The sequence below is a fragment of the Perognathus longimembris genome, chromosome 2, assembly GCF_023159225.1.
Source record: "Perognathus longimembris pacificus isolate PPM17 chromosome 2, ASM2315922v1, whole genome shotgun sequence".
NCBI classification, from domain to species: Eukaryota; Metazoa; Chordata; class Mammalia; order Rodentia; family Heteromyidae; genus Perognathus; species Perognathus longimembris.
Window position 1 is genome coordinate 7,253,538 of NC_063162.1, and position 52,425 is coordinate 7,305,962.

At 56.4% G+C, this 52,425-nt stretch overlaps 1 protein-coding gene across 1 annotated transcript; it reads right to left on the reverse strand.

Annotated features, from left to right (window-relative positions):
• Nucleotides 1-7,175: 7,175 nt before the first annotated feature.
• Nucleotides 7,176-48,515, reverse strand: Htra1 (HtrA serine peptidase 1). The gene is made up of 9 exons (XM_048338084.1): nt 47,910-48,515; nt 30,291-30,390; nt 29,415-29,619; nt 14,408-14,602; nt 13,493-13,525; nt 12,233-12,347; nt 10,751-10,808; nt 9,127-9,222; nt 7,176-7,892 (listed from the first exon to the last, which is right to left on the reverse strand). Exons 1-9 carry the CDS (start codon nt 48,499-48,501, stop codon nt 7,724-7,726), a joined length of 1,563 nt encoding a protein of 520 aa, XP_048194041.1. The 5' UTR covers nt 48,502-48,515; the 3' UTR covers nt 7,176-7,723.
• Between the last annotated feature and the right edge of the window lie 3,910 nt (nt 48,516-52,425).

The following is a 52,425-nucleotide window of genomic DNA, read 5'->3' on the forward strand; positions in this document are numbered from 1 at the left end:
CCCTCTCTCCATCCTGGTCTACAGGGCGGGGGTGCAGCTCTGTGGCTTCAGACTGCTGAGCCAGCTCTCCTGCCATGCTGACTCGCACATACTTGGCCACCACCGAGAAAACCAGCTGAGGGGTCCTGGAGACGCACAGGCCGGCACCCACCCTGCTGGGACTTCAGTTGCTGTGCGTTCTTCAACAGGGAAACTGCCTGTCTGTGCCTCTGCTATCAGAATTCCGTGGGACAGTTGACCTTACAGACTGAGCACCGGGCTAATAATAGTTCACAGGAACAGGAGCAGGACCAAGGTGAAAAGCAGGACATAGTCTCTGTCCCTGAGAGAACGGCTCTCTTGGAATGACCATCTACTTTGTTCCACGTTCCTTAGTCCTAGTGGTCACCGGCTGTCTTCCACGCTGACTCCTCTCCCCAACTTCAGTCATCCCTGTGGTTCCCTGATGAGGGAAAGGAAAACAAATAGCAAGCCAGAAAAACAGCCAGAAAGTGAAGCATCTGGATTGTGGGGGCCTGAGAAGACGTCAGATCCCTGTGCAAGCGTGCTCAGTGCCTCCTCTTCCCGGGGCCCCGAGCCCGGTGCCTGAGGCTCGGCACCAGCACAGGGCCGGGACTTCAGCCGGGCTTTGCTTCAGGCTTCGTGTCGGGGTCTAGTGACTCAGCGGAAGCCAGCTCAGAGATGGACGGGACCCATTAAGCTCACAGAGCCTAGGCAGCTGGGCAGGAAGGGGCGCCCGACCTGCTCCCCCTTTGTGAACGCAGCAGGTCGGACCCTTCGTGGGATCAATGCCCATGAAACACAGCGTGCACTTCTCCGCCTTGCTGACCATTTTCACACGCCAGCCCCCGAGCCTGGCTTCCCTGTACTGCCCTGGAGACGCCCTCGCGGAACGTCACCGAGCATCACGCAAAGGGATCGGAGCCTGGGTTCCCGGCCGCATCAGGAGGCTGGGAAGGAATGTGCACACAGCACATGGTCGCAGGGCTGGGTGGGTGGCGCTGATGAGGGGGGTGTGTGAGGCGGAGATGAGGTGTTGAGGTGTCGGAGGATGAGATACAATGCCATCCTAAGCCCAACTGGCCCCGTGAGACACGAGCAACAGAAAGCCGTTGCCATGAAGACGCTTTTTTTGTTTCACTCTAAATGTAATAAAAATGTATTCGTTGGTGCTTATTTCATTTGATCTTTGCTGGTTCTTGGCAAGGACCCTCACACTAAGACAATTGCTTTGAAAAGTTCTAAATAGAACAAGTGCTTAGTGGCAGGAAGCCTCCCCCCTCCCCCCCCTCCCTCCCTGCTTGTGCTCCACCCACGTTTTGATGGGAGCACCAGAGGGCCGAATGAGTCAGCCCAGCTGGGCCCCAGACACAGGACGTAGAGGGTGGGCAGCCTGGCTTGGCTCTCCCAGAACTAGGCCAGGCACACTGGAAAGGCCGGGGCCTTCTGATGTGTGTGTTTCCAACGGGCCCACAGGCTTGGATTCCAAGAACTGGAATCTAGCATCTGGATTCCTTTCTGTAACTGACATCAGCACTCTGGCAATTCCCACCGGCCGTACCGCCGTCTCTCAGCGGGGGAGAGAGGCGTCTGCCCCCCACCCCACCCCCTGAGTCCCCTCCGCATGGCTAAAGGAGGTGTCCTGGAGAGGAGCCGAGTCCAGACACACAAGGTGATTTGCACAATTTTTTCAAAGACACATGAGAGGGGAAGGCTTCTGGGTAGAGTTGGCCATGTTGGGGGCGGGGGGGGGGCAGTGGGAGGCAGCAATGTGCCCCCAGAATGTTCGCATCTGGAGGGCATTCACACACTGGCAGTTTCTAAGCCTCCTGTGACCATTGTTTTCATGTTTTCTAGAACCAGATAATCATTAGAACGACAGAAAAGCAGACAGAGGTGACTGCGGACCCTGGTCTGGCTCTCTTTCCAGTGCTGGGTGCTTCCATCTCCCCGTGGGCTAAAACCAGCTAAAACCATCACAGTGTTCACCCACGAGGCACCGGGAAGCGACACGGGTCAGCCGCGGAGGAGCAATGACAGGTGACTGGGGGATGACGGGTGTCCCCTGGTTCCAGGGCACAATGCTGTACCGAGGGCAGCAAAAGCACTGGACCGAGTAAGGCCCTTAGTAAAGACCCTTAGTAAAGAGTGGGGCTCCCCACTCTCCCTGGGTCTGGTATAACCCTGGTACACTGCCCACTTGGAAGAGGGGTGCAGGGCAAGCGGGTGCAAGGGTGATTCTCTCCTGAGCAGGCAGAACAGGCCGGCGGGGGGCGGGGGGGCGCCTCGTCTGTCCGGCTCCCCCACCCTGGTTGACACCGACTTCATTCCCACGACTTGACCGACACGGACGTTGCAAGCGTGGCAGCCCCGTGGCCTCCACCGTGCGAAAGGCCTCGTCCTGTGGTGGCTCAGAAACGATGCCCCAAAGAGAGACGCTCCGACATGCTGAGCCCCAGATCCAGAAACTCCTCAACCTGCTGCCTTCCCTAGCTCTGATCACCTTTGGTCACAGAGGCAGGGCAAGGCGCGACGTTTCGGGAAAGTTTCCTTATCGGAATGAGGGCAGTTCCTCTCCCAGAAGGAGGGCAAGTGTGGAGGAATGCCAATAACTAGCAAGGAAAGATTAACCAGGAAAAGTGGGGGCGAGGGGTCAGAGTCCTCCACACACCCAGCCCACATTTCCCCCACCCTCCGGGAGGTGAGGTCTGCGTAACAAGACGCCGCCGGCCTTTAGACCGGCGCCGCCCCGGCCTTCCAGGAACTTGTCCCCAAATGCAGAGGAACTTTGTCCTGGCCACTTATTCTTCCTAACAATCATTTACTAATCTTTGAAACTGTGCACAGTATCCCCCACCCCAAATTTCCCTCTACTCCCCCCCCCCCCCGCCACCGCAGAAAAGAAGGTATTTAAACTCCGATCATCTGACCCTTTCTTTTGAGTTTCCTACTTCCTGCCTTACTTCCCATAAAGTTGCATGTAAATAAATGGGTATGTATATACCTCAGTAGAAATCAAGGCATTTTAAATAACAATTTGTAATAAGATGTTCAATTTTATCAGCCTCAAGTATACATGCATGTATGTGTATACACACACGTGTGTGTGTGTGTGTGTGTATGTGTGTGCACCCAAGCTGGTGCTGGAATTCAGGGCCTTGTGCTCTTGTTTGGTCCTTTCACTCAAGGCTGGCACTCTACCACTTGAGCCACACCTCTACTTTTAGCTTTTTGCCAGTTAACTGGAGATACAGAGTCTCCTTTCTGCCTTTCTGAGCTGGCTTTGAACCGTGATCCTCAGATCTCAGCCTCCTGAGTAGCTAGGCTGACAGGTGTGTGAGCCACCAGCACCTGGCAAAGTAAGTCAACTTCAGTAGAGTGAGGTGGTGTCTTTTTTCCCTGTGCACACTCAGGAAGTCAAATTCTGCCCTCTGAGCAGCTCTCCAGACACCAGGAATGTGTGCTCAAGCCAAGGCGATGGGTTTGACAAGTCGTCACTGGAATGGAGCAACGCGTGCGCAGTCTGAGATGACCGGGGTGATTATCGCTGTGCGTGAAGCCGGCAGCTATGGAGACCAGCCTGCTCTGCTTCCTGCCACGTGTTTCCAGGCAGTCACTTCTGAAGCATGAAACAGAGAAAGCCTGGCTGGCCTCAAAGAAGCAAATGCATGTTGATCATTCTTTTCATGTTTTTATAAGCTAAGTCTTGCAGCCATAAGGATTAGAGAGTTCTGTTTGTTCTTGGGGTCTTCTATTCCATCGTATACATATGTACAGATTTTTCACAACGGAGTACAGATTTTTAAGTTGAGAAAACATGGAGAATTTAGCAATTTGGATGTTTAGTCATACAAACTGTCAGGAGGTTATATTACACTGATGTAGAATTTCAACGCTAATATCTTGTAAAGGCTTTTTTTTCCCCCATAGAATGTAAACATTCCTAATATAAATACACAATGTGAAACTCGAGACTTTCTTGAGGTTGACTTGATGAAGATTTCTGTAAATTGAATCTTTTTGAAGACCACTGCATCATTGTACATTAAGACCCTGGTCTCCGTGGGTTTTATAAGTAATAAAGTGGGATCGATATGTGCAGAGTTTTAGAACAACATGAGCAGTGGGGCACCAGTGGCTCACACCTGTAATCCTAGCTACTCAGGAGGCTGAGATTCCGAGGATCACAGTTCAAAGCCAGCCTGGACAAACACGTATGAGAGATTATTATCTCCAATGAATCATCAAAAAGCTGAAGCGGAGGTGAGGGTCGAATAGTAGAAGCCCAGCCTTGAGTGAAAAAGCTCACTGACGATCTGGGTGAACTTGGGCACATTCCTTACCCCGAGTCTTACTTTCCTCGTCTACAAAATGGGGTCATCGCTCCTCTTCCCTGGAGTTACCGGGGGCTGAAGACGCACGTGAGACACACCTGTGCCCTGCTGGGTACAGACATTCCTGGCCGGCGTGTTGTGCAAGATGCACACTGCACCACCGTTTCATTCTGTGGCGGCACGGCTGCCCCATCCTGTCCCTCAGCAACACTGCCAGCTGTCCCCTGGACCAGCCTCTGGACACAAAGCCCACTCTCCCTTCACTTGGCTGGGCAAGGGGCCCGACAGGATATTTTGCTTGCCAGGGATCCTAGAACCCTTATCACCACCAACACCTGAACACCTACAGCAGCAACGGGGCGTGCAGGAAAGAGCACCTGGAGTGGTAACCCGGTGTGGAAAGAGAGGCGAGGTGGTGGTCTCGGGCGGAGGGCACCGGAACAGCTCAGCATCCCTGAGTCGATTCTGCCCGGGATGGGGAGCAGCCGCTGGGGTCGGTGTGACAGAGCTTGGCGTGACACAGCAAGGCATGGCCCCAATGCAGTGACATCTTCTAAACTGAGCCCAGCACCCTGCCACGGTCCAAGGCTCTACCTGCTATCACATGCGGGCCCCATGGGGACACAGGCTGCCCAAGTCCCAATGAAACGTGGGCTTTCCCCTGGTGGATGATGGGCCTTGCAGTTGGCAAAGCTGGTCCCAGAGGCTTAGAGCCAAAGGAGCTGGGGAGGGAAGAGGCACTGGGGAGCCCACGCTTGGTGAACCAGACAGGCTTTCCCAGGAGACAGAGGAGGTAAGGCTGCCGGCTACCGGGGAGGAGGCGGTGAAGGGGACATGGGAGGCAGCAGGGAGGGCCAGGGGGATGAACGCTGAGGAGGAGTTGTGAGCCTGGCCCCAGGGTCACCTCTGTAGCTAGGGAGAGATAGCCCAGAAGAGATGGGATGGTGTGGGAGTTATGGCTCTAAGAGAACACGGAGCCGGAGCCAGAGCCGGAGCTGGAGCCGAGTGTCTGATCTCTTTACCTAATAAAAGGGATGAATGAGGCCTGAACCTCAGAACCGCTGTGAGACTAAGCGAAGCTGATAACTGCTCAGTGCTCCATACGATAGCTGACACACAGAAAGCATCCAACCGAGAATCACGGCAGGCCACTGGCAAAATCAGACCCTGCATTTATCTTCCTCTCACATTCTGTGAGAACATTCTATGTTCTCTCATAGTCTACTGTACCGAGAAATCATTATTCCTCATTTTGCAGCAGGAAAACCGAGTCTCAAAGACATTATGTCACTAATATTACCAAGTGCTTCCCATGTGCACCATAAAATAACTTACTGAATTTGCCAAAGAGCAGAAGAGAGTAGCTATTACTATTACCTTCATTTTATAGATGACAGAAAACAGCACAGAGACCCTGAGCAACTGGCTCAAAGTCACACAGCCAGTGATAGGCAGACACTGGACTTCAACGCAACCCCATCTGGCTTCAAAAGCCCCAGATTCTCAGGCTAATTTATGCGCAAGAACCTCCATGGCAATCCAAAGCAAACAGAAGAAACAACGGTCCTGAGAGATGTCAGGATGCCTGCCAGTACCAGCGAGGGTGGTGCCGGGGCAAGCGGCACCCCCAAGTCCCAGGGTTCCCAGGGAGAGCCAGGGCAAACAGCACCCCCAAGTCCCAGGGTCCCCAGGGAGCGCCAGGGCCAGCGGCATCCCAGGTCCCGGGGTCCCCCAGTCAGTACAATGATGTGCTGAGCTGCCCCGTCTGCAGCTTGTACGTGACCACAGACAGCTGAGAATGAACCTGGAAGCCACCAGCCACTCGAGGCATGATCTTTAAATAGGAGGGAGGGAGGGAATGCAAAACAATGCCAGGAATGAGAAGGACTCGCTGGCTCCTTTCTGACTCCAACATCAGCCAAGCGGAGGGCAGGGCTGGCCCGGGCTGCAACAGGGCCTCCGCCACTCGGCGGCCATACCGATGCCGGCCTTGCTGGAAGGCACGGCCCCTGCATTTGACTCGGGCCTCCCGCCTTCCGCAGCCTCTCCAGCTACACATCGGCCCTCGCGGATCCGCGCGTGGAGGAAGGATGAGGCTCCGGGTCAGGACGTCCCTCCCGTGCAAGCTCCCCCTCTGAGTGCTGACCAGGGCTACGCAGCCTTTGACCCTTGGCTCTTGCCATCCACAGCCTCTCTCCTCAGGGACCCAGGCCTGTGAGCTTCCAGGACAACAGGCTGTTTTGCAACAGCCTTCACGGGCCTGGCTTTGCACACGCTCGGGAGGCTTCCTTGGAGAGAACAGTCCTCTGAGCGGGGAAAGACCGCACTCTGTTGCCTTGTTAGAAGACGCTGAGTGGTCCTGGCTTCACACTCTCCAAGGCCTGAGGCCTAGCTCTTATTTCAAACCAAGGACAAACAAGGTCAGTCGGCCGCCCACCCTGTCCATTCCGAGGCTCCTGGCGGGCGGCCTTCCCACAGCAGGCCTGCCTCCGTGATGGAAGGCCGCATCTGCCCCCGCCCTGGCCGCCGCCCTCCATGCTTGGCCCAGGGCCCGGCACACCGCAGAGGCCCAGAAAAATCTTTGTTGACCGATTGCATGCTCTACAGTTTTGACAGACTCCCCTTAGTGTGAAAAGCTCCAGATGCGAGTAGAACTGTCTCCAGGCCTAGTCACAAAGCCAGGGTGACCAAGCAGGGTTGTTTAACACCAGCAAATCCCTCGGGGTGATTTTGAAATAACTCACACACAATGCGGTTTTAATGAGGAGCCCACTGACATCAGAACCAGTTCGGAAGGACGGTGAGCGGCTAGGAAAAAAAGAAACGCATCCAGAAGCCAAGTATGAAGAAGTACTTTAATAGCTCAAATTCAAAGTCATCTCGCTCCCCTGTTCTGAAGAGATTCCTAATAGAGGCGACCCTGGCCATCTCAGGAGCCAGCGCTCACCGCCCGTGGTCTCCGCGCGTCGACCTCGTCTGGGTGCTATCGGAGGGAAAGTCAACAGGCCCAGAACCCCGCTGGGTCCCAGAGGCCTTCCTCTCATCTACGCACCACGTCAACTGCATTAGTTGGATTAAGACGGCAACTCAGTTAAAGGAAGAGACACGTGTTGACTGTCTAGGCAGGAACGGCCCAAGCTGGCGAGGGAAAGCACGCAGCATACATAGGATACAGAGGGCGGGGCTTCCGCCTGCGCACACCTGCAACGTTACATTTGCTTTGCCTGCAAACTATCAAGGAGGATTCTGTCGGCCAGGGCGCTTCCACCGAACAGACAAGATGGCGGCGAGGAGTCCCAGGTGTCCTGAGCCGCCAGCCCAGAGTCCCCACGCATCATCCACTAGGACAGTGTTCGAGGGAACATAGAGTCCAGCTCTCCTGCCTCCGCCTAGGGGTCGATTTCCTCTGGAATCACCGTAATCATAATGTCTTCATTGCCCCTGCGGACAACCATGTTGAGGGTGTTTTCCTTTTTAATGACATCACTGACGTCGTTGGCGGAGACCACCGACTGTCCATTGATGCTGATGATGACGTCATTTTCCTTGAGACCACCACTGTAACACAAAGGGAGATGCACTGGTAATGTTTTCGGTCCTCCCAAGTGATCGAGAGAGGCGCAGCTTAGAACCACTTGCCCAGAGCACAGGGGCCCAGGGTTCGGAGACAGGGGGTACACCCAGCCAAGCGGGACGGGAGCCGTCGGTGGGCGGCATTTCCTCTGGAGATATTTTTAGGCCACGTCCTCAAGTGCACCCATTACAGACATGCCCGCGGCATGTATGTGATCTTAGGACAGACTGACCGCCAGAGTGGGCGCAGACATACGAGGTACAATCTGCCATGTTGCTGCGGCGGAGGCCAACTTGCTTGTAACGGGCACTTAACACCTCACAAAGCAAGCCTCCCGAGAATGGCGGGCTACGTCTCTTGTGGCTGCGGCTGTGGCTGCCCTCCTTCCTGTGCCTTCATGAGCCCGCACGGCCTAACACAGCGAGACCCACTCTCTTCCCACAAAGACCGGGAAGGAGCTACTTTCGGCTCCGTGGGATGTCCTGAGCTACTCCGCTGCCACAGTAGCAGCACCAAGCCCAGCACGGTGTGAAACCGACAGGGCATGGCTCTGTCCCAATAAAAGACGTGTGCACACGGGACATTTCGTGTCACAGAGGTGTCTCGTGGCCGCAGAGCACTCTGGTGGTCATTTCGCAATCTTTTTTTTTCTTTTTTCAACCATGTAAAAATGCGAGCACCATTGTCATCCTGTCAGTCACGTAAGAAGCAGGCAGGCGGTGGCCAGCCGGGGCCGGTCCCCAAGGCCTGTCGCCACCCACCTCCGACACTCCTCCCTGGATGTCACGTCAGCCCTGACTGTAGGCTCAGGCTATCTTTTTCTGTTCCTTTCCTGACAGTGGTGTCATTTGTCTGGAACATTGACAGGTGTGGCCTCACTGCTCGCAGACACATGTAGGGAAGGTTCTAGAAGGAGATGCATCCTGAGGTCATGGGGACACTTCTCCATCACCCCATGGCTGCCTCCTAACTTCCTGGACACTCCTGAAAAACCTGCTATGGTCTGTCTGTTTGATTGGCTCTGAGAGAGACAGGACCCACAGCGAAGGCCTAGGTCCAGCGGAGGGGAAGGCTTGGCCCACACGAGGGCAACACAGACATGGAGCGTCAAAGGCGAACCTGGTTGTTCTCTGGGCCAGTATAAAAGGAACACTGCTCCCGTCACTCCCCACGACGCCAGAAGCACATGAACACTAGCAATAGAGCAACTGTACTCACGCTTCTGCCGGAGTGTCGGGAATGACCTCGATGATGTACGCCCCGGACAGCACATCTGGGAAGTCTCGGTGGCGGTCCTTCAGCTCTTTGGCCTTGCTGCTCAGGAGGAAAGGCCCTCGTGTTAGCACTAAGCACCCACAAGCTTTCCTCGGCCAACACTCAGCTCTCGGCCGGCTCCCACCTCATCTGTAACCCGGCGCGCACTTCCTCTGAGTTCAGATTCTAACTTTGCAACCTCCTGCCTGCTAGAGTCAGCGGTCTAGTTCTCAACCGCGGGGAAGTCACCCTGATTGCTATCATGAGGACTATTAGTTGCTAGTCGGTGAACAGCGCTGACCATCAAGAGGGCGATGCAGTCTGATGCGTGGTCCGGCCCGCAGCCTGGCGGCTGACGCTTGCTGGCTGGGTTACTTGGGCAGGGGCTTCACTTTTCTACGCCTTCTTTTCCTTTGCTGAGACACTGAGTTAGCGACAGTGATCTCTGACATGGGCCACTGGGAGGGTCAGGCGAGGTCTTGGAGGAAGGCACCGCTGCCCTTGCCCTGCAGGGAAGGCCTGGGCACTTGCCAGAGAGCATCCGAGCAGGGAGGACAGCCCGGAAAGCCGGCCCCACGGTCTCTGCTCCGTCCCTACGCCTCCATCTCCCCTGGTGCCAGACAAACAGGGGGTGTCAGTTTAGTCTTGAAAAATAAGCTCCTGGGATGCTAAGAACGGTTCTCTCTATATAACAGGCATCAAACTGCCTCAATATTTTGACAATTGCCTTGAAAGTGTTATAATGAATGCAACAATGTACATCTGTGGATATACTTACCTCCTGGACTACAACTGTCTTAGCCACGCCAGATGAGTCAGTTCTGGGCCTCGCCTTCAATCCTCCCCACCCTCCGTTTCTAGTCCATCGGGAGCCTGGCAACCCCAGGTTGGGAAAACAAGCCCATCCGTCATCTGTGGCCTGCCCGGCCGGCCCTCAGCCCCCCCAGCATTCCCCCAGCCGCCTCCCACTGCTCAGAGCGAATGGGAGGTGGGCGCGCCGGGCCAGGGCGGCTCTGGGCACTCCTGGAATGTGGCTTCCACACAAGAGTGGCAAGAGGGAGGCGGGAGCGAGCAGCATGAGCGAGCAGCGTGAGCGGATGAGCCGGCCCCTCCGCCACCCAGCAAAGAACAGACACTTCCAGATGGGGGGGGGAGAGGAGGAGGAGGAGGAGGAGGAGGAGGAGGAGGAGGAGGAGGAGGAGGAGGAGGAGGAGGAGGAGGAGGAGGAGGAGGAGGAGGAGGAGGAGGAAGAAGAAGAAGAAGAAGAAGAAGAAGAAGAAGAAGAAGAAGAAGAAGAAGAAGAAGAAGAAGAAGGCGGCAAGCAAAGGAGGAGGAGGAGGAGGAGGAGGAGGAAGAGGAGGAGGAGGAGGAGGAGGAGGAGGAGGAGGCAAGCCAAGTGTCCAGGCTTATGCCTCCCTTCTTCCCCAGGGGTGTTCACTTTAAGCAGGTGGCAGCAGGCAGTTTTTCCTTCAGGGATGCGGACGATGACCTTGCGAGATTCAGAATTACCTAAGTGTTGAGCACACACAGGCATGCACACACACACACACACACACACACACACACACACGCACATCTGTTAACCCACCTGGATGTGAGCGACATCATTCGGATTCCTATGTACTTCTTCTTGGTGATGGCTTTTCCTGGGGGGAGAAGGGCAGGTCAGCCAAGGGTCGGGACAGGTGGGGACTGGGGAGCAGGCATCCAAGGCTCCAGTGTGCAGTGTGAGGTGGGGTGGGGTGGGGGTGGGGGGACACTGCAGCTGTGGTCGGGTCCTGCTCTCCACTGCGGCTGGCAGAGGGACCTGGGGAAGGCCCCATCCTCTCAGCTAAGGAGTGATCAATCCTGTCTTCCTCACCGGCTCCGCCTGGCTTCCACTCCTTCCCCGGGCCAGCTTTACTCCCTGCAGATGCCAGAAGGGGAGACCGCTTTGCTCTAACCCCACGGGCCAACAACCCTGGTCAGAGCTCCAGAATCTATCACGCCTGCGGGTCACTGGCAGAGCCTCTTAACCAGCCTCCATCCTCAACCCCCTTCCCGCTATCCCCCACTGGTCCCTGGAGCAGCCTTTTCCAAAGACACCCACCACTCCACACAGTGAAGGTGCAGTCCAGGCCCTGTGTCATGGCCTCCTGTGAGCCTCGCTCCTGGCCCCAGCGCTTCCCAACCACCCCGTGTGCCACGCGAGGAGCCCTGGGCTCGCTGGCTGTACCCAATCGACGACTCCGGTCCATCTGGCTCACCCCGCCCCTTCTGTGGGCACCTTCTCCTGGATGGTTCACAGCTAACCAGCAGCCCCTCCGGACATTATCCTACTCATCTGATTGTTGACTGTCAGCCTCTTCCCTCCCAGGCAGAACATAAACATCATACCTGCCAGGCTCCGGGTGAAGCTGCCCACTGCCTATAAATTAGTACAATTAAAACAGTAAAATAAAGCCTGGGCGCCAGTGGCTCACAATCTTAGCTGTTCGGGAAACTGAGATCTGAGGATTGTGATTCGGAGCCAGTCCAGGAAGACAGATCTGAGAGCCTCTTTTTATCTCCAATCAACCAGTAAAAAGCCAGAACTGGAGGTTTGTGGCTCAAGTGGCAGGGTGCTCGTCATGAACAAGAGAGCCAAGTGAGAGTATACAACCATCAATTTCAGCCCTAGGTGACCATCAAGCACAGACCTAACGACTTGTTTGATCTCACAGCAGCCAGGTGAATTAACACGAGCGGCATGAATGATCACCCTGCATCTGTCTTCCCGCCAGCCGAATGGAACGGGTAGCTCCTCTCTGATGAGGAGAAGGAATTCAGTGTTCCATGGATAGTTAGGTAGAGATGATGCAGGGAAGTCACCAGGCTCAGACCTGGAACCTCGTAGGTTGAGACCAGGTGTCATTTCCATGATCACACCACAAAAACCTGTGGCTAAGGCCTGAAGCTTGTCACGCAGAGACTTCTTACTCCGTTGCCGAGAGCCGGCTTGCGCGTGGTAGAAAACTGCCCCCTCCCTGGCTCTGAGTCCAGGACCGACCCCCTTCCGCAGGGCTCCCCACGCTCCCCCGACCCTACGGACCTTTGGCTTGGCGGTCGTGGGACTCCGTGAGGAACTTCTTGATCTTATCGGACGGGATGGCAAAGGAGATGCCCGCGGTCACCTTCAGCGTGTTGATTCCTATCACCTCGCCATCCTGAAAAGCAAGGCGGGGACGGCCGCGTCCGCCCGCAACGGGGAGAGGCAGAACTGAGTGAAAGACGTCTTTCAGGACAGTTTACGGAGATGGGAATATCAGCGGTCTAAACAGAATCATTACACGCTGTCTGCGTACACTCAATTATTGCACTGTGCCCCATCGGTTTGTATAACGCAAGTAATTAATTAAAGAAATCCGTGGCTATGTCAGAGAAGAAAGAGGACTAGCAGGAGGACGGGTGGCAAGGGGAAGGACGGGGGGAGGGGGGGAGGCGGGGGCGGGGCACGGGAGGCATGGTGGAGTAGTGGGGGCAGCGTCAGCCAGCTCCGCCTCCGAAGGATGGAGAGATCGGGTGGCAACTGTGATGGCCTGTACAGGTTTGGAAATCTGCAGCACTTGCTCCTTCTTTCACAGGGAAATGGTCCCCGGAATCTTGGGATCCCCAGGTGGCTGCCCACCCTTCCTGCCTCTTCTTCCCCGTTCAGTGACCTTGGCTGCCAGAAAGGGCACCTCCCCCTGCAGCAGCTCCGCCGGGGCTGGAGGAGGGGAGGGCCCGGGCAGGGCACCCTGTGTGCCTTCCCATTTCCACTGCAGGGGGGGCGGGGAGGAAAGCTGCCCAAAGCATAAACCGCTTCTGCTGCCCTCCGATCGGTGCTGAAACTCCAGTCCCTGACGCCCAGGGACCCTGCAGGGGAGGCCGCCACCCTCTAGAAATGACCCTCCTGTCCCAGGCTGACAGGCCGGGGCGCCAACGCCTCCCTGTGATGCGTGAGTACGGAGTATGGACTGAGCAGGAGGCCTTTGGGAGCACTGAGTCCTCTCCCGGCCGCGGCTGAGCGCGGGGCTGAGTCAGGGCCGCTCCTCCTCCCCAGCCGGCCACCCGAGGCGCCCAGCCCAGCCGAGACCTGCGGCACCAGGCCGACGCCCCGTGCCTGCCGCCCTGAAACACGAGCGCACCCTCCGGCCTAACTTCAGCGTGCCCGGCTCCTTCCAGAAAAGCCGTTTGGTGGATGTGCGCGCGCGCGCAGAGCCTGCTTGAAGATAGTTACACAAGGCGCTCCCTTAGGGCAAGCTCCTACGTAAAGAGAAAGCGAAGCGAAACAGCCCAGACGACAAAACACAGTACTGAAGGCCTTGCTTACCAGGTTCACTAACGGGCCTCCCGAGTTTCCGTACTGAAATTAAACAGAAACAGAAAAGCTTATCACTGGGGCGATTTTAGAACGCTTGGGACACGTGTGAACTACTGCACTCACCCTACCGTCCCGCCCCATGCCCTGACCCATTTCCTCCTCCTCCTGGGGCGAGGTGGGCTGTCTGCTTACTCCAGGATCCCACGGTTCAAAACCCACGCAGCCCCTGCACGGGACCCCGCCTCGCCGCCACGCTGGCGTCCCCCAGGGTTGGCTCTAATTCCAAAACTTCACCTACACAGACTATAAAGTTTGGGGAATGAAGCCAACAAGAGGTAGCAGGGATTGGGTTTCTTATGCATTGGACAGATGTGAGGAGAAAAACTCGCTTCTCAGAAACTCTGATCCTACAGGGAGAAGGCCGAAACGGAAGCACCGTGCTGATGGGGAGATTCCATTTGTGAGACGCCATGGAGCATTTACGGGGAGCCACGCGGGGTGGGGGACACTCGGTGCTCAGACTGCGACCAAGAACAGCGGTCACGAGGCAGAGCTCCCAATCCTCTGGGGCCATGGAGCCTCTGTAAAGTAACTGTCCCTCCTGCAGGAAAGGGGGGGGGTTCCCTCGGTGGGCCCCCCGCTACCTCCACACAGGGCAGGGGAGCCCTGACCCTGTGGGCAGGGGAGCCCTGACCCTGTGGGCAGGACAGGGAGCACCTCCCGGCGCAGCCCCTTAGCGAGTCCGAGGGGCCCGCTGCGGGAATGGTGGTGATGGTGACTGGAGTTCTGGCAAGCCTGCCTCCTCTGCTTCAGGGGTTCAAAGGAAACCTTAGCCAGCACTACGCAGATCTTCACTCCTAGGCCCCGCTTCCCCGGCATCCACCTCCCAGGGGTGGGGTGGGGAGGGGCGGGCGGGGGGCTCACGTTGATGATGGCGTCCGTCTGGATGTAGTCCATGTCTGAATTCCGGAGCCCGAGCTCTTTGCCACCCCTCTGTGTGGTGCTCACGATCCCCGTAGTGACTGTGTTCTGGAGGGAAAAGGGGCTTCCGATGGCCACCACGAACTCTCCCGGCCTCAGCTCTGAGGAGCGGCCCAGCAGCAGGACAGGCAGCTTTCCCTGCAAACACAGAGGGTGTGGTTGTGTTGGTTCGGTGTGGACTTGGTGGAGGAGCAAGCCCTGATTGGATCCTGGTAAACACCAGGCCCGGAGAACTGACCTGGCTCCTTTTGCCAGGGCCTGGGAAGCCACTAATAATCCACGTGCCCTACGCTGTTAGGAAGCCAGCACCAAGGAATGCCGGGAAAGTGACAGGAAGCCACCTTGGAGTCTAATTGTCATGGGGAGTAAACTTGCTCAGGGCAGAGGACAGAGGAAGACAAATGTGAACTGAGGGCCCAGACCACTGTCTTAGAGGACGCCCGAGGCAGGATCCCGAGTCCCCACAGGCCTTGGGGAGCCAGTGGAACCTGCCCCGCGTCCCCCCCCCCCAACACCTTTTCCAGTCCTGAGGAGGTGGGGAGCCCCGCGGGCAGGGTCTGGTGCCCGCTTCCTCCGTGTGCCCTGTACTGAGCACGTGGCAGGGCTGGGAAGGCACAGGGCTGGGGAGAGGGGCCAGCAGCCTCCGAGGCCTGGGTAGTGCTGGGTCTCCCATCCTGAGACGTCCACGGCCCATTCACCACCTCCGCTTCCTGATCCGGCTGAGGAGCGAGCCCAGGAAGCCCCACGGCCATCCCGCTAGGGAAGCGGCCTGGCTGAGCACTGTTCAGAAGAGGACAGACCCGACGGAGCCTGCTCCAGAGCCGTTCAGGTGGAAGGGGAAGACATCTGGGTGACTCCCACCCCATCCTGGACACCCTTGGCCCCGCTCGCTTCTTCCTACCCGTAGCTCAGCAACCTCCTGAGCACTTGGGCTTTGCTTACTGAGCGAGTCCGACATTTACCAGGCACAGGAAGCCAAGAGCTGGGCCAGGCCTCCCGCTACAGGCACCTCAGGAGCCCTCATGTCCGTCCAGCTTACAAAAGGAGCCGAAGGCTGGCGCAGGAGTGGAGGAGGGGCGAGGGGAAGCCAGAGCCGCGCAGACAGCGCCGGCGAGCTGAGGTGGTCACTGTGCCCACGTAACAGACGGGGAGCTTCCGGGGTGGGGTGACTGGGGGACAGAGCAGGGACTCACCCCCGCGGATGAGAGCCACAACCTCGCTCCCACCCACAATCCGGCATCGGGCCCAAACGCTCCCCCCCACCCCGCCACCTTGCAGCCTCCGTGCGCACCAGGAACGGTCCCCGCGGCTGGCTAAGAGGTCGCGTGGAAGAACGTAGAGAAGCGTCAAGACCTCACTGACTAGGTTTGGGAGGGTGAGGAGGGGCACCCCTCTGCTCACAGACACCAAGCAGCCCGCAGAGCCTGGGCCAGGGTGCTGGACTGGGACACCCCCCCCCCCCAACACCTGACCGGCCAACCCCTCAGGCCCCGCCCACCCATCTCACTGGTCCACTTTGAGAACCAGGCCCCTCTGGGTCTGAGCAGCTCTCTGAACGCGGTGAGGCTGGTGTGAGCAGCAGCTAAGCCCTGGGTATTGTAACCAGCGTGCGGTCCGTGCAACGCCAGTGGGGGTGTGTGGGGTGCTTCTCCATCAATTGTGCTGCCCAGGTCACCGCACGCCACCTTGTGAGGCACAGTCCCACCCTGTGACCCTTCCCCTTTGGGGTCACCTGAGGCCAAAGCCTGCGGCATTCCCTACATAGCCCTATACTCCACGCAGAGCGCTCAGCCCAGCGTGTTTACCCTGGGCCTGGGCCAGCGGCCCCTGCCAAGAATGACCTCAGCAATCACGGCGGGTGGGGCGGGAGGCTCGCGGCTGGGGTGCTCACGGCCACTCTGGGGAGGTCTGTCTGGGACAGTGCCTTTCCTTTGACTGGCTGGAGGTCCTATCTTTGAGGCTCAGGGCTGCCTTGAGAGGTAGACCAAAGGATGGGTGGCAAAGCTCGGCCATAGGTCACCATGGCAGCCGAAGAAACAGGTCACGTCCCGCTGAGCTGGGCCTCAGCCACGGAGTAAGGGACCATATCTGAAGGCCTGAGGGAGACCTTGCCGGGGACAATTTAATTGGTATTTAGACGGTACCCTTTCCAGCTCACCCCACCACCCCCGCCGCCTCCTAGGAAGGGAGCCAGCCGTGAGCTCCATTCTCAGAGGCCTTAGACGGCAGAGACCTGAAGATAATTCTGCCCTCTGCCATTCTGTTCCAAAGTCTGACTCAGGCCCAGAGGCGCAGAGGAGTCAAGCACTCGGGGCAAAGCCGTGAAGACAGTGGGAGAGAGCCGTCCACGAGGGCAGGAGTCGGGGGCCTGGGCGTTATGCACAGCCCTGGGGCAGCGAAGTCATCCGCCATTCCCGGGTGACCACAGGGGCTCAGACAAGGCGGCCATGCGGATGAGAACCCCGGGTGCCCCCAGGACGCGGGCCACGCCGCACTCCGCTCCGACAGGAAGCCCCGCCCGTCACGCTTCTTTCAGTTGTGCGCGTGTTTCAATCCAATCAAGTATGTCGTAGGTTGTGAAAGGCAATCGCAGGCAGAACGGAGCCAGGAGACCCACGTGACGGGCTGCACACTTAGTGTGAAGGATGAACCCGCCGCCCGGAGACGAGGAAGCCCTTTCACGGCGACCCGGGCGCTCCGGGCACCGTTTCCTCCGTGTTACAGAGGTGGAAGCCGAGGTTCTCCCAGCGGACGAGGAGCAGCCTGGCTAAGTGAGAGACCAGGCTTCCCCCGTCTTGGACCTGCACCCCGTAAACGCAGGATCCCTGGCTCCTGGACTCTAATTACAGACAGAAATCCCTGCAGGAGTGAGGTGGTGCCGAGATGTCGAGATGGCGGCCAGGCCTGATTTACAGCTCTCCATGAGGTCAACTGCCTTTGGGGGGGGGGCTTTCTGGCCCCTGCCCCCCCCCACCCACAGGTGCGAGCTGGCTACCCCAGCCCCCGGGCTCTTCAGCCTGTTCAGATCCGAGTGGGTCTCATTCTCAGCCACAATCCTCCCCCCCCCCCGCCCCCCCCCCCCCCGCCCCGAGGCCTGTCTGCTCAGCAGAGATAGCTCTGCTGGCCAAATTCCTGCTCCGTAATTGCGCTTTTAACTCCATCGCTGTCTAGACGCCTGTGCCACGGGGGGTGGGGAAGACGCGGGGAAGATATAAAACGCACACATGGCTGCAAGGCGCAGCCGCGCTCCAGCCTGACGGGCAGATGCGGCCTTCCGCGGCAAGAGGTCCACTCACGCCCCGCCCCTCACGCCCCGCCCACTCGACCCTGCACCCCTCTGCAAGCTGCTCCCCACAGCACCCACATCAAAGCCGTCTCCAGGATCCCGGCAGCAGACGCTCTGTCTGAGGCTCCCTTTGAAGCACTACCAGCCATAGCCAGCCCCTCTCCTGACAGGCACCTCACACGTCTCCCCATCTTGCCGGAGCCTTACAGCTCCCCCAAAGGAGTAAACAGGGCAAACATCACCCTCCTGACAGCTGGGAAGGCCCAGGGGGAAAAAAGGGCCCAACTGGTCCCATTGCCCCTGTCATTCTCCCACTGCGTGGGGGGACGGACGGCAGGCAGGAGACACACAGCGTGTGAGGCGGAAGTGGAGCTGTCTCGGGCGCCACACCGCAGAGCAGAAGGGGACCGCGGGTCCCACCTCCACGGACGAGGGACCTTCCACAGTGACTCCTTCCCTGTCGGTGGTCACGGCCTGACTCACGTTCCACCAGGAGCTTGGAGGTCCCGCAGAAAAGAGGGGTCCAGGAGGAAGATAAGCACTTACCCCGTCAGCGGGGGACCCGTGATACCGACCGGTGTCCTTACACTCAGAAAGAACGGCGGTGAGAAACCGTGATCTGCTTCTACCCAAGCTGCTGAGCAGCTTCCCTGGGGGGAGCCCCGTCAGGGGAACACCGTATCATCTCAGCCCTGACAATCGGGGTGCTTTCCGGAGCACCTGGTTGTTTCCAAAAAGCTACTCGTTGACAATAGCTGAATGGGTAAGATCACAAAGGCAGGGAGGGGCCTTCATGAATCCCTCTGTGTACACCGCCCCCCCCCCCCCGGGATCAGATGATTCCCTACAAAGGTTCGTAGCACCCAGAGCAAAGGGGGTGTCTGGAACGCCCCAGATGGTGGTTGGCTAGTCGCTGCAGTGAGAGACACAAAAAGCCACAGCCATCACTCGCTGCGATGCAGCTAACAGCTCACTTCACTGCAACCTCGTGTTTGAAAGCCTGGGGAGAAAAGCAATAAAACAAACCAATAAAGCCAAAATGAAGGAAACCTTGGCAAGTTGTTTTTAATCTAATGAGCCAAGTCAGTCGCTTCTCTCTCTCTCTCCTTTGAAAGGTACAAAGTACTCCTCAGTTACCCCAAAAAAAATAAAATATTTTCATTGCTGAATCTGCAGAATCTCGAGTGTCTGCCAGCCGGCACCCGCGTGTTTCAAGGCTGGGGCTTCCAGGCTGGCCCCGGCTCGGCTGAAGTCTGCTTCAAAGGCTAACGACGCAGCCCCTGGCTGCAACTCAACTGAGTGATTCAATGTGCCTTCCGGACACAGTTATGCTAACCTTTCATTTTCCTTAAAAAACATACGCAGTGGAAGAAATGGTGCGTCCCCCCGGTACCCGCTAGGGAACCCGTGTGCTCCTCCAAAAACCCTGGGCCGGGGGCACGCCAGCCCCTAGCGACTCCCCAGAGCAGGGAGAGTGCTCTAGCCTGGCTACGGTGGGATGGAGAACAGCACAGGTGAGGGGCAGAGGAGAGACGGACGCTGTCACCTCGTCAGCCCAGGCTCTGCCCCGCACACCCGCCAAGATGCTACACACCTCCAAACCTCTCCGTGCCCACACTGCTGGGGATGAGTTCTACTCACTGCCCAGACACAGGAGGAAAGATCGGGCAGGCCAGGCGTCTGGAGAGACAGGGAAGTGGAACGGCCAGGAGCCATCCTGGGGAAAGAGAATGTGAAAAATCGCCTTCCTCCCCTCTGTGTATGAACACCCATAATATTTAGTCTCCTTTACAATATATCAAGAAATGTTTGCCATTTCGAATACCCTCCTACTCTTGTTTAGACCACAAAAATGTCAACAGCTGCGTCCAGGAGCCAGGCAGCCAGTGGCTGTATACGTGTTGCGGCATCCAGAGGAGGAAAAACGTGGTCCAGCCTAGCTTTTGTCTTCAGCCCCTTTGATCCACTCCCTTTGGCCCGCTCACCTCAGCATGACAGCTGCCAATGCTGCTAGCGTCCAGGCCATGGCAAACGCTCTAAAGGTATTTATAAAATCAATTAAATGAAAGAATAAAGAGGGCGGATCTCTAAACTAAACCATCAAGGGACTGGAGGCAGGACTTGAGCTCTGAAGCACTTGCCTAGCAAGAGTAAGGCCCTGTGTTCAAACCCCAGCACCACCAACCAACACTTCCATCAGGATCTTAAAAGTGAGTGACACTTCGGTTAGCCAAGAGCTGGTATTTCAGTCAGGGTAAGTGTCCAGGGAGCTGTATCCAGCCCCCTCCACGTCTGCCCAGCTAAGCTTCAGGTGCTCTGGCTTTTCAGTAGTCAGGGCCACTGAAGAGCCTGTGTGGTCCCTGTATACAGGGAAGTTGCTCTGGACACATTGTTGTTGTTGTTGTTTTTTAATGTTTGAAAAGATGCTTAACCATTCTACATACATAACTTGAGATGGCCAGTGACAGAGATCATATTACAGTTACATATATAGCCATGACATAAAACAGAGACGGAGGGAAGGGGCCAATGCTGTCTGCGAGTTGCTTGGCAGACAACAGGGAAATAACCACATATTTGAAATGTTCCTGTTATCAAGCTCTGGTATCTTATCTAACAAGACAAAATTGTTGATTGGCACGCTTCATAGAATAACCGGTCCTCCATTCACCACGAGGTTTTCCTTCTCCCTTGCCACAGAAAGAGGTCTGGATGGTTTTAGGAAGACAGCCATGGGAAACTGCACCCTCCTTCAGACTCTCATGAAACTGACTACATAAGACTCTAGAGCTTCTCAGAGTATAAGTGGGAATCTCAAAGAGTCAAGGTAGATTTTACAAACACAGAGAAATCAGCTAAACAGAAATGTGAGCCTGTACTCTGGAAGCCCAGCATAAATGCACTAGACATAGTTTCCCCTTAATTGAGGAGGACAGGCGACAAGCTCGGTGGGGTGCCTACAAATCTAAGATCTAAGTTCTCCATGATGGGCAGAGAAGGAAAAATTAAGCAATTCCCCCATCCACCCCCCTCCCCCACTAGCTCCATGGCTGACTCTGTCCCTACCTCAGCTGGAGCTCACTTTGTAAGATTCACTCCCCTGCCTCCACCTTCTTCAGAGGCTTCCGACCTCTCCTTTTCTTTGTCTCCATCACTGTACTTGTTCCCATATTTTTCCCATTCCACTTTCCTCCCATTCTAAATCTTAAACTCCATGGCTTTTGCTCATTGTCAGTATGTTGTCAGCACCTAATGGTATTTGGCTAAGGCAGATGCTCAATAAGAATGCAGAACACCAGTCCGTGAAGATGAAATAATTGAAATGGACAAGCCAGACCTTAAAAGATCCGGTTGGATCTTCAAGTTGGATCATAATGAAAACATCTTGGAATTCCAGTTAAACTTCCTTCTAAACCAACATCACAGAAAAGTGGGTAAACATAAGGGCTTCCTCTGCTGAATCTGGCAAGACCACAGCTTCATCATCTTCAGCCAAAAAAAAAAAAAAGAAAAGCAAATTCCTCCTGACACAAAGAGTAAATGAAACCCACTTCACTGTCTCGTTCTCTTCAGTCCCTTAGTCAAATTTCCCCTGGTTCAACCACCCGAGCATATTCCCCAGCCACGTCCATAAACCCCGGGACAAGGTCGCTCACTGCCTGCCCTGCGGATGACCAGCTGTCTCTGTGAAACACCAGCAAGCCTCTGTAGGCTTCATAGGCCTCACTCAGCACGGCCGCCGTCCCATCCATTCAAATCCACCGGGGCAGGATGGAAACGGGACTGGGTTTCGATAAAACTTTATGTACAAAAAAAAAAAAAACAAAAAAAACAAATGGTGGCCAGATTTAGGCTACAGGCTACTTCTCTATGCTAGCAGGCTGCCACTCGCGACGAAACTCTCCCGTGGAACCCATGTGTCTCGTGAGTAAGGATGGCAGTAAGGCATTCCCGATGGGGCATCTACAGATTCACTCCCAGTGACCTGGGAGCTGCCTTTATCCAAACCATAAATAATCGTCTTCATGGAATCCTGCAAAAAGTGCCAAAGGGGGGGGGAAAAAAAAAAGCACTACCATATTAAGAGAAAAAAAAAAGAGTCAAAAGAATTTCCTTAACAATTAACGAAGTTCTTGAAAGGGGGCCAGAGAACACACAGGGCTCCGGAGAGTTCTGAGCTTGAGGAACTGAAATGCGTTCACATGCCAAGGGGCGCTGCGCTCAGAACAATAAGAAGCCAGCCCAGGCCCCGTTCGCCTCTGGGCAGTGGCTGGCAGCATAGAATGCAAGCCAGCTCCCAGGCCATTCTGGATTTCCATTCCCTCCCGAAACATCCACACCGCCTCCCTAAAAATGCTCACCATCAATCCAGTAATAGGAGCCTCAGAACACCCCCAGAGTCTACAATGCAGGGTGCCCACATTTGCGCAGTTCTGGGAGAGAGAGGGAGAGAGAGAGGGAGGGGGGGAGAGAGAACAAGCACAAAAAGGGACATGCCCAGAGAGTGGGGAAAACATTCAAAATGGAAAAACCCAGAGCAAGCTGAGAAGTAACCGGGTCCCGTCTCCTTGCACTAGCCTCCTGGGATTGAGTGATAAGACTATAGAAGATGCTGGGCTGTGCTATCCGAGTTCCTTTAGGACAGACATGGGTCTTAGTCAGCACTCTCTCAATCAGGTTGTCTGAGGAGAGCCGCCTGAGTCACTAGCCCCATCCTCCCCCTCCCTGGCCCCCGGCCCATCCCCGAGGCTGCCCAGACCCACCTCCCTCAGATAACTCGGGACAGATTCGCCCAGCATCAAGCCAAAGTCGGAAAGCCAGGCCCAGAGGCTTGGATGGCACCGGTCCAGTCCTGTCACCACCACCCCCCCCCCACGTGACCCTGCTCTGAACTCCATGATCAAGTGTCGGCCTCCGGCAGCCAGCGGGCTCAGCAGTAAGAGAACCCTCCGCAAACAAAGCGGCCAGCCCAGCATGGGGAGGGGGGGCGGGGAGGGGGGGGCCTCTGCCACTTCACACGGTCCACCGGAGCCGCTGGGCCCAAGGAGGCGGGAGGAAAACCACCCCCAGCATCCACACGAAGGCTCACGCCGCCTCGGCAGTTCCGGCGGGCACCGGCCCTAGCAGACCCAGCTCCAGCAGTCACGGCCAGGCCCGGGCCTGCTCTGTGCTGCCCGCCCTCCTCTCCGGAAAGCCGGGCAGGCGGGGAGCGGCCCCTGACGCCCTCCTCACACCCCGACTCTGCACGGGGCAGTGGGCCTGGCTGCCCTCCGAGAAGATACCCCCCCCCCCCCAAATCCATGCACACCTCACAGGCGAGACCAAGGCGTCCCTCCCACTTTAGCAGCAGCAGCAGAGAGCAACGCTGAATCTAAACTACAAAAGGGTCGAGCACCAATGGCGCCCACCTGTAATCCTAGCCACTGGGGAGGCCGATGCATAAAGATGACGGTTCAAAGCCGGCCTGGTATGTATAAAAGGCCCTGGTGATAGGGAGGGAGGGAAACTGAGGTAGGAGGCAAATGCAGCCCTGAAGGCTGGGGGCGGGGTGGGGAGGGGGTAGGTAAGGTTGGGAGGACCCGGAAGAACACACGTGGGGAGCACGACCAAGGCCCTGAGGGAGGGGTAGCTGTGGGGGAGGGATGGGTACAGAAAGGAGCCCCCCTTCCCTCCCTCTACTGGGGTGGTCTTAGTAAGGAGTAAAGATCTTTCTAGAAGAACCCTGGGAGCCCTGTCGAAGATTCCATGTGGAAGGGGCAGGCCAACCTCAGAAAGGACGACAGAGCTGAAGAAAGAGCAGCTGTGTGTGATGCAAGTGACCCCCCCGCCCCCCTCCCCCCCCACCTTCTCCAGCCCCTCCCTCCTCCCTGTCCTGTGCCCTGGCCTACAGAAGCCAAGTGGCCCACTTTTAACAGCTCTGTTTCTCTCTAAAATGCTCAGGGTGGGGGAAAAAGGAAAAGAAAAAGAAACAAAACGGCATGAACGAAACGCTGCCATTGGAGGAAAGTTAAACATATGCTGCCCACATGGCCGGCGGCTCGCGTGAAGCGCATTTGGAAGCGGTCTGTATCCGAAGCTGAACTCGTTTGCCCTCCAAGCTGCTTTCTATTAAGATGTTTACACGTGACATGTCCCTGCTTCCCGCGCCGCCCTTCAGGCCCGCGCTGGCCCCCTCCATCCAGGGTCCCCGGCTCCAATCCCAGGACAGGAGCACCGAGGGAGGGAGGCCAGCCGGCTGGGGGTGGGGGTGAGTCCGCAGGGGACCCCCCCCCCCCCCGGCGAGGGGGAGGGAAGCGGGCCAGGCAGGGGGCTGCTCCCCAGCTTCCTGCCCAAGGCTCTGCACAGGCAGCGTGCAGAGAGACGCAAAAGAGAGCGCTGGGGCTGCAAGCCCAGGCGCAGCTCTGGCCAGTGCAAGGCCAGCAGCTTCAAGCCCCCGCACTCCTCCCGGGAGAAGGAAGTGCGTGCCCAGTTGCTCTGAAAGTGGGCGGGGGGGGGGGGGGAGCCTCGCTGGCCGGGCTTTTGGTGGCCGAACCCAGCGGGTGGCTTCCAGCTCCCAGGAGAGCATGCGTCCACCCACACATGGGGACAGATAGCCTGGGACAGCTGTCCACAGGAGAAGCAGACGTCCAGGTGAGAGGCTGGCGCTGCTCCCCGCAAAAGGAGGTGCGGGCAGCAAGGGGATGGTGACAACAGGTGTCCACGGTGCCTTCTACTCGAGTGTCACGAATGCCGGGTCCCGAGAGGACCGTGGCAGTGTGTCACGGAGAGACTGGGGAGAGCTGGGTGCAGACTGATGAGCCCCCACGCCAGTTGTGGGTCCGGTGGGCACAGTGGGCGGCCACCCTAGCACGCTGCTTCAATGGCCCCGGGGAGGCTCCGTCACGGTCTTCCCTGCCAAGGTGACTTCGGGAATCATTTGCCCCCTGGGAACCCAATTTTTGTGGCACCCAGCATTCTTTTTTTTTTTTTTTTTTTTGGCCAGTCCTGGGCCTTGGACTCAGGGCCTGAGCACTGTCCCTGGCTTCTTCCCGCTCAAGGCTAGCACTCTGCCACTTGAGCCACAGCGCCGCTTCTGGCCGTTTTTCGGTATATGTGGTGCTGGGGAATCGAACCTAGGGCCTCGTGTATCCGAGGCAGGCACTCTTGCCACTAGGCTATATCCCCAGCCCCCGCACCCAGCATTCTTGATGCGGTGGTCTCTGAGAGGCTACAAGCTCACACCCCACCAGGGCCTACCCCATACGCCCTGTGCAGACGGGTCCTTTCAAACTCCCTCCCCACAAAACACTCCTCAACAGGATGGAACAAGCTAGGTGCTGGAGGCTCGTGTCTGTAATCCTAACTACGCAGGGAAGCTGAGATCTGAGGATCCACGGTTCAAAGCCAGCCCAGGCAGGACAGCCCATGAGACTCTTATCTACATATAAATACCCAACACGCTGGAAGTAGAGCTGTAGCTCAAGTGGTGGTAGAGCTAGTGCTCTGCCGTGAACAAAAAAAAAAAAAAGCTACGCGAGGCATTAAGTTTAAGTCCCAGGACCAGAAAAAGAAAGAAGAGGAGAGAGAGGAGAGGAGAGAAGGGGAGGGGAGAAGAGGGGAGGGGAGGGGAGGGGAGAGAAGAGGGGAGGGGAGGGGAGGGGAGGGGAGAAAGAAAGCAGAACAAAGGAGAAAAGGCTGGAAGATATGCTTTTCCCCCCCTCCCTATTTCTAACGATCAGCCAAAAAAAAAAAAAGAAAAGGCAGTTTAGTGAATGGAAACCAGGCTTTGTGTGAGTGTCTGCTACAATTTAATGTCCTTTCATTCCCCATTCCACTCTGAACAGCCACATCAGCTCAATGTCCACTCGCAAGCTCCTCTGTGTGGGGCCGACCACACGCGCCCAACAGCATGCTGCTGGCAGAGCGCGACACCCCCGGAGCGCACCAGCGGGCCCCAAACCTCTGTGCCCCGCACCTACTGGGATCTTCTGCTCTGTGCTCTGCGTGACACGCCAGGAGAACGCAGGCTCCAAACCAGAAAGGGCTGTCCCGGGCAGGAGCCGTGGCTCGGCAGGCAGGCATGCGCCCACACATTCCGACGCGGAGCCCCGCGGTGCAGGCCAGCACCCCGCCTGCGGGTGGCCCTGGGCCGCGCGCTGGCTCTCCTACACGGACCCCGGGGTCTGCAAGTCCCACAAGTGGCCACTGGCTCTGCTCTTCCGGCCAGCCTCCTTCCCGTGTCCCCGCCACATCCTGGACGCCCTTTCTAGCGGTGTCCCTGAAGAGGGGTCAGCCTTCACAGGGCTGCCCCGGGCCATCCCAACGCCAGGCTCCATGCCTGCCATGGGACTTGGGCACTTGGAGAACTGAGGCCTGGCTGGGGGTAGTCAGGTGGAGCTGCGCGGCCCTTAGACAAGTTACTAAGTTCTCTGAGCCCTGTTTCTTCCTCGGTAGAAAGCGGCTAACGCAAACCATCTTGCAGGCCAGGTAACAGGGAGGAAGTCTGAAGCTGAGCGCCAGAGGGTCACACTTGTAGTCCTGGTTACTCAGGAGACTGAGACCGGGAAGAACAAGGTTCAAAGCCAGCCTGTAGAGCTCCATCTCCAGTCTGTAAGGTCCACCCTCGGGAGGGCTCCATGCAGATGCCCCCTGCCTGTTTAAGTCTGCCCCCAGTACCTGCGTTATCAGGTAACTGGCACACCTGGAGGCGGTTACCCCCCCTTCTCTGAGGTCACATCCAATCCACCTGGCCATACCTCCTGCCCCCGGCCCTAGGTAAGGCTGGGCCCTTCGGCGGTTTGGCCCTTTGGTGGTTCATCCCTTCTCTCCCACCATGCATCATTTCAGCCACAGACCAGCAGTTCGGGAATAAACTTCTCTCTCCTGCCTGACTACTGTGTGGTGTTCTCCTTCATCGGTTACCTCCTTTAATAAACCTTACACAGTCAGCAAAAAGCTGAACTGGAGTTGTGGCTCAAGTGGCAGAGCACCAGTCATGAGCAAGAAAGCTGAGCAAGCTTGAATCCCTGAGTTGAGGCACTGGTACCAGCAGAAATTAAAAAAAGGGGGGGTGGGAGGGGCAGAGAAAGAGCTTGCCCAATTCACTTGCGACCAGTGAACACATGTTGAAAGAAGTTGTCACTAGAAATTCCACAACGACCTAACAGAAACAACGCCTCACTGTAGCCTGACAAAATGCAGTGGCCTGGCATGGCAGGGAGCAGCGAGCACACACACGAGTACACACACACACACACACACACACACGCACACACACACGTGCCCTGAGCCTCTCAACCGGTTCCTGGCTGCAGGGCTTCAGAGAGGGTTAAGGGAACAGGGTGGGGGGAAAGGTGTGCTTTTCCGGAAGGTCGTTAACTGTGAAAGAGCCTGGGCTTGAACCTCACCCTGGTGCTGTTTCAAAAGGACCCCTAATCCTACCGCCCAAAGAGTGCACAGAGGCATGTCCCCCGAGAACCCCGGGAAGCATGGCTGCTTCTCCTCGCCGCCAGCCACGCGAGGAGACCACAGAGCCCTCCCGGCTCTCAGTCCACGGCGCGGGCTCCCGGCCAGCGGCAGGACCCCGCATCTGAACGCGGGAAATCACCGAGCCGTGAAGCAAGCAGAAGGCACGGTCTCACCGCGCAGGGCGCCTATGGACTGAAATAGAATTCTGCAATCGATACAAGAGAGAAGTTCCGCTGAGGCCCCATTAAGAGCTGGATGGAGTTTCGGGCATGATGACCTTGCTAATAAACAAGTAGAGCAAAAATGACTCCGGGATGACATCCAAAGAGAAGGCGTTTTCTTTGCCCCTCTCCCCTTTTCGGTGCCTGTGATGCTAGAGAGAGAGCCCAGGGTCTTTCGTGCTTATCCACGCCGGGCCGGTGCTCTACCACCAAGCTGTTCCTCCAAACACAAAAGCAGCACTTCCACATAGAGCGATACCCACACTGAGTTCACCACGACTGTTTTGTAGCCCCCCCAAAAAATACTGCTGTCGATCCTCTTTTTTTCACAAATCAGGCACATACGCATCAGCATATTAGGTTCTAGAGGAAAGAAATCCATTGACTTTGCTTTAATTCAGTTCCCACAACTCTTGGAGCACAGAACGTGGTTTGAGCTGGGCATGGTGGCTCCTGTCTGTAACCCTGGCTCCTGGGGAGCAAAAATGTGAGGGCAGGGCTGGGGATATGGCCTAGTGGCAAGAGAGCTTGCCTCGTATACATGAGGCCCTGGGTTCAATTCCCCAGCACCACATATACAGAAAACGGCCAGAAGCGGCGCTGTGGCTCAAGTGGCAGAGTGTCAGCCTTGAGCGGGAAGAAGCCAGGGACAGTGCTCAGGCCCTGAGTTCAAAGCCCAGGACTGGCCAAAAAAAAAAAAAAAAAAAGTGAGGGCAGCGTTTGAAGGGCAGCTGAGGGGAAAGGTATCAACACCCCCATCTCCACCAATCAAAAGATGCTACCCACTGTGGTGTGCCTGACCAACATCCCAGCTGCCGAAGGGGCAAAAACAGGAGGGTCAGAGTACAGGGCAGCCCAGGGAGAGAGTGAACCCCTTTTCAAAAACTAAAGAAAGCAAAAAGAGCTAGAGGTGTAGCGCGAGTATACGGTGCCTGCCCAAGCAAGCACAAGGCCCTGAGGTGTTGTTGTTGTTGTTTAAAAAAAAGGGGGGGTGGGGAGAGGTATTTGTGAATGTACCTAGTAGCTGGGCAAGGCAGTATATTTCTATAATCCCAGGATTATAATCCCAGGAGGTAGAGTTGCCTAGGCCAACCTAGGCAAAAAAGCTAACAATCCTCATCTCCACTAGCAAAGCAGGTGTCGTGGCTCACACCGATGAGTTCAACTGTATGTAATGAAAAGGTAGAAGGATTACAGTCCAAGGCCAATTCCTAGGCAAATGCACCCTATCTGGAAAATAAATACAAAGAATTTGGAGGGATAAGGTACCTGAGGCCCTGAGCTCAAACCCTCAGTACTGTCCCCCACAAAAGGAGAAGGAGAGGGAGAGGGAAAAAGGGAGGGAAGGAGACAGAGGGGGGACAGGGAGAGGGAAAGAGAGAGAGAGAGAAGGAGAAGAAGAAGAAGGAGGAGGAGGAGGAGGAGGAGGAGGAGGAGGAGGAGGAGGAAGGGAAAGGAAGGGAAGAAAAAGAGGAAGGAAGGAAGGGGGAGGGAGGGAGGGAGGGAGGGAAGGAAGGAAGGAAGGAGGGAGGGAGGGAGGGAGGGAAGGAGGGAGGGAGGGAGGGAGGGAAAGCAAAGAAGCCCTCCAATAACTTGGGAGAGCTAATTGGATGGTTCATCAAAACTCAGCACATTCCATACACATTATGAACACAAGACTTCTCTGTAGAGATGAGCAGGAATGTGTAGCAGATGCTTCAGGACGAGGAGTAGGAGGAAGACACCATTTTCACTACTTACCTACAAATTTCTTTACAGTGAGGACACTGCTTTGAAACGCTCCAATCAGGCAGCCAGTTTCTTGGGGATACCTCCCCGACACCCCCCCCCCCCCACTCCATCCCAGACCACACTCCTTAGGCCACGGACCCTACGGGCCCGGCCACCCAGAGCCCTCCACTCCCTTTGCTGGCCAGGGTTTGGCCCCGAGTTTGGGCCTCGGGCATCTGAGAGCTTCACTCTGCCGCAGGGACCCCCGACGAGGCCCCCAGCTTACCTGGTGGTCAATTTTGATCAATGCAATGTCAGCCTTTTCATCCACATCCTTGATCTTGGCCTCATAGGTGGCTCCGTTCTTCAGCTCGACCTTGACCCGGTGCTTGTTGGTCACAACGTGGGCGTTCGTCACGATCAGCCCGTCTTCTGACACGATGAAGCCGGACCCACTGGCCACGGGCACCTCCCTCTTCGAGAACGGAAGCCTGCAACGCACCGGAGAGCAGTTACCCCCGACACACCTTCACACGAACACTTCCGCACACGGAGGAGCTAGTGGAGTTCTGTTTGTGGGGGGACAATCCAGGGGTTGTGAGCTCAGGGCCTTGTGCTTGCTAGGCAGGTGTCCTAGCACTTGGACCACTCCTCCCGTCCTTTTTGGCTTTGGTTATCGCTTTGACCCTTTTCCGTAGGGTCTCCCGTGCTGGCCCCAGGACTGGCCTTGGACTGTGATCTTCCTACCCGCGCATCCCACAGTGCTAAGATCTTGGTTCTGCGAGTCACACACGTGTAGGGATTGTTGCTCTACATATTGGCTCAGATAGCTTCTAAACAGTGTTAAGCCAATTTTGGGGGGGGAGGGGGAGAGGGAGGGGGAGGGTTGCAACACATCAAAAAATTCCATTTAGGAAATATTCTTGAGGAATCTCTTCAGAGCCAAAGGTTCTTAAAACATCTGAGAGGCCAAGAATGTAGTTTAAATAGTCAGATGGAAAAATGTCCCGAGGGAGAAACATTTATCGGGTTGTAGAAACCTATTCAATGACATTTTGACACTTTAATGTGTTTCAGAAATAGCTCTGATGTTTTGCTAAGGGGCAACCTGTACGGGCGAGAGCCTCAAAGTTAGAGAGAAAAAAAAGAAAGGCAGCTTTACTTGCGGAACAACTCGATGTGGACCACGGCAGGAGCAATCTTCTCTACTACGTCAGCGATGAAGTTATATTTATGGCGCAAACTGTTGGGATCTTCCTGCCCTAAGAACAAAAGCAAAGACACAATCATTAATGATGCTGGGTCTTATTTATATTATATGTGACATATTAATACATATTATATTTTATATATTATATTGCATATGTTTTATGTATAGTCTGTAGGGAAATATTTAACAAAATATGCTAGAGACTAAGAGCTTAAAAACACCATCACAATAAATTAAAGAGACCCAAATAAACACAGAGAGATGCCCCATCTGTGGTGTGAAGACTTGCTGTCCCGTAAGCTTTCCATTTTCCCCAAATGACTCTGTAGTGAGAGCATGCTCTCCATGGAAGATCTCAATGGTTTTTACAGAAATTGGCAACCCTGCTTCTAATCTACAAGTTATGCAGGAAGGAAAGAACCTACCTCAAAATAATTCCCGTGAAAACTGACTGACATTCTGATATTTTTCTTTGAAGCAGAACCATGCTAGGTAATGAGCCTTCGTCACAGCAATTTACAGAGATGGACCTTCCCGCTGGGTTCATAAATACTTTCACTACTCATTTTTAACACAGCGAATGGGCCACCGAAATGCAGCTAACATTTCCTACAGCTTCGTGAGTGTAAAGCTGCCAGGGTTCGATCCCAAGATAATGAATGCATCATGTCTCATCCTTAACCACAACTAGTCAAGTACACAACTTCATAAATGTTGCGTTCTCGGACCTCATTCATCTGGGGGTTTACAAAAAAGTATTTCGTAACTAGAAGTGTGGCTCAAATAGTAGAGCAACTGACTAGCAAGCGTGAGGCCCCCAAAAGTACCTTAAAACAGATTAGGCCCCAACAGTACAAATCAATAAGGAATCAACCAATAAGCCAAGGTGTGGTGGCATAAGTCTGTCACCCCAGCTGTGCAGGTGACACAAACAGGGGGGATCACAGTCAAGGCCATCCTGGACACTAATGCCAGACCCTGCCTGAAAAATACCTACAGCAAACAAGGCTACAGGAAGAGTGTCTGCCTCGCAAGTCAAGGTCCTCAGCCCAAACCCTAATATCACCAAAACAATAATAGTAATCAGAATCCATAGCCGAACACTGGGAGGAAGGTATTTTAAAGGTATACCAGGCTACTGATAACAATGTCGTATTCTCTTGGGGTTTTGTGATGTGTGGGGGCATCTGTCTCTCATTTTTGATTGTTTCCTTTTCAATCTAAACAATGACTTCATATCCAGTGGTGTCATTCTGAGTTCTTGTCTCTTAAATAATCTCCAGATCTGTACAAGTCTCCCATAAAACCCGGGGCCTGTGGGGGAGGGGGTCCTCTTTCCTTCCCTGTGTGTGGGTCGCCCCCCCGCCCCCATGGCTGGCTGGCAGGGTTATACCAGTAGGACACCTGAGTTACTCAGCAGAACGTTAGTCGTCCAACACTCTGGTACCAACACCGACCCTGGCAGCTCCCAGCTCCTCCCGGGAGTCCCAGCGACGACGCTCCGGCCAGCCTTGCTCCACGCCAGCCAGAAGCTCTCCTAGCAGCAGCACAGGCAGGACCTCAGCCCCTACGCAGCTACTCCCCCTCTCCCAAAGTGGTGGGGCCACTCCAGCGTCAGAGAAAGGGGCAGGTAGTCAAAGCCCCACATTCCCAAAGAGAAGCCGCCAGCTGCCAGTGGATGCCACGTGGCTTCAGGGGCAGGCCAGCATCCTAGCATCGAATCCCCATCCTGCCTCCTCACCTCCCCTTCCCAGAACGTGGGGATGGAACGGCTCCTACGCCAGCACCTGGTCAATGCATCCAGTACCTCCAGGTGGATCCTCTCACGTTTCTGAAAACGCTAAGGATCTCACTTTCCCCTCAGGCCCCCAGATACTGCACCCCACCCCAACTCACGCACTCACATCTATTTTTCCACCCTGCCTGCAATGTCTCATTTTCCTCCTCCACAACTAATCAAACGGGCAAGTAAGGTAATACACCAGGAAGAAGAGCACTACTTATTTATTGGGCCAAGCACAATGCTAGACACAGCTGGGAACTCTAATTCTTCCTGCAGGCCTGCAGGACAGAGCTTACAGCCAGTCTGCAAAAGGATGGAAAAGCAGAGCACAGGGTAAGGAAAGCCCTCTAACCGAGAATGTCAGAGCTGGCCAGTGGCAGAAGCAGAGGGGTCCCCTCCACTAGAGCTCCACTGGGAACCCCGTGCTCTGCATCGGGGGCCCGGCCTCCCTCCCCCTCCTTCAATCCCCTGCAGCCCCCGCCATGATGAGAATATTCTTCATACTTCCAGACCAAGAGATCAGGGCCAGGGCACAGGATTAACAACCCCATCCTCCCTTCCAGCAAGAACAATCCCACCATCCAATTTCTCAGCAGAACTGATCAAATACAGCTAATTTGGAAAACAGAACGCAATGTATTCGAAGGAAAAGAAATGAATCCTCCTTTATTCACAGGGAACAGTGTGTCCCTCAAATTCAAATCAGTCACAAGAACAGACTGCACACACCCTTGGCATTTCAAAGGCCTGTCCTATATTCAGGACTGGGGATGGGATTTGCAGAGCCAGTGCAAAATGAAAATAAACATTTCATTCACGCCTGCAATGCTAACTAATCAGGAGGCTGAGATCTCAGCGCTGTGGTTTGAAACCAGCCTGGGCAAGAAGGCCTGAGAGACTCTCATCTCCCATTAACCATCAAAAAGCCAGAAACGCAGCTGTGGCTCCCGTGGTAGGATGCCAGCCTTGAACAACAGCAACGAAAAGCAAAAGCTCAGGGACAGTGCTCGAGCCCACAGCTCAAGCCCTAGGACCGGCAGTAAATAAACAAATAAATAAATGGGTAGTTTTCTTTAAAACTGTGACAGGAGAGCTCTCAGATGGGAGGATGCTGCTGACCACAGGACCCTGTGTGAATGCACAGGTCTGAGCCCACAGGGCCCCCCCACACACACCCTACCCATTTGTTTCAAGTATGCCTGACGTTGTTTTTAGAACCCCCAAATCTGTTGGGCCGTTGCTGGAGAGTTGCTGGAGGTATGGCCGGCTCTGACAAAGCACCCACCTGCTGAGAATCGAGGTGGCAGCCTCATCCCCAGAGACTGGCAATGCAGGCCAGCACACGCCCAGCCTGGGCAAGTGTGCAACCTCAGGCAGGAGTCTCCTCCACGTGACAATGGGGGGGAGGGGCTCAGCCCGTGGTCTCCAAGGTCCCCCCGTGGCTTTCAAACTGCTTGTGTTTCTTACCTAAGTTCTTCAACGCCAAATACTAGCACGGCCAGACATCCATACTTAAAAGACTACAAATAAGAACACAAGCCAGTTCCAAGAGCTGCCACCACGAGCCAGTGACAAGTATGGCGGCATGGGGCCAGGGTCTGCTCAGCAGGGGCTGGCGAGGGAGGCGTGGATGGAGCGGCGGCGGGCAGGTCCGTGGGGCCGGCAGGTCCTCCTTCCTAACAATGCAGGCTCCAGGACGGGGGCGCCTGGCCTTCCCTAGCCCAAGCAATGCAGAGCTGAAAGGCAAAGGCACCAAATGCACTCTGCAGAGATCAGATAGGAAGGCCAGCGGGGAGCACAGGGCTGTTGGCCGCTGAAGGGCCAGAAACCACCTTGAGTACCTGAGAACCTGGGGAACTGCCTGTTAGGACACCCTCCCCACCCCCACCCCCACCCCGTGACTGTGAGCCCAGAGTTCTAAGAGAGTCTGGGACAGGTCTCGCCAGCCACCTGCAGACTCCAGTAAGCAAGTGCTGTCTCGACACGGCGAGCCTCGGTGGGCAGCCTGTAAGGAAACCAGCAGGGATCTGTGGGCAAGGATTCGGCTGCCACCAGCGCCTTCCAGCGGCGAGTACCCGGGCAGCGGGCCCGTGGGAGCCCCAGCCTCTGGTGCTCCATCCTCCAAGGGCCTGCAGCGGCCTGCAGATCTCGAATGTGGCGACTCCCCCCGCCCCCCATCTACTGCCACGGGAACGCATGCCCTTTTGTGTTCACAGGCTGTCCAAGAGCCACGTCTTACATTTGACATTCCCATCGGTCACCAGCATGGCCGGATGAATAGCAATTACAAAAGAGATATTAACTAAACGGAGGCCCGCCACCAGATTTGGACTTTGGGGTGCAGAGGGTGGGACAGCGATCACCCCACGCCACGATCCCTTCTGCAAGGGCTTATCTATATCTGTTCTCCTCACCGTCCAGAACCTTCCCAGGTGCCCAGGGCAGAGCCAGAGCAGCCGAGGTTGGATCAGATGCTCGGTCAACTCTTCCCTCTTGTGCTTCTGTTTCTGGCACCGTTGCCCAAACCCAAGGTCCCTGCCCCCACCCCCCCACCCCCACACCTCTGACAATAGACACAACAGAGCAATGGGAAGAAGGAAGACGGAGGTACCGGTGAACTGACGCCAATGCTGAGCGCCTGGTTACTGGGCGCAGGAGGAGAGGAAGAGCCCGGGAATGTCAGTCTTCATGCTGAACACTAGGTCTCCACCTGGGAACTCGCCACGTCAGGGTGCAGTTCAGACTCCACCACTCGAGCCAAGAGGCACACCTGCCCCGGGTGTGGGTGGCAGGCCAAGGCAGGACCAGGAGGCAGATGTTTAGCTACGCAGACAGCTGCCAGTCCACATTCACAGAGTGAGAGCACCACGGCATGATTTCCCCTGAGCAACGCTAGCTCCCTTTCTGACATTTATTGCTAAACTTGACAATGGCCTGGGAGGACAGGGCAGATGGCCAGATGAGATGGGGGGGAGGGGAGGGAGGGCGGGGGGAGGGGAGGGAGGGCGGGGGGGAGGTGCGGGGGGGGGAGGGCAGGGAAGGGCAGAGGTGGAAAGAGGCCTGAACCCCACAGTGAATGGGTAGCATTCCCTCCTCTTCCAGAGCACTTGGAGGAATCGATCTAAACACGTTCCTAACGGCCAGTGAGGTAGAAAGCACCAAGGAGACAGAGAGACTGCTTGCCAGAGAGTTTGCCTGGAGGGGGTGGGGAGAAAACACGAAAAGCATATGGCACGAGATTCCTTTGCTCCGTGTGCCTGGCTTGGGCAGCTGCGTTCTGTCCGCCCCACTCCATAAAACTCCAAGGAAACTTGTCGGCATCAGGCTGGGGCACGGACGCGGCGGAAACAGAAGTGAGACCTTGCACGTTCCAGGAAGCCAGACCCCCATTCTAACCCGTGCTGCCGCTGCAGATCCCAGGGCACACCGTGGGGGGGGGGGAGGGGGGAGAGAAGAGGGAGGGGGAGGGGGATGTGGGCGGGCCCAGAGGGGCCTGCGTAGAAAGCCCTGCAGAAAAAAATGCCCAGGACAGACAGGAGCTGCGCTGTACCCCGGGCAGCCAGCGGAGGCCTAAAATAACCCTGCAAATACCATTCGTCATGGGAGCCACGGTTCGACAGTCGAAGGAAGACAAGAACTAGAGGAAGAGATGCTGCCCTTGGGGTGTTCCCAGTACCAAGTTCCACAGCCAGGATGCTCAGCACTGCTGTTGAAATCCACAACGCAGCGGGGCACGGGCAATCCTAGCTACTCAGGAGGCTGATATCTGAGGACTGTGGTTCAAAGCCAGCCCGGGTAGGAAAGTCTGTGACACTCTTATCACCCATAAACCACCAAAAAGCTGGAAGTGCACTTGTGGCCCAAAGTGTTTTAAAGCTCAGGGATAGAGCCCAGGCAGTGTTCAAGATCCAGTACTGGCGTGTGCACACACACATCCAGAATTCACATGTAATAAGAGGATTATTTTTCCCTTAAGATTAAAAATTGAATGATAGAGTAAGACACTGTCTTCCTGTTTTCCGCACAGGAATAAAGAAAATTCCGGAGGGTTTCGTGTGACCTCTTTCTTTCCTTCTAATGAATAGTGGAGGAAGGAGAGGTGGAGCTGGGAGGCCTGACCTTGATTTCCAGCCCACACTGGCACTTCTAAGCGCTGGCAGCCCCTCTCTTTCCGGTACAGTCTCCCAGACGCTCAGCTCTGAGTTGGGAAAAGCTCACTGGATGCCAGACCTCAGACGGGGATGCGGGGGAGGGGGGCAGGGGGGGCTGGGGGGGAGGGGTTCTGAGCAGTGGCTCTTTGCCCGGCTGGGTCAAGGCTACAGCAGCTGGTGTAGAACAAGGAGATGAACTAGATCTCCCCCACAAGTCAAAGGACCTCCCCCTCCCTCAAACAGGGCCACCTGAAGCCCAGCTCGGTGGGGATACCTGGCCAGCTGGCCTTCCACATCTAGCTGTGCTGTGACTCAAAGGCTCTGGCTTTCTGGGGGAGAGGTGCCTTCCCCGGAACCCTCCTGGGGAGAGATGCCTGTCTCAGTCTCAATGGCAAGAAAGGAAGATGACTGTCATCTCTGTCTGCCTGGACAAGGTGAGTGCTCGGGTTTGGTCAGAATCTTTGCATCTGGGGGTCTTTTCCCGGCTATTTTCATGTGGCAGGAGAAAGTTTCCGATCAAGTGCACTGCAGGATTCCTCTGAAGTCTCCGCACGCTCAGCACGAGGCGGCATCTATTCTTATCTCTGGGGAAACCGCTGAGCATGGGGGTCCACACCCCCGTCCACTCTCCTCTTCCCTTAAAGGAAGCATCTGACTTCTCTCTCCTCGGATGGGCTGTCTTCCTGCTGCGACAACTCTCGGAATTCTCCAGCCCGCGGCACAAGGTGAGGAAGCAAAGCCGGGGAAGGCCACCTCTCTGGGGCAGGAGGGAGGGCCCAATTCTAGAGCCTACGGGAGGAAGAGAGGGCAGCCACCGTGTCCCGCGGGGGGGGGGGGGGGGAATCCGGAGCAGTCCGCAGTGCCCACCTGCTGATGAGCTACCACCCCGCGGAACTGAGGCGGACAAGAAAGAAAACCAGCAGGCCTGGGACGGCCGTCAGAAGGAAAGCCTGCCTCAAGTAAGAAACGCAAAAGTGGGCCTAGGACCCCAAACCAGCCACGTCCCCTTTCTAGGCCTCAGATACGTATAGACTGTTAGATGAAGAGGAGGCTACCCGACTTCTGACCTCATTTCCAGCTCCCCCCAAATGATATCCATCTGAGATGTGCATTTCCTGATGCTTTCTATACTCGTTTTTAATGCCCATGTACGGAGGCAAGTACTCCAGTTTCTCCCAGCAGAACCATCGGCTCGGCCTGGGCAGCCTCCCTGCAAGGCGAGGTGTGGTCTTCCTACAACCACACAATGGGGTATTTTTCTGTCATTAAACAAGAATGACGCACCAACACGCATTCCCTCGTGGACGAAAAACATAATGCTGTGACAAACCGGTCACAAAGGAACAACACCTCTGCAGGCTTCCACTTCCAGGAAACGTCAGAAGAGGCAAACCCGCCGAGACAGGAAGTAGCCAGGCAGGGAAGTAAGGGATACTACTCATCGGGACTGGGTTTGTCTTCAGGACTGATGAGAATGTGGTAGAGTTAGCGGTGGTTAACTTTTTGTACATATGAAAACACTTTAAAATGGCAGGTTGCATAGTATGTTAATTACCCCTTGATGAAGGTGGCATTTAAGAGAAAAAGGAAAATAATGATGTCCATTTCTCTTTTACTTTTTAAATGTTAACTGCTGAAATTTTGAATACATATATACATGCACACACGTGTGTGGTTCATATTGCACTTCCCTCTGAGTGTACAAAGCATTTGAATAAATATTTTTCACTTCTCAAAGCAAACAAAAACAGCCTGGTCTCCGCATGCATTCTGGGTGGGGCCGGCCTGGGGGAGGTCCCCCCCCTCCCCCCCGCAGGGCTCGCCCTGAGCTGGGCCCCCAGGGACTCAGGTCCTCTCTCATGTCCTGGCTGTGCTCCGGGAGTGCCATGTCTTTGGTCACCTGGGGTTCCTCACCTAAAATTTGAGTGTTAGACGGGATGACCTGACAACCACACGACCCCAGGAAATCCCAATTTTCAAAGAGTTCATTCCATCCCAAACACTGGTGATGGTCTCGTTAGCCAAGGCAATCCACCAACCAAGCAGAATGGCTGGTCTGGACCCATCTTCTCCCATTTATACTGAAGAGTGATTGGGTGTTTTTTTTGGTGGGGGGGTGGAGAAAAGGGGGAGACGTTGACAGTTGAAATTGCATAGCTGATGGAAACAAATATTCCTCTAACCCTTTAGGGATATAATTTGAAAGTATAACAGCAGACGCCATAGCAAATCTGTATCCCTCTATCCAGTAACTGTGATTCTTGGTGTCCATTCTCAGAGAAGAAACCAAGACACCAAAATAGTCATGAAACTCACATTTCAGTACTGTTCACAGTAACAACCACAGTCCAAATGGAGGCAGATAGGGAAAGAGCCAGCCAGGAAGCTACTAGAACGGTAGTGATGAGACAACCGTGGATCTTTTTCCTTCTCTATTTTTGATGTGATTAAATTTCATTTCTAACTTTAAAAAGGATTTGACAAAGTATAATTACAGATGTGAAAACACATTTCCCACGATGGGTAAATAACATGGAGAAAAGAAACTAAAAGAGCCTTTTTTTTTCTTTTTTGGCCAGTCCTGGGGCTTGGGCTCAGGGCCTGAGCACTGTCCCTGGCTTCTTTTTTGCTCAAGGCACTTGAGCCACAGTGCCACTTCTGGCTGTTTTCTCTATACATGGCGCTTGGGAATTGAACCCAGGGCTTCATGTATACGAGGCAAGCACTCTTACCCTAGGCCATATTCCCAGCCCCCTAAAAGAGCCTTTATGGTAAAAGGAGAACCCCAGTAGATGCATCCCAAAGGCCAGAGGTTAAGACACTGAAGCATCTTGGCCCTGATTCATCAGACATCCACTGTGATCTTGTGCACATTTTTGGTGCACTGAGACCACTGTAATTACCCTCCAAGAGCCTCCTACCTCTGGAAGGGAAAAGACTGCTCTGTGGCCATCTTCCAACCCAAGATGAAAACTGGAGGGTCGGGGGAGAGAGACACTATTTTTCCAATCTCACAGAACAAAGGCACACCACATGGACCTAACCTCTCACATATACCTAACTGCTCCAGCAGGAAAAAGTGGCTGAGCTGGGCTTGTGGGCTCTGTCCTGGGTCCTGGAAAAGCCTCTACAATGGTCCCCACTGATGAACTATGCAGCTGGGAGAGTCAAGTTCCCTTCAGGTACCTCAGTTTCCGCATCCTTCAAGTGAAGGCGGTAAGACCTGCAGGACCTTCTACCTTCCAGAAGACTCTCCTCATGACAAGCCAGCTGGCTAGCTCTGGTCGCACACCAGCGAGCGTCTGTGGAGGGAGGGAGGAAGGAACCGTGTTCCATAAGAAAGCAGGCCACGGAGGCGCTGATGTGGCTAGAGGTGCCCCGCGGGAGGTAGGAGCAGCTATTCTGCAGAGGAGCGGACTTTGCGGTGCCAGGGATGAGTCTTCTAGGGGAAAAGGCTGTAGATGGGAAGCAATCAGCCCCCTACAGGTGGAAAGACATCAACGCTGATGGCTTCTCTCCAGGCTGGCTCCACCCTTAGCCATCCCCAATGAGTGGAGTCCTACGGGGCTATGTTCCCCACAGCCCAAGGATGGCAGATGGATGGAGAAACATCAGACTAGGAGCTAAGGAACCTCAGCTCAGGCAAATATCAAATCTTCTTATTGAATATCCATCAGGACGGGAAGAACACTAGACACAGACCACACCTGACCAGTGAGGAGCACCTGGCCTCCCTCGTGCAGGCCAGGAGGGTTCTGTGGGCTCAGCAGGTGCCGCACCTTTGGAGACAATGATCATGAACTCGGTCTTCAGCCACTCTTAAACAAGTCAGCCAAAAGCTCTCCATAATCAGTGGAACAAGAGAACATGCCTGCATGGCTTGAGTGTGTCCCGGAGGTTGGTCCCCAGCTAGCACACTGTCCTCTCTGCTACGTGGGAGACGGTGGGAAGGACTGTGGTTCCAGGCCAGCCAGGTCAGAAAAGTGGGCAAGCCTCCATGCACCTCAACAGAAATTAAACATGGTGGCATGCATCTGTCCTCTCGGCTATATGAGAAGTGGGAAAAAAGGCAGATTGTGACCCAGACACAAGCAAAACGTGAGACCCTACCTCAAAAACAACCAGTGCAGAAAAGGGTGGGGAGGAATGGTTCCACTGCAGGTCTGCCTAACAAACGTAAGGACCTGAGTTCAAACCCCATTGCCACCAGGAAAAAAAAAAAAAAAACAAGCTACAGAAATCACAGAAAGCATGTCCTCAGATCCTAATGAAATTACAGTAGAAATTAGTGACAGAAAGATTCTGTCAGCCAGACCTGCAAATACTTGGAGACTCAACAGCATACTTTGAAACAACACAAGCCCAAGAAGTCTCGAGTGCAGTTTGGCAATGAGACAGGCATGGGTTCAAATCTTGCCTCCTGAGTGGGGCAGCTGTGGGCTAGTCATAACGGACCTCTTGGAGCTGCATCTGCTTCATGGCTGGGTAACGGGGAGGACGGACCTGCCTTCTCCTTCTGGAGTAGACACGGAACAAGAACAAAGCAAGACGCAATGAGTGCGGCACCCAGCTCCAGAACGCACCCGAGGTGGCAGCTCCCAGCTGTGCGGGTGACGTTTCCCATCCTACCTGTCCCAGGAATACCGCACCCCACCAGATGTCCCTCCCTCCGGGCCAGTGAAAGGCGGACGTGGCGGCCGCGCACTGGGCCCTTCGCTCCTCCCCAGCTCCCTGGCAGCCACCTGCCCTGGATGACTCCAAGCGACAGCCTCGGTGCCCGTCGGTTCCCACCAAGTGGTGACTGCGCCCAGGAGCGGGCTGAGAGACCCGCGGGGTGCTGCAGGACTGCGGGGCAGGAAATGACCCCTCACAGAGCCCGGCCACACTGAGGCAGGTGTGGCTCACCCCGCAGGCAGCCCAGCCGCTCCTGCTGGAGCCCACATTGCCCAGCCAGTGAGGAAGATGTTCCTGAGGACCGAAAGATTGCACAAGACTCTGACTCACTAAGACAGAGGCCATTCAAATTTGAAAATTACCCGAAATGCCAGCCACAACAACACACCCTCAGGGACCTTCACGCGCGGGGAGATGGGGTTCTGTGTCACACAACACGTTTACGAAATACACTTAGCTTAGCAACTTGTCCTAGGAATGCAAACAATAGGGTATCCCTGCTCCCCCGAGCTGATTTTTCTGTTTGTAAGCTATGACAAGTCTTCTCCTGAGTGATTCCCAGAACACGGAACCCAGACCAGGAGTGATTCAAGAAGGTCCCAGGGCTTCTGCCTACTGCCCTCCCCTGGGTGTCACTGTCTCTGGGGACCATTAAGGCAATGAGCTGCATTCCACTCCCAGCTGTCTTAGACAAGCAGCTCTGATTCAAGAAGAGCCACAGAGTTCTCACGTAACAAGAACAAGAACCGCCAGGTGTATCTGTGAAGGGGCGACAGGAAAGCAGTACCTGACTTAAGTGATAAACACGCTCCCTTGTGATGTCCGCCTCACCCAGTCCCCAGGGGACCAGGACATCCCGGCACTCTGCCCCTGAGCTGACTCTGGCCTCCACACTAATATGATAAGCCAATGGAGAGAGAGAGAGAGAGAGTGCTAGAAATGCAGCAGCGCTTCATGAAATGAGGCCTTTCTACCTGCCGCCCGCTCCACCCCCGGGGTGTGCGTATTACAACTGTACTGATGGGGACACTGAGGCTTGGAGATGAAGTCACAACTGAGAAATCACCCAGACAGGGAAGGAGGACTGACCCCACAAGCCCAGCATACAAGGAAGGTATCTTAAGACCTACAAGCACTTTGAGACAAGGGTCACCAAGTCTGGGGATTTTCTGTGTGTGTGTGTGTCTGCATGTGTCTGTCTGTCTGTCTGCCTGCCTGTCTGTCTGCATGGGCTCACACATGCACACACACAAGCCAACACTGGGGCTTGAACTCAGGACCCCAGTACTGTCCCTTAGCGCTAGGACTCTACCATGGGAGCCATAGCTCCACTTCCACTATTTTGGAGATAAGCCCAGGCTGGCTTCCAATCAGGATCCTTAGATCTTGCCCTCCTAAGTAGCTAGGATGATAGGAACGAGCCACTTCAGAGAGCCCAGAGGCATAGCAGCCCAGGAGGGGCAAGAGGTGAAGTAAATCAACCGCTGGCGTTTATCTGAGCTCCTGACATTGGGTAGTGGGCATGTGACCCCACATTCTCCCAGGGACTTCAATATCCCCCCCCACACACACACGCACACAAAGGCGGGGGGCCAGGTGTCTGTGCTCCCACCCCTTCCCAGCTGGCTTCCCAAGGAACCCCCAGCCGCTGCCAACCCTGACTTCTCCTTCACACTAAGCCTGACCGGAGCTATTTATTCACTAGGAATATAAGCTCATGGAAAGTCTGATTTCTGAATCCAAGGCAGGAAACCTGTCCAAGAGCACACAGCTCCACACAGACGCTCAGTTCAGCCCGCCATGCCCAGGCCCCTGCCACCACTGCGAGCTCACGGTCCGCCACAGCCCTCCTGCGCAGGGTGAGACACATCAATCACTGGCTTTTGATCCTGTGCACTTACTAATTTCATGCAACCTTAATGTTGTAACTCTTCAGCAACACCATCAGAAAGGTATAAGAAGATAACCATCCAGAGTGAGAAAAGTCACCTAAACAGCCCTCAAAGATCTCAAACATCTGAGTGTAGCAGGGTGCCCACCGGCTCGGGCCTCTAATCTTAGCTACTCAGGGGGCTAAGATCAGAGGATCGATGTTCAAGGCCAGCCTGGGCAGGAAAGTCTCCGATTAACCACAAAAGGCTGGGAGCGGAGCCGTGGCTCAAGTGATAGGGTGCTGGCCTTGAACAAAGAAGCTCAGGGACAGAGCCCAGGCCCTGAGCTCAAGCCTCAGGAACAGCACCCCCCAAAAAACTCCCTGCTTCCAACTTTCACATGGTTAAACCTTGCAGACTCACCCTTCCAACCCTACCCTAAGAGGAAGCCTGGTTCCCCAGACACTTTGTTTTGTTAAGTGACAAAAGATTGATTTGAAATGACGCTTGGCAAGCACAGCACTTGAAAGAACAACGTGACCCATGGGTAATGAGTGCCTGTGTGTCCCCCACGGGGTTAAAGATGAGCTCCCTGGAGACAGGGACTTTGTATCATTCTCCACACATCCCCCAGAGAGCAGCAGGTACTCAGCTAGCGATGATTACCTGCCCAAACCGTGCATAAGAGAACCATCTACAGAGACGGGTCTTACAAACAGTCCAGGCCTCCGCAGGTAAACTGTCTATTCTGTGGTCTTCCCTTCTCTACAGGCTCTGGGGGATTCCCCCTGTGTGTGTGTGGGGGGGGTTGTCTGGGTATCCTCCGCTGCCCGCCCCCCCCATCCCCGGCCTGACTGCTAGGCATGTCAGACATCCGTCTGGGGCAGGATGGACCTTCCTGCAGGGTGAGAAACCGACAAGGGTCCTCCCATCAGGGGAGTCTTTTCCAGGGCTCCTTTTCCATGCTTTTCCCTGCTTTTCCCAGAGCTCCGCAGCATCTCATCATCCCGGCTGGTCTCTGGGAACCTCTGGGCATCTGGAGGGGTTGTGCCCTTCTCCCCCTGCTGTTGGCAGCAGGACCGCAGGGATGGAAACGGGGCAACCTTGTCCTGAGACGCCTGCGCTCAGCCACCACGCCAGAGCTGGGCTGGGTCCCGCTTCGCCTCAAGGCCACCCTCGGCCATCTGGAGGACTGTTTATTCCAGTATTAGCTGAGGCTTAGCGGGAGTTGGCCTATAATCTCTGTTGCTGCGTCAACAGCACTGAGTGTGGTTGTGAACGGAGCTCTGGAATCAGAAGCGCGGGTTCAAGTCCTAAAAACGGTGCTCTGTGACCATCTCCCATCTGTTCCCGGGGAAGAGCAACAGCACGAGCACTGGTCGGGGATCCGAAGAACCGGGGGCCACGTGCTTGGCACTGGACAAGCATGAACTAGTAGACTGAGCCCTTACTGCGGTTATTACCCTAGTGTTCGATGCAATCCCTTTCTTCCTTTGCATTCTTTTCTTCCGTCTCTCCTTTTTCTTAATTTTGTCATTTTTGGAGTCAGGGCTTGCCATGTGCTATGTGGTGCAATCCTCCTGCCTTGGTGCTGGTTGGGATTACGGTGTGCTCCATCATGGCCCTCCCCCGCCCCCATCCTGCTCAGCAGAATGGATGCTGACAGGCATGAGTTCTCTGGGATCTGGTACCCCAGCCGCAGCCTGCCAGCAGCCCTTGCCTTCATCTGCAAAACACGTTTAGAGACCTTCTCTGACATCCACATGAAACAGATGGGAGTGTTAGGAATGGTGACACTTCTCTGCCCCAAGAGATACCACAACTCAAAGGGTGGCTCAGCTGCAGGTGGAACCTCTCCTCCTCCTCCTCCTCCACACACACACACACACACACACACACACACTCTGCCCGGATTCATTTTCAATCTGCTTCTCCTCCTCTTGGCCTCCAATGGCATCTCATGAAAGGCCTCGGGATCCACCCAGCCACAATCTTCACCCCGAGATCTCGGCCGGCCGTGCCTTGCCGTCGGGTTCCCCGCCCTGAGCACGAGCAGCGAGAGCTGGAGCAGAACTGAGGTGGGAAGGAAGGCTGCCGGCTCCCGGCCTGGGGTCTGGACGGCACCTCCTCCACCCAGTCGGGGCCCATGCTGGACCCAGAGTGAGGGGCGCGGCAAGCAATGCCATCCGCAAGGATGAGACAGCTTCGCCACCGTTTTCTGTTTGGTCCTGGTACCGGGGCTTGAAATGAGGGGCCTCGTGCTTTCACTCGGCTTCCTTGCTCACCACTTGGTACTCCAACCACTTGAACCCCATCGCCAGCGCTTCGCTGGCTGACTGAAGATGGAGTCTCACAGACGTTTCCGCCCAGGCTTCAAATGACCAACTTCCAGGTCTTCGTCTCCTAGTTAGTGAGGGTCACGGGTATGATTAGCCGTGGCACCCAGTTTTCGTGTTTCTCCTTCCACCCATCCATACACTCATCGACCCACACAGGTACTGCAGGACCTCTAAGTGCCAAGCAGAAAGATCCACAGAGCTGGGTTGCTCCGGGGCTCAATAAACATTTGTGAGAGTAGGAGGGGCTGATGTGCCTGGCGCTGTACTCCCCCCCACAGCACCCCCATTCTCCTGTGCCGTCCTCACAGTAACTAGCACACTGGGGGGCGGGGGGGGGACGGACACTGAGAGCCTAGTGGCCAATGAGGAACCTGTTTCTCTTCACAGGCCGGCCCAAGTAGCCAAGGATTTGGACTCTGCCAACTCAGATCTCATTAAGTGACTTTATTTCCTTCACTGGCAATAAATGAGACAGTTTACATGGTTCCAGCAACTTAGGACCTCATGCAGCGGGACTGCAGACAGTAACAGCTGCCTTGTTTTTGACCAAAATATGCTTTTCTAACGTCCTCACCACACACAGAAACACAGTCATCTCAACGCCCACCCTGAAGCGTGCCGCACCCCTGCCAAGTTAGCCAGGCACCAGGCTTCCTCTAAGCTGTCCTCACTCCAGAACACCTGCACACACAACACAGCCCTTCCTTCTCGGCCCCCGGGCTCTGACCCACCAGCCGGGTAACCGCTGGTTTCTCTCCAAATGTCTCCTGCAGCACCTAGCACAAACGCAAGCCGTGGACTCCACGGTGCTGTTCCTCACTCTCCACCATCTCCAACCCGGAGACTCGCGCATCCCGGCCCCTTGGGAAGCTCTTTTCTCAACAGCCTTGAGGGGAAGCCCTGGGCTGGCTCTGAATCCTGGATTCAGTTCCAGTGCTGGTGGCTCACACCTATCACCATAGCTACTCAGGAGGCCGATCTCGGTTCAAAGCCATCCCAGGTAGAAGAGCCATGAGACCCTTATCTCCAATTAGCCACCAAAAAGCTGGAAGTGGAGATGGGGCTAAAGTGGTACAGCGCTAAGCCCAGCCACAGAGCGTGGTCACACAAGAAAATAGAAGTGACTCAGTCTCAGTTCCACTTCATGTGAAACAGGAAGGAGGGCAGAATCGTCCTATCCGTGAGTCTATAATGACCCACCGGGGCACACAGGGGGAAGTCACACATGGTGCCAATAGCTGGTGCTCCTCCTCAAAATACCTCCTACCTAGCGAGTCTGAATCTAAAGGCTGAGCTGGGGCCGTGCTCCCCTGTCAGTATTATACGGTCTCCCATCATCCTGCCACCTTCCTGTTCGTGGGAGCCAAACCAGTTCCAGGTCCGAGACGCTCCTGCAGGGACCATATTCGGATAGAAAACAATCTAGACGGTCCTTGTGGACTGGGCTGTGGGGTCCCTGTCTCCACGGAGGAAGCAGTGCTGAGTCTGGGCGGAGCTCTGTGGCTGAGGCCAAGGCTGTGCCAAGCCCTGCTGGCCGCCGGCCCCCGCGCTGCCAGGCTGGCCGGGGCTGAACTCCTTCTGGGTTTTCCACAGGGCACCTCTGCAGAGCCAAGCTCCGTCACTCCTGAAGGTCCCCGGTGGGTTGGGACATTTCTCCACCGTCCTCCACCCGTCCCCAGCTCTTCCCCCTCCCAGAAGGGATCGCAGGTGGCTAACAAGGGCAAAGTGGCCCAGTTCTTCCCCATCCCTCGCCAGCCCCTCCCTCCCCTCGGCCTCTTCAGATTTCAGAGCCCAGAGGCCCTGGACGAGCTTATTCAAAAAGAGCCGCTTTTGTTAGGGAGGGCCGGCCCTCCAAACAAAGGAAAGACCGGCAGCCCAGCCCGTCCCCACCCGGGCCACCATCTGGAGAAGGTGTGGCCGGCCAGGCTAGTCCTTCCTCCCGAATGTTATAGTTCTCCCCCCCCCCCCCACACACACACAGAAGGAAACGCATTGGAATGCAGTAAAGAAGCAGAAGGAAAAGAACAGGAAAGAACAGGAGTTCCCCTCCCTCCGTTTGTTTACATCGCCGGCCCGAGCTCAGCTGTGTGGGGAGGTCGGTCGGGGTCGACCCCGTCCCCCGGGGCGCACGGCGGGCCGCCCCTCCCCGAGGTGCCCGCGGTGCCCACGGGGCCCGCGTGGAGACCCGGCCCCCACGGCTCCCCGGCTCCCCGGCACGCCTCGCCGCCCCCGGGCCCGCGTGGAGACCCGGGCCCCACGCCTCGCCGCCCCCGGGCCCGCGTGGAGACCCGGGCCCCACGCCTCGCCGCCCCCGGGGCCCCGCGTGGAGAGCCGGGCCCCACGCCTCGCCGCCCCCGGGGCCCCGCGTGGAGAGCCGGGCCCCACGCCTCGCCGCCCCCGGGACCCCGCGTGGAGACCCGGGCCCCACGCCTCGCCGCCCCCGGGCCCGCGTGGAGAGCCGGGCCCCACGCCTCGCCGCCCCCGGGGCCCCGCGTGGAGAGCCGGGCCCCACGCCTCGCCGCCCCCGGGGCCCCGCGTAGAGACCCGGGCCCCACGCCTCGCCGCCCCCGGGGCCCCGCGTGGAGAGCCGGGCCCCACGCCTCGCCGCCCCCGGGGCCCCGCGTAGAGACCCGGGCCCCACGCCTCGCCGCCCCCGGGGCCCCGCGTGGAGAGCCGGGCCCCACGCCTCGCCGCCCCCGGGCCCGCGTGGAGAGCCGGGCCGAGCCGGGCCGGGCCGGGCCGGGGCGCAGTACCTTGGCCGCAGGCGCCGCGCTGCAGGACGATGACGGGCGGCTGCCCCAGCTTCTCGGAGCGGCGGCTGGCGGCGCGCAGCTGGCACGGGTTGGCGTAGGTGCGGGCGTCGCTGCCGCACACGGGCTCGCCGCTGGCGCACACGCAGAGGCCGGCCTGGGAGCGGCGCCGCACGGTGGCCGAGGCGGGCACCCCGAAGGGCACCACGCACTGCAGCCCCTCGCCGCACGGCCCCTCCTGCAGGCCGCACGCGGCGCCCTCGGGCGCGCCGCACACCTCGCAGCAGCCGCACGCGTCGCGGACGCGGCCGCCCTCGCAGTCGGCGGGCGGCGGGGCGCAGCGCGCGGGCTCGCAGCGCTCCGGGCAGCCCGCGGCGGGCGCCGAGCGGCCGGTCCAGGACGGCAGCGCCCGGGCGGGCGCCGCCAGCTGCAGCCACAGCAGCAGCAGCAGCGGCAGCGGGAACCGCCGCGGCGGCGGCGAGAGGAGCGCGGAGCGCGGGGGCTGCATGGCGGCTCCGACGGCTGCGGGACGGACGACGGGCGCCTCCGGAGGAGCGGCGGGTGCGAGTGCGCGCGGCCGCACGGCCCAGCCCATTGGCCTGGCAGCGGGGACGGGCGGCCTGGAGGACGGGCACCGCGCCTGGGGGAGGGGGCCGGCGGTGGGCGGGCGGGCGGGGGGGTGTGGGAGGACGGGGACCGCCCGCGGCGGGGCCGGAGCGACGCGTCCGGGCACGGAGCGCGCGGGGCGGGGCGGGCCGGGGCGGGGCGAGGGGCGGGGCGGCCCCGCGGGCCGTCCGCTCGCGGGCTCAGTTTCCCCCATCCGCGCGCCCCACGCCGGGGCCCTGAGCCACACCGACCGTCTGCACCCGGCGCGGGCGGCGGCCGCGATCGCCCTCGGGCGGGAAGCCCAAGCGCCGGGCCTCGGGGCACCTCGGGGCCACCCGGGCCCAGCGCGAGGGACGGGCCCCCCTCCCTCCCCGCCCCCCCCCCCGTGCCCAGAACGGCGTGTCTCCGCGCCACCTGCGGTAGTGCTGCCATGGCGGGCCGGGTTATCTTAGGACCGGGACTCGGGAACCAGGAACTTTCTTCTTTTTGGTCCGTTGTGGGGCTTGAACTCGGGACCCGGCTGCTGTCCCCGAGCTTCTTTCGCTCAGGGCTAGCGAGCCCTCTACCACTTGAGCCACTCGGGGCCTTTGAGTGGTTGATGGGAGATGAGAGGAGTCTCACAGGGGCCTTTTCTGCCCTGGCTGGCTTTGAACCGCGAGCCTCTCAGATCTTGGCCTCCGGTGTAACCACCAGCACCACTAGCGCCGGGCTGGGAGATGAACTTCTTCTGGGTTGAGTTTTGCACCCTGTCTGTGGCTGCCTCACAAGCTTTGGCTATCAAATGAAGAGCTCACCCCACCCGGTGGCGGCTGGCTGTAGTCCCAGCACTGGGTAGGTGAGGCAGGAGGATTCCTGTAGTCTAGGAGTTCTAGGCCAGCCTGCCCCAAGAGTCAGGATGTAAGGCCACGGTGAAAAGCGGTAGAGGCAGGACACCTACTGAGCTCTCTCTGTCCCTCTGCTCCATGCCCCAGATTACAGCTAATTAAGACCACAGTGTGACCCAGGCACCAGTGGCTCCTATCATCCGAGCTGCTCACCAAGCTGAGATCTGAGGATCCTGGTTCAAAGCCTGCCCAGGCAGGAAAGAGTCTCTGTGAGACTCTTATTTCCAAATAAACATCAAAAAGCCTGAAGTGGAGCCGTGGCTCCAGAAGTAAGCAAAAAGGCTCAGGGACGGCATCCAGGCCCTGAGTTCAAGCCCGAGAACTGACACCAAAAAAATGTGGCTAGAGGCATGGATTGATGGTAGCATTCCTGCCTAGCAACCCCCCCAGATCCTGAGTTCAAAAACTAGTACTGCCAAAAAAAAAAGTAGGGTGGAGGCATGGCACAACTATAGAGTATCAGCGTAGCAAGCCCCGAGTTCAAACCCCAATATGGGGGGGGGGGAAGTGAGCACAGCTTGCTGGGCTGGCGAGGGGTCTCCAACCTCTTCCAGGGGTCTCCTGGCCTCCTCCTCCCACTCTCCACCCTGTCGCTCAGCACACCCTTCACCTAGCCAGGTGCTGAGTGAGCTTCTGGAATATACCTTCCACTTAAGCCTCCGCTCTCACTGCACCTCTTCCTTCTGCCAGACACCCCTCCCCTCCGCCAGGGCTCATGTGACCTCCAAGTGCACTCTGACCCCGGGGAAGGGTTCAAATCCCACTTCTGACCTTTTTGATTCTGCGACCCCGGGAGGTTCACAAGGGGAATGGCAGTGACCACAGGCCTCCCTGGGTGACTGCCGGAAGGCCGACCTCTGGGTGCCTGTGCTCAGTGCTCCGTCCTGGCCACCCCCTGGGAGGGTGCACACGGTGACGAGGTGCTGTAACTGAGGCTCGGAAGGGTAAGACACAGCCGAGAGCAGGCCCGCTCAGGAAGGAGGGCGCTGCCCTTTCGACACTGGGAGCCATGCGGGATGCCATCAGGAGACGAGCGGGGAGGGAGGAGAGCTCGGAGGACCACGTGGTACCCCAGAGACATAATCAAGGGACTTGAACACCTAACCAAGCAGCAGCGTTTCACACTGTGCTCACGTGACCATCTCTCAGTGGCGAATGCGGCTCACGCCTCCAGCTCCTCTCCCAGGAGACCAGTCACTAAGGAGCACGGAGCAAGCGTGGGCCACCAAATCCTAATACTCGAAGCTGGGCATATAGGAAGAAAAGACATTTCTTTAGCTCGCCGCTGTCGGGGCTGAAAGTCTAAAATCAAGCCCTGGTTTAGCCTCCGATCACAGCCTTCTGACTGTACCACAGCGCGGCAGACAGCACCCTGGGGGAGCACATTCAAGAGATAGATCCTATGACAAATCAAATCAGGAAGCAAGAGGGATTACAAGGCTCCCGCCACCAGGCCAAGGGCCCCGTCCCTCTCACCTTTAAATGTCCCTATGCCAGACCCCCCGACAACACAGCCCACCCTCTATGCGTGACCTTCTTAGAACACCTCGCTGTCTCAGGAACTGACCCTGGTCACTTTGAGAACTGGTAGTGTCTTCCGAGGGGGACACCTCCATGACCTGGTCACCTCCCGCCAGGCTCCGCCTCTGATAGGCTCCACCGCCTCCTACCATGGCCACGCCCAGATGAAGCCACAGCACGTGGTCCTGGGAGGGCCCACTCAGACGACACCCCCACCACAGCACACCCCCCACAGTCCCTGAATGCCAAAAGAGATGGAAGTCCCACTGCGTGCCTGGAGGGTGAGTCTGCACACACCCATGCATGTTACCACGCACGCACACACACACACACACACGCACACACGCACACACGCACACACACACGGGGTAGACAGGAATCAGCAAGCATCGCGTAGTTTACTGGAGATAAGAGTCTTACCAACTTTCCTTCACGGGCTGGCTTCAACCGTCATCCTCAGATCTCAGCCTCCTGAGTGGCTAGGATTACAGGTGTGAGCCACTGGCGCCCAGCTGTTTTGGGGGGCCAGGGGGGGCGTATAATGAGGCTTGAGTGCTGTCCCTGAGCTTTGTTGGTCAAGGCACTCCACCTTGTGGCACTTTGAGCCACGATGCCACTTCCTGTAGGCCATACTTTTCATCTGGAAACATTGCTCTTTTCCTCTCTCAGATGCTTCCCCCACTGCTACCATTTGTAAAGGCAATTTCTGGAAAGATGCCTTTTGTTTGTGTACCAGTACTAGGACTTGAACTTGGGGCCTGGGTGGTGCTGTCCCTTAGTTTTTTTCACCCAAGGCTACTACTCCACCACTTGAGCCACAGCTCCAGTTCCAGCTATTTTGGTAGTAAATTGGAAAGAAGAGTCTCACAGATTCTTTTTCTGCCTGGGCTAGCTTTGAACCATGATCCTTGGATCCTCAGCCTCCTGAGGGGCTAAGTGTGAGCCACCAGCACCAGCTGAAAGACATATATATATATATATATATGTATATATATATATATATACATATATATATATATATATATATATAATGAAAACTCACTTCTCACCCACCACATCTTGGCACTGTATCCCAAAGAGGATTTTTCCAGAGGGAAAAAGGGAGCTAGGCCAAGTTCTGTGCCATACTCCGCAGCCCCAATTTGCAGCGTTTAAGCTTTAATTCTGAACACTCATATCTATTCATGAATAATGAACGATGCTAGGCTGCCAAAGACTTAATCAGGAAATGAGGCTTCTGCATTGCACTCAGCAGGCGTGGTTGCTGTCCAGCAGAACTCAGTCACCCAAGAAGACAAAAGACCCAGACAGGCATTAATTCACAGGACTTAAAGCCTAGGGCACTATATTCATGATTTGACTCTCCCTTATAGGCTTGGCCCTCCCCTGGTTTCCAGGGCCCTCAGTCCCAATGGAAGATGAGATGCAGCCCGAGCTACTCCACCCTGTCACTGAAATTCCCCCTCGAGGCAGGCTGTGTGCAGCTCTCCTTTCCACTCATCCCTTCT

Bases quoted from the DNA above. Each gene is read 5' to 3' on its own strand.
- Htra1 (XM_048338084.1), bottom strand. From the start codon at position 48,501: ATGGGCTGGGCCGTGCGGCCGCGCGCACTCGCACCCGCCGCTCCTCCG. The intron at 30,391-47,909 runs GTACTGCGCCCC...TTTTGTTCTTAG, and splicing joins GCGCGGCGCCTGCGGCCAAG to GGCAGGAAGATCCCAACAGT. The intron at 29,620-30,290 runs GTAAAGCTGCCT...GGTGCGTTGCAG, and splicing joins CACATCGAGTTGTTCCGCAA to GCTTCCGTTCTCGAAGAGGG.